Source organism: Phragmites australis, chromosome 7, assembly GCF_958298935.1.
Source record: "Phragmites australis chromosome 7, lpPhrAust1.1, whole genome shotgun sequence".
In the NCBI taxonomy this organism is placed as follows: domain Eukaryota; kingdom Viridiplantae; phylum Streptophyta; class Magnoliopsida; order Poales; family Poaceae; genus Phragmites; species Phragmites australis.
In genome coordinates this window covers 22,202,873-22,271,701 of record NC_084927.1, presented here as the reverse complement: position 1 = coordinate 22,271,701, position 68,829 = coordinate 22,202,873, and the positions used below count along the sequence as shown (strand labels likewise).

The window sequence follows — 68,829 nt, the reverse complement described above, 5'->3', positions numbered from 1 at the left end:
GGATGTGTAGCCCTCTGAATAAGCTTTCCATAGAGTCCAAAATCGTCGAAATCGGACTCCGGGATCAAAAGTTATCGCCGTTTTTCGGAGGTCAGCTGTGCTGTACTCGGAGACTCCGGTGAAGACCGGATTCTCCGGTACCTGGAGTGGCCGGAGACTCCGGTGTAGGCCAGATATTCCGGTAAGTTCCAGAAAAGAGCCCAACGGCTAGTTTTTTGAAGTGGGCTATTTATACCCCACTCACCCCATCCTTTGGGGCTGCTGCAAGGGCACGAAAAGAACATCCTCTAGAGCCAAAAGAACTCCTTCCCACTCCAATCTAGTGTGTGATTTGAGAAGAAAAGAGAGTTGGGTTGTGAGATTGGAAGATTGAGTGCATGTGAGCTAAAATCCAATCTTGAGCACTTGAGTTCTTGACAAGAAGTTCTCGAAGCGTTTGTTACTCTTAGAGGTGAAGCCTCCTAGCCGGCTAGGTGTTGCCCGGTGAGCTCCCGCGCGTGTGGTGAGCCGCGGGAAAGTTTGTGAAGGTCGATCTCGCCTCCGAAAGGGAAGAGATAAAGCTAGTGGATCGAGGAAAGCGGTTGAAAGAGACCCGGCTCCTTGGAGCTTCCTCAACGGAGACGTAGGATTCACGGTGGTGAATCCGAACTTCGGGAAACAAATCTTTGTGTCTCCTCTCTTGTTTCCTTATTTTTATGTTCTTGCTCAAATCTTTGTGCATATTGCTCGATCTACTTGTTTGTGTGTATTTGAGTGTAGGTTCTTCGTGAATCTACTTGGAATCATCTCCGGGAACACACGACATCACTTGGTTTGAGCTAGAACTCTCTACTCATTAATTTTATTCAGTTTCGAGCTCAGTTCTGTGCAGAACCCGGAGAATCCGGTCTTTACCGGAGTTTTCGGACCTGTACACACCGGAGTATCCGGACTACACCGGAGTCTCCGGTGAACAGTAATTTCAGGTATATGAACAGTATTTTCAGCCTTTTTCAATTTAAGTTTTATTGCATATCTCTTGCTAGAATTGAGTAATTTTTGTCACCTTAGGATTGTAATTTCCACAGTTATTTAGGGTGATTGTGCACTAGTTGAGCCTAGCATATTTAGGTGTTTCTCTTGTGAAAAACTCGTTAGTTTATATTCCGCTGCAAGTTTAGGCCAACGGTAGAAAGGGTTGAATTTTTGTAAAAACGCCTATTCACCCCCCCTCTAGGCGACATCATTGTCCTTTCACCTCCGGACTCCTAGAGCCATCGGTCATTCAGAAACATCAACTGGGAGGGGTCCGTAGGCCGCCCCCACTTGCAGTGAAGTAACCAACATTTAATATCCATTAAGTGATGGTTGCCTGATACGCTGGTGCAAGTGGTGGCCGTTTGACACGCTGGTGCAGTGCGATGCCGGAATAGACGACCAGCCGTTGGGACAACCACCTCACTAGCCATAATGATAAATTTATGGGTTTTCCCTATGCCCTGCTATACAAAAAAGAACTTGTATGCCTACTGACCTCATATGAGCATGTTTGTACGTTTACACTCTGAATATCAGTATAAATACTGACTCTTGGCCAGCAAGCTAAAGAGGACAGATTTCCCTGAGAACTTCAAGCTCTCTTACCCTCTCCACTTCTCATCCAAGATTGAACCACTCCTGTGTGAGTTAGTTCTCGCCACACTTTATTTGTGGAAAGCATTTTCTTTCACCGACACATACCTTCTTCCTCCAAGTGGTTTACGTGCCTCCATAGCGTCCATCCAGCGCTTCGTTGTTGCGCTTTGCCTCCCCGATTCCCGCAACATCCCATGCTCTTCACATACCGGCCTCCACCGTCACTCTCATCCCCAGCCACCTCGCGGTGCCGCACTCATCATCACAGCAGCGGGTGGTGGTGCCATGGGCGCCTTGCCACGGCACCTGTCTCCGCTCTCTCTTCACATTCACAAGTCATCCCTGAAACATGATGTCATGCTTTTCTCACGGAGAAAGAACAAGTTACCAAGTAGATAGTTCTAACTTTTTTACCTTTGGAATTTTTTCTTGGGTCGGTCAGGGGAAAAAGAAACATAGGCAAAAAATTTGCCCAACAAGGCCATTGGTCAGGCCGGGTCACCCAATCAATGATGTTGTGATGGGCTAGGCGGGGGAAGCTTGAGACCAAATGAGATGGAAAAAGATTAAGAAGCTATGAACAATATACTGTGTAGGCGGTAAGTGAAAGGACAATGATATCGCCTAGAGGGGGGTGAATAGGCGTTTTACAAAAAAAATCGCCCCTTTTTACGTTGGCCTAAACTTACAGCGGAATATAAATTAACGGATTTTTCACAAGTGAAAAACCTAAATATGCTAGGCTCAACTAGTGCACAATCACCCTAAATAAGTGTGAAAATTATAATCCTAAGGTGACAAAAATTACTCAATTCTAGCAAGAGATATGCAATAAAACTTAAATTGAAAAAGGCTGAAAATACTGTTCATATGCCTGGAATTACTGTTCACCCCCGGAGTCTCCGGTGTAGTCCGGATACTCCGGTGTGTACAGGTCCGGAAACTCCGGTAAAGTCCGGATTCTCCGGTTTCTGTACAGAACAGAGGCCGAAACTGAATAAAATTAAGGAGTGGAGAGTTCTAGCTCAAACCAAGTGATGCCGTGTGTTCCCGGAGATGATTCCAAGTAGATTCACGAAGAACCTACACTCAAATACACACAAACAAGTAGATCGAGCAATATGCACAAAGATTTGAGCAAGAACATAAATCAAAGGAAACAAGAGAGGAGACACAAAGATTTGTTTCCCGAAGTTCGAATTCACCACCGTGAATCCTACGTCTCCGTTGAGGAAGCTCCAACGAGCCGGGTCTCTTTCAACCGCTTTCCTCGATCCACTAGCTTTATCTCTTCCCTTTCGGAGGCGAGATCGACCTTCACAAACTTTCCCCGGCTCACCACACTCGCGGGAGCTCACCGGCGACACCTAGCCGGCTAGGAGGCTTCACCTCCAAGAGTAACAAACGCTTCGAGAACTTCTTGTCAAGAACTCAAGTGCTCAAGATTGGATTTTAGCTCACTTGCACTCAATCTTTCAATCTCTCAACCCAACTCACTTTTCTTCTCAAATCACACACTAAAATGGAGTGGGAGAGGTTCTTTTGGCTCTAGAGGATGTTCTTTTCGTACCCTTGCAGCAGCCCCAAAGGACGGGGTGAGTGGGGTATAAATAGCCCACTCCAAACAACTAGCCGTTACTGTTTTTTGACAGAACTGACCGGAGTATCCGGTGAACACCGGAGTATCCGGCCCTAAATCCAAATACGGCGTCAGAACGGTCACAGAATGTGTCAGAACTAGCCGTTATGCTCTTTTCTGGACTTTTACCGGAGTATCCGGCCTACACCGGAGTCTCCGATCGGCACTAAACCCAGAAAATAGCCCCGGAGACTTCCCGGAGTCTCTGGCCACTCCAGGTACCGGAGTATCCGGACTTCACCGGAGTATCCGGACTTCACCGGAGTCTCCGGCCTTTCCAGGTACCGGAGAATCCGGTCTTCACCGGAGTCTCCGAGTACAGCACAGCTGACCTCCGAAAAACGGCGATAACTTTTGATCCCGGAGTCCGATTTCGACGATTTTGGACTCTATGGAAAGCTTATTCAGAGGGCTACACATCCCAACTGAATTCATGACCTAAAACACAAAGGATCAAATTAGGAACACTCCAAAACCCATTTTGGACACTTCCCCACTTTCCGCTCCAGACTCATAACAACAAACTCTCACTTTGGATTTGGTTGGGAACTCTTGAGCACTGAGACGCGACAATTAGCTCACGTTGTATCCCTCTTAATAGTGCGGCATACCTAGACTCAATTTCAAAGATAAAACACATTTGAACCAATTTGAGCCTTTGAAAACTTTGAAGTACCGCTTCTTTCTTTCAAACCTTGAGGGTTGCTAACTTCCATAAAATCTTCACTCCATCTCTTCTTGATTCTTCATATGATTTATGTGAATCATCCATAGCTTTCCATAGCCTCGCACGGTCCATCGGCGCAAAGCCTTCACTCGCTCTTCACCACCGCCTTGGTCCTTCGGCGCCAAGCCATTTGCTTGCCTTTCACCACGGATGGTCCATCGCAGCCGAGTCTTGCTTGCCCTTCACCGTTTTGCCATAGAAAACCATTTTGTATTCGACATCTTCAGAGAATTCACTTTTTCATATATGGAGTCCACTTTTGTTCTTCACTCTTGGCATATGTGATTTCAATTCAACTTATGCCTTCTTATGGATCCTAACCCCAACTCACTCTCAAGCACAAAGCACATGGGTTAGTCCATAAAACCTAAATGACAACATTTATACCTTAAGTTACTTGGTCTCCACAAGTAACTTATTAGCCTTCATGCATATTGTCAATCTTCATATAGAACCTAACCCCACTCATTCTTAAACACATAGCCCACGGGTTAGTCCATAAAACTCTATTGACAGGTCATACCTTTAGTTACTTGATCTCCACAAGTAACTTAGCCTTCAAGCTTATTGCTAATTTTATTGAGCTTCTTCTTCTTCTTCTTATGAGCATCACTAAAAGCTCATTCATCTTGATGTACTTTCAATCTTCCCATTCACATAGAGTTCATGCATGTCTCTTCTCCATGCATCACCTATTGAACAACCTACTAACAATCTCAACAACATTGTTAGTCCATATGTATTGTCATTAATTACCAAAATCACACATAGGGGCTAGATGCACTTTCAGTAAGCACAACCGCACCAGTAGTTAGTTAGTGCCCTCACTACTCACCAACTCCTACGAAAAGGGTTGATGCGTTGCGCTGAGCTACAAACCGTGCGGTCGCAATGAGTGAAAAGCGTAGATGAATTGTGGCTCCTTGTCCCGGCAACAAATGTGAGGGTCGGGCGGCTTGTCCGACGTGCCATATTTTTTAATTTTTAAAATTTGTAAATATATACATGTGTTTTAAAAAATTGTAAATTTATACTCTTGTTGTATGGCAGAGTTTAGATTTACAATTTTTCAAAACAGTCTATATATTTTAAAATTTCGAAAATAAAAAATATATAAATAAAAAAATCCCAAAGTGCCACGGGCGTACTTGGACCTGGCCGCGGAGGCTTGTCGGGCCGGCATGGCGTGGCACGACGAGAGCAGCGGGCTGAACAAGTAAGGCTCGAGGCACGACACGGCCCAAGTCCCACGTCTACCTCACATTTGTCATTTCGGCGTCCCGAACTCCGGTCACCGATGCCACTCCATGACCAAGTGACTTCTTCCTGAAACCTCGCTGGCGGCCATGGCGAAGGCGAAGGCACCGAGGCCGAAGCCGCCGCGGGCAGCCAGCCGACGACTCCTCGGTATTGGCGGGCTAGGCATCGCAGCGGCGGCGTACGTGGGCGTGGACTACCTGCGGTACCTGTCGCCGGCGTGGCACGACCGGCTGCAGCCGGCGCTCTGGGCGGCGCTGGCGCTCGCCGCCGCCGCGCGGGCCCCGTTCTACCGCCACTGGGCAGCCGAGCTGCGCGCCGCGCTTCCCTTCCTCGGCTCCATCGCCTTCATGCTCGCCGCCTTCCTCTGCGAGGCCATCTCCGTCCGCTTCGTCTCCGCCGTCATGGGGCTCCAGTGGCACAGGTCAGTGCCTTGTCTTCTTGGGGAACCGGGGCCGCAGCCGTCGCGATGTCGTTTTTTTCAGCTGTTTGAGTTGTTTTTGGGACGAGGTGCCCTGGATCTCGGAGAGATTTCAGCTTTTGAGTTGCAAATTTTTGTTTAGGTGGGTCGTGCTCAAAGGTACGATTCGTGTAAGGATGTGAGATCTTGCAGAGTTTTGCTTGTATTGGCGAGCTTTAGGGCTTTTGTTAATGAGTCTGGGAAATGGTTGAAGCTTCAAGGCTGATATTTTGGCTGGTGGTCATGGTGTAAAAGATTAGGGAGAGACTAGCAATTTGCGGATCTTGGAGAAATATCTTTGTAGCTAGGAGGAATAAAGAATCATGTTTACCATGACAAATGGTCAAAATCTTGCCTAGGACTAGAGATTGATAGGTTGATTCGCAGCAGAAAGTAGCGTTTTTGTATATGAGCATCTGTGCAATTGGTTAAAATTGGACTTTATTGATTGATTGTTGGTATTGACTAGATAGATTAAGTTCTGCAGATTGTGAGTTTGTGACAACAAGTGCTTCATCATCATCGTTAACCTTGTGATGCTGTCAAGAGTTCAGCTTTTAATTCAATAGATTGTTGGCCTGGAGCTTCTCAGGCTGTTCAATAGTTGTGTCTTTGTTGTTCTGATTTAAACGGTGACTTGCATTCTAAAGATTAAAGTTCAAGTAAAGAATCATTGGTCTTTGGAATAAAGTGCATCTAGAAGTTTAGTGGGTAAGAAAGACGTAAGCATCACTTCAGACTTGGGGCTAGCAGATCCCTATAGACATAAGCATCAGTCTCAGTATATAATCAACATAAGTGATCTAACCCCTTTACTGGATTTAGTCCTATGCTATCCTGAATACATGTATGCGAGAACTTCAGATCAACTCTGATTTGACATAATTCTTAGATTACTAGTTTATTTGGTCACGGTTTTCACCAAATTATAACTGCATTTTGTGATATTTTGTGAACACAACTAACCTCTGTATGAAAAGATTGTTCTGCACTCAGAGGATAGAGGTTGGCTTTCCATTGACAAGGAGACAGTAGCAGTACTGCCTTTCTAACTTCGACATTTCTCCTCACATTACCAAATGTACCCTCTCTAAGTAGTTCAGTTGTGTGGACTTACCTTCTAGTCCACATACATACATACATGAAATCCTTCAAATCTACACAACTACTTGTAAACTGAAGTCTATTCAATTCTTTTGACAGATCTGCTGCTCCGCTTCCTGACACTGGTCAATGGCTGCTTCTGTCATTGAATGAGAAGCTTCCTCAAAGCGTGGTTGATCTACTGAGAGCTCATGTTATCACTCTTCACCATTACTTGATGTTGTTTATCATGCTGGGGTTCTCAGTGCTGTTTGACTGCATCAAAGCTCCTGGCCTTGGTATAGCCACAAGATATATGTTCACTATGGCAATTGGTCGTTTGCTTCGGACGATAACATTTATTGCTACTATTCTTCCATCTGCAAGACCTTGGTGTGCTGCAGCTCGTTATCGAATACCTGAGCATCCTCACCCTTGGGCACAAAAATATTATGTTCCATATGCTTCTGACTCAAACGCTATTCGTAGGGTCATAACGGATGATATGGCCTATGGTTAGTGCATTTATCACCTAATTGATATTTCAGTTTTATGCGATTATGGAAAGTAAACTAACTTTTTATATTTTTACAGCTGCTGTTCAAGCTTACCCAGGTGAATATAGGCCTGATTGGGGACGGATGAGCTTCCTAGTGGACATTTTGAGACCAACTCTTGGAGAAGGGCCATCATGGTACCATTTGTTGAAGAAAGCTAGTGGTGGTTGCAATGATCTTATGTACAGTGGACACATGCTTGTTGCTGTTCTTACTGCAATGGCGTGGACGGTATATGCTACACTTCCACTTTCCTGTCTTACAATAGCGAACGTTCCATATGTCCTGTAGTATCAGAAACTAAATTTCCTAACAAGGCCACCACTTCATTCTAACATGTCCATTACATTTGCTCAGATACTGTGTTATCCGGTTATTTCTAGCTTATGCCATCTTAACTCCATTTCCATCTGTTTCACAATCGTAGGAAGCATACGGGGGCTGGATATCCGTCGCGATATGGATTCTCGTCCTACACAGTGCACAAAGGGAGATACGCGAACGGCACCACTACAGCGTGGACTGCATCGTGGCGATCTACGTTGGTGTCCTCTTGTGGCGAATGACAGGTTTCATCTGGTCTGCCAGAGACGCCAGCCGAGCCAGAAGGCTTGCCAAGCTTGATGAGGTCCAGAGCAGGCTGATCCATGCTGCCAAGGACTCGAACATCGACGAGATCAGGGGCCTGCTGAAGGAGGTCGAGCTGGCTAGCCAAGAAAGGCAGGGATTCTCGCAGAGGGCGATCCTGGCCTTCGCCGCTGTGACAATCATGTTCACATTGTCATGTGTTCTCCTTGCCTTCACAATGACCAGCGACGGTTGATTTGAGTTTTGTCGGGAACCCCTGGATCTGAATGTTGGCCGATTTTCCCTGGGTCGCACTGCTGTTTTTCTACAGGATGTGGTTGCCCAGTGTCATTTGTTGCAGGAAACATGTTCCTACAGAAGTGGAACTTGAGTTTAGTGGCGTCAAAATTCATAGATGTTTTGCAGCTGCACGAGAAGCTGATGATTCTCGCTACCTTTTTGTGCCTGTAATTGCTTGCCAACTACACAAGTACAGAGGTAGAAGTAGAACAGCATGGTTTGCTGGTCAGTGTTTGTTGCTGTTATAGTTCAAACTTGCCTAACTTCGTAGCCTCGTAGGCCACTTGTGTAGTCTGCAGTTTTTTTGTCCAAACTTTGCCTAAGCTTAGATGCAGGGAGCGGTTTAAGACTATCTCTAACTATATTCCTTTTATTTCGTTCTCTAATTCCTTTTCTCGTTCTTATTTCCTTTATTTTCTCTTATCTTTAACAGCTTTTCTTCGAGCGGAATCGCGAAGGGAAAAAAAGAGAGAATCTTATCCTGAAAAGAATGACCTTGAAAATCCTGTTGTAACAGGAACTGTGAAGAAAAACTGTTGGAACGCTGAAGAGAACAAAATCTCTTCATGATGAAAATATGACCCTTGAAAGGAATCCCTTAGGCTAGCCTAATGTTCGGGTGGACATAGAGTTCCCTCGCGCACATCCGATCGAACAGCCCTCGTTTGTCGCCCTGTAAACTTTTTTATTTATATGATTTTTTCTAGGATTTGCAAACACTATGCTTCCATTTTGAAAGTTTACAAATCTATCGCCCGTTGACGTTGAACAGGCGACAAGAACCTGTCACATAGACATGTCGTCGAGGTTCTTGTCGTCCGGTCGGGCGATAGGAATATATATCTGTAATATTTCAAAATGGATAGACGTTTTTTCTAATTCCAAAAAAATATGTAAATAAAAAATCTCGCCTTGATGCTCTGAATTTGGAAGAAAATTCTATATGATCAGATTTTAAAGATCCTATTTTATACATACTATAAAAAAAAACAATATGGATTAGAGTTTCATAGATCCCATCCAATTTCCTTCTAACCTCGGACGCGCTCGGCAGGCGCAGCTTTACCACGACCCAAAAACATTCGTAGCCGGTAGCCCATCGAACCGTAGGTGGGCCGTCGGATTCTCTCGTCACCTTCTCCGGGACGCTGCTCCACTCGCCAGTCCGGGGGGGGGGGGGGGGGCGGAAACAAAAACACCCACGGCGGCGACGGCTCGCTCCCGCTCCTCTCCTCCTTCCACTGCTGCCACTACGCCTCCTGCCTCCGTTGCGGTCTCGTTCCTGGACGGCGCTGCGATCGATCAAGGCCAGCCTCTCCCCGAGTCTAGTATTTCTTGGTTTTATGGGAAGGTTTGGCGTTTTAAAATCTAGGTTAGCGACGACTTTGGTGGGCTGGGAGTAACAAATTAGCTTTGGGTTAAGCATCTTCTTTTCTTACCCAACCCGCTAGAGATAGATACTTGCGATTTCCCAACTGGTTGGCGCCGTGTCATCCTGGTTGATGGTGGAATGCGCCCCCGCTTCCCTTCCGGGCAATCAGGTGGTTTTGCTTGGTCCAGTTTGCTCCAATTCTTTCTAAGTCTAATCCGTTACATTTAGAGGACAACGTATGTAGTAGTTGTAGCATCAGTTGGTGTATTGAATCCGATGTATTCAGAGTATCAAAGCTCTCCATATAGTATATCCAGTTAGGCACTGGAGAATGGTTAGGTTTCTCTTGGAACATACGTATTGCAATTCTGATGAGTATTGGATTAGTTCTTGGCCTGGATGAGTTCCGGCCTCTGGGTGCCGAACAGCGAGGGTGGAAGGGGGTGGGGTTCGAGTGGAAACAACTTCAAAGAAAAAAAAAAATCTCTCTTTCTATTATTCTTTTCGTCGAAGTTCTGATATTTGGTTATGTGCAAACAGGACTTCGCCACAGGAAGCTTGGCAATGGAGATGAGAGCCCGGGAATCTGTAAACATGTCAGAGGACCTAACTGGGGCGATCACACCTTACGCCATCGCCCTACATGACACATTCCTCCACTCCCATTGCTCATCATGCTTCCGCAAGTTACCGCCACAATCCCCCTGTGTCATGTCTTGCCTGACGTGCTGCACTGTTCGATACTGCAGCTCTGACTGCTTAAGATCAGATTCTGGGGTGCATTCATCTTCTGGTGAATGTTATTTCTTTGCGGACCATATCAAGAAAGCCTCCCCCTCCTATGTTACTGAAGGAACAAGTGATTTACGTGCTGCCCTCCGCCTTCTTTATGTGCTTGAGATATGTGATCTTGTTTCTTCTGATTCAATCAACCACTCCAGTAGAATTGGTGGACTTTCAACTTTTGGTATTGAGGAAGCTCTGGAGGACGGTGAGGAGGTTGCTGACAGGATACTGGAGGGGAGCTTGTTGATGTCATCTGCTAGAAAATCAAGGGCACAGACTTCTGTTGGGCTTAAATTTGAGAGGATGGTATTGTGGGCAGTGATTACCAATAGTGTTGAGGTTCAGCTTAGTGAAGGGCTAGCTATGGGAATTGCAGTGTATGGTCCGAGTTTCTCATGGTTCAACCATAGCTGCTTTCCCAATTCTTCTTACCGGTTTGTTTTGGCTTCGAGGAATGAAGACTGTAATTCACACATATCAAAATCCCGTGTAGTCCCTTCTAGTAAAGAAGTTGTGGCAGATGCGGTAAAGGAAAATAATGATAATTTTATTTAGTACCTGCTAAACTTTTGCTTGCATCATACTAAGAGAAGATAATTGACTACTTTGCATATAAGTGTCCTTTTGTACATTGACATGGACATGGGTCCCAAACACACCTTTGGCCACCAATATCTGTTTTTATATATTTGTCAAACCAAAAAAAATATTATGAAAGTATCTTTTGAATAAGATCTACTAATGTCACTTCCATACGCTGGATCTAAGTATTTATGAAGACATTAACCGCTAAAAGTTTAAATAGGTTGGCTGCACACATTCTAGCTTCTAGGACAGCAGTTACTTTTTTTTTATTTACTTGAGGTATTATTTCTTAATGTACGGTGAATTATTGTGCTTTCTATTGGTTGCAGTGGCATGCTTGGCAGTACGAAGCATATGGTTCTACTCATGGTATATTTCATTATATGCTACTTTTATGTTGCAACATATATATTCATCATTGTAAACTTTTCCCATAATTTTTTAGCACTTTGCAAATATGGTCCAAGAGTTATTGTTCGTTGCACAAAACCAATTGACAAGGGAGATGAAGTTTGCATAACATACGTTGATCTTCTCCAGACCAGGGTACTGTTTTCTTGAATTTTTCTGAACCCAAATATGCACAATTTCTCCGATACATGAACAGTATCCGTCATATATTAGGTGGCCATATATTATTGTCTTGAAGAATTAGATCAAAATTGTGCATTGCATTGTAATGTGTGCAACTTGAGTGACTGCCACACCTATTGTTTAATGGTTCGTAACCAATTGATTATGTATTGGGCTGTAATTCATTTTCCTTTATTCATAAAAAATATCAAAGCATATAGGAGTAACACTGTTACTTAATATTGGTATTGCAGTTTCTTTTGAACTGTGGTTGTTGATGTATGATACAAATACAATGTGTTGATTAGTTGTGTATTGCTTGCAAAAGCTATATCTTGACTCACACAGTCACACCTACTGTAGTTCTCATTTGCAAATTATAAGGGCGTGCATGTGTGGAGGTGTTTATTACATACTAGTGTGTAGCTGTGCCACTTGATAAACTTGTCGACATGTCTTGAAAACTTTGTTCTCCCCACTTTCTCTTCTGAGAGAAAATGTAGACTAGCCCCTTTTATTTTGATGTTTTGGTGTAGGCTGGTACACTACATTACACATATTTCCCACTAATAATTAGTTAGCGCATGCTGTTTGTTTAAGTAAAGTTAAGGTAGTATTATCAGTATTTTTCCAAATCGAGGCCATACATTTAATGCCGATATAAAAATTAAAAGGAAACTTCATGTTTTTCTTACTGGTTGCATTTCGAATTAACTAGTTTCTTTGCTTATGTTGCCACACTCATAACATCTCTTTCCAGGAAGCAAGGCATTCAGATTTGTGGTCAAAATATAAATTTGTTTGCTCTTGCAAACGCTGTATTGCATCGCCAAAGCCGTACGTGGACCTTATTTTGAATGTAAGAAAATGTTCGCATCATTTGTTCGGAAGTTTTCATGTGCTTCATTTAGCATTGGTACTATGTTCACTAGGGATTAGAATTTTCCACTTTCGCATTACCATGCAATGTTCTGGAAACTGTTAGCAAATTGCATTGATTTGCTACACTGGCATGAAGCTTGCTTTAATTGTTTACAGTTCATGGATCTTTTGACCTTCAGTAACTGGACTACTGTGTTAACAGTGTTGTTGATTTCACTTGGTAGATTTTACCCTGACAATAGTTAATAAATAAACTATACTTGACGATAGTTAATAAATAAACTATACTTTCAGGAGTCACTAATGACAATATTTAATTTTAAGCCCATTTTATACATTTGAATTAATCAGTGCTGACATGAGTACCTTAATCAGTGCGCCTCTAGGGACTTGAGTAAACCAGAAGATGCTTCTGCAGCTCCAGCAACTGAGCATTTGGATGATGTCTTACAACAGGCAATATCTGAATACTCTTTGGGTGATGACCCTAAAGCTTGCTGTGATATGATTGAAAGCATGCTTTCAGAAAATTTGATGAGTGATGTGCAGCAAGAGGAACTTTCAGGGAGAAAGCATATACTACATCCTCTTCACCATATCTGTCTCACTGCTTACATGACACTTGCCTCTGCTTACCGGTTTCGTGCCCTTAGTCTAAAAACTGGCAGTTTGCATGGAAAAAATAGTGATGATTTTTTCAGAATGGCCAAATCTGCAGCAGCTTATTCATTGGTACTTGCAGGAACTACACACCATTTGTTCTTATCTGAATGTTCCTTTATGACACCACTGTCGCATTTTTTGTTAAGTGCTGGACAGTCCATGTTATTTCTTCTTGAGTCTATCAAGGGAGAGACGAGGCAAAATGTATCAGATGCTAAGTTCACTTTTTCTTCATTTCCAGTAAGTTCTACAAAACATGATTCCGTGCAGTACCATGAGTTCAGATCAACTTGCGAAGGGTTCGGCAAGCAAATGTTATCTTTGTCATTGCATTGTTGGTCATTTCTAGTCCAAAGTTTACCCTGCCTGAAAAAGATTAAGAACCCCATAGAATTCAGTTGGCTTGGAACAGCAGTATTTCAATCTCTTTATTCTTCTGAGGAAAATTATGCCAACCTTTCTGCACATGAACCAGCAGCTTTCACAGAGGGACAGAAGGAGCGCATTCTTAGTTTGGCTATTTGTTGTATCACCTATTGCAAATATCTTGCAAGGATATGCTATGGTCCACAACATTATCTGGCAGGTCATGCTAAAGATCTACTCGAATGTACTAAAAACAAATATCTCTGCCTGCTTGATGAAGAATATGATTCTTGATCTCTGTGTGGGTTTATTTACCCTGGGGTGGGTTTTTTGGAAATCTGGTAACGTACTAACGTTTGCTGGTAAGTGGTAACTCCACGAGTAAAGACAAAAATCATGTGTTCAGATTTTACTGACATGGTGACAGTTCCTTGCTATAAATAAAATAGAGATCTCATTCAACTCTACCAGACAAAATGAGCCCACTCAGTCAAGTTATTGGAACTGGTGATGACTCATAAGTCGTAACCCCTTCAAACCCTTACAGATGTACGAAATTGCGGATTTTCTGTTGAGTTCTCTGATTTTGCATTCTCTTTCGTTCCTTTGTTTTTCCTGATGTGAATCTCAATCTGATCAAGAGGATTTTTCTTTCTTCTGTATTTGTAGTTACCTTTTAGTCAGATTTAATCTTATCAGCAGGGATCTCCATTTTGCCTAGCGTAGTAGGGAAATATGTAAGCAAATGAATGGTGGTTATTGTCATGTAACTGTAACTCCTGCGTTATCTTTATGGTTAGTTCCACATCAACAAACTTTTTCAAAGTACTCAAAGGTAAGTAGGTAATTCAGAACTCAACTCCAGCAGCAAGCTTCTATATAGTGTTTACAATTAGTAAAACCACATGTTTCAGTTAACAGGTTTAGCTAACTGTATGTTCATGCTATATCAGTTTAGACTTAACTGCAACCAGCTAACCATAAACGCGGTAACTTTTGTCACTGAACACTGCTATAGGAAGTTGAATTGGTGTCATAATTGTCAGAATGGTAGTACTGGTTTCTGGTGACAAATAATTGGTGGAATATGCTTTGGTATTTTTCTTTACCTGTATTTCTGCTAACACTGGCCTAACCAGTGTGGAATTAAACACCGTCATAAATGGGCCGGCCTGTCTATTCCCAGCAGGGTCCTATCTACTTTAAGCTGGTGGTTCTGACTAAAAACACAAATCTCTCCTCTATGATCTAACAATATTTCTGTTTCGGATCTTTGTTATGGATTTAGTGTTGCACCATGCTGCAAACAACTAGATAGTATTGAGCTTTTCTTTTGCTCTTCTCATCTCATAGCATGGTTCTGTTTGTTGAATATGAGTGGTGCATAGTATATTTCTTCTTGTGACAATTTAAAACCTCATGTCTTGTCCAAATGCCATGATTTGGAGACTTGCTGACATATTTATTGTTGTGAAACTATGAAAACCTGCTGAACAGTTTCTGTTCAACATTATGTGTTGTTTGCTTACTTGAATCAGGCAATTCCTATATGGCTATATCCAACTATGCAAGATGTGAATACCCATTGGTCTATTGGGAATGTTCATATTTCAATGATCAACTAATGGAGATTTTATGTACATACAGATGTGGAAAAAAGATCAGTTCAGCTTGTGGAAAGATGTGATTTTTCCCATGTGTGTTTACATCAACTAAAATTTTATGTGGTTCATTGGCTATCTTTCAGGGTTCAAAAATCTATTTGTGGACTTAAATCCTTTTTTTTTTGTGTGGTCAAGTACATTGCTCCAGTTTCAGTTGTCGCTTGGTTCCAAGATCGCAGAAAGATCTCTACCTAGACAACAAACGAGCTGCTTTCATAATTAAGTGCCGTTCATATTAGCCACCCGTATTTCAGATTGCTGGAGCTCTGGTCTGATACAACAATTTAACTTTCGAACTGCGTATGCATAGCTAGTTACGTGCTATAAATACCTCCTACCATATGCAGATAGGCTTCACTGAAGCATAGTAGAACTAAGCATACACTTGTGTATTTTGTGATACATTACTTTCCTGTTTAAAATGGCAGACGAGTATGATCGCAGCAGCTACAAAAGCTCCGGTGCCAATGGCGATGAAGGTGGCTACAACAAGACCAGCAATGATGACTATGGCCGTGGTACCGGCGGCTATAACAAATCCAGCAGCAACGACTACAATGGTGGGTACAAGAGCACCAACACCGACGACTACGGTGTCGGTAGCGGTGGTGGCTACAACAAATCCAGCACCGACGACTACGGTAGCGGTGGTGGCTACAACAAGTCCGGCGCCGACGACGACGACTTAAGCAGCGATTACAACAAATCTGGTACCGATGACTACAGTGGCAGCGGTTCCAAGGACTCCAACAACACCGGCGACTATGGCCGTGGCGAGGACTACAAGAAGCCTAGCTCCAACGACTACGATAGCGGCTACAAGAACTCCAGCACCGGGGGCTATGGCGGCAGCAGCTACAACAAGTCGAGCACGGACGATTATGACAGTGGTAAGAACACGTCCAACACTGATGACTCTGGCAGCGGTGGCTACAAGAAGTCCAGCACGGACAACGACGACAATGGCTACAACAAGTCCAGCACCGATGACTATGGCCGCAGCGGCAGCTACAACAAGTCCGGTGCAGATGACTACAGTGGCGGCTACAACAAGTCCGGCTCCGACGAGTATACTACCGGGTCAGGCAGGAACAACTCCGACGACTACTAGAAACTATCAAGAAAGGGTATAAGTGTGTTCTTGATATAGTGAACGTGTCTGGGTATTACTGCTTCCCGCTAAAGGAATTACTATATACGATTGCCCTTATTTGGAAGATGGGATTATGTGTTATATGTGTATAGTTGATCGGTCCTATCTTAAAGTCGAGTGTCGAGGTGATCCTCAGTGTATAATATGCCCCCGTGTTTGTATATGTACCAGTCTATGCACTGTGCTTTGACATGCACAATATGTAATCCTTCTATGTCTGTAAATGCATAAATTGTTGCTAATATGGTTGGTTATGTTTGTATAATTATATATATGTACATCATGTGCCTACCAAATATCAAACAGGGAGTCTCATATTGATGTGGACTCACTGACATCTGACTTCGAAATAAACAAGTAAATTGTGTCCTCCGACCCCGATGGCAACTGCCTTTCTCACCGTATAATTACGTTCAACCCCTGCCATGACTCCGAACTTCAAGACGATGCCGTGGTCGATCGCATCGATTCTATGTGTACGAGTGCCTTGAGGTGTGTACCTGTCATTCGGTCGTTACACTGGGCATCTGCATATTCGTGTATCTGTTCTAAACGCGAAGCAACAATGCAGTCGAAAAGGATCGGATCAGGCCAAGTGTAGTAGCTAACGGTAACACTTGTTTGGCGAGAGCTGCTACTAACCGATAGCACGAACGCTACTCTACGCAGGACCGCCGAGCACTACCGGAAACGATGTGTATACCGAGTGCCTACATGTATGCCGAGTGCTATATATCGGGCACTCGGCAAACAACCACCTACGCCGAGTGCCAGACGAAAGCACTCGGTAAACAAATAGGCACTCGGTAAACACATAAAAAACACTCGGCAAACCATAGCACTCGGCAAAATTGAGAACAAACACTCGGCGAATTCGGGCACTCGGCAAACAGAGCGCCACGTGTCCCTCCGTTCGGCGGCTGACGGCGAGTGTCGTCTAACGGACACTCGGCAAACATAAATTTTTGCCGAGTGCTCGATATTAAGCACTCGGCAAACCTTTTATTTATTTATTTCCTTTTTGGTTTCCTTTTGTTCTCTTTTCTTTCTCGTAATAACAACCAACCAAAGGCCGCCACATCGATTCCGATACTACTACAGTATAATTTAAGAATGATATTGTTATAAATTTGGAGTTAGAATTCAGTCGTGCTTGAAGATTGAGATGCAGCAGATGTGGACTCCTGGGAGCGGCCCTTGGAATCAGTTGTGCTCTGTAAGAGAATAACAATTCTTCTTCCTTGCCTTAAAAAAAGGAATTTTCAATGCTTGCCAAGTGGAATAAGCAAAAGCAGATTAGCTTGACACACTAAGCTGCCCTTCTGATCTATGGGTTTTGCTTGGTTCATCGTTAAGTGCATCAGAGGAGGTAGCTGGTAGCATAGTGAGTAGTGGTGGAACAAAAAAGCGACTTCATTTGGTGATTCTTGGATGGATAACATGTTTGCTATGTTCCATCGAAATCTAACTTTATGGACAACTCTTTTTCATAAGAAATTATTTGATAGATATAAGTCAAATTTGATCTGCAAGTACATAAAATAACGAACAAAAATGGGTAGAAAAATATGAGACTTGCCATAGTGTCATGATATGATACGTAGAGGCCGAGATAAAAAATTGAGAAGGTTTCACAAAAGTTGTCACGTACGATGCTTAGAAACCGAAGCATCTCCGAGGAAGAATCGTGGTTTCGAGAGGGAACGGATCAGATTTGAACCCGAAGTGACGTTTGAATTGTCGTTTGACCTTGAAACTTTTTTTACACTCAACATAGAACATAGCATATTCGATGTTAAAATTTGGCATTTTTCTGGGTCAGTTTGCTATTTTTAATTCATTAAGTGCTTTTCTAGGCTTTTAATGGATATAAGTCAAATTTGATCTGCAAGTACATGAAATAATGAACAAAAATGGGTAGAAAAATCATATTCATGTTTTTGAGTCTATTTTTAGGCCTTAACCAAGAAATGAAAAGAAATTTGAAACATCTGGGCGGCAACACTCGACCAGCAACATTTAGCTTATTGGTTTGTAATTTAAAAAAAGCAAACGAAGTCAGAAAAACATGAGACTTGCCATAGTGGCATGATATAATACGTAGAGGCTGAGATAAAAAAAATTGAGAAGGTTTCGCAAAAGTTGTCATGTACGATGCTTAGAAATTGAAGCATCTCCCAGGAAGAATTGTAGTTTCGAGAGGGAACAGATTAGGTTTGAACCCGAAGTAACGTTTGAATCGTCGTTTGACCTTGAAACTTTTTCTACACTCAACATACAACATAGCATATTCGATGTTAAAATTTGCTATTTTTCTGGATCCGTTTGCTATTTCTAATTCATTTAGTGAATATGTAGTAAAAAAAAATTTCAGGTGTTTGCCGAGTGTCTATGCTTTACACTCGGCAAACCACGTGGTTTGCCGAGTTCCTCGATCTCACACTCGGCAAACAACTGGTTTGCCGAGTGTTCTAGATTTGACACTCGACAAAGATATAACACTCGGCAAAGCAGCGAATATAGGGTTTCCCGACCCCGCGCGCGGGGACAGATCGAAAACTGTCCCGCGCGCGACTCCCCTCCTGCCGCCGCCACCTCGGCCCGCCCCCGCCCCCGCCCCGCGTCCGCCGCCGCCTGGGCCCGCCGCCGCCACCGCCGCCAGCACCGTCGCCTCGCCCCCCCCCCCCCCCCGCCGCCAGCGCCGCCGCCCCGCCTCCGCCGCCAGCGCCCCCGCGCCCATCCCACGCCGCGCCCCTCCGCCGCCAGCGCCGCCTCGGCCCGCCGCCGCCCCTCCGCCGCCGCGCGCGTTCGCCGCCTCGGCCCTCGGCCCGCTGGCCCTCCGCCGCGGCCCTCCGCCACGCTGCGCCTGCGGCCCTCCGCCGCGGCTGTCGCGCGCTGCCCGACGCCGCCTCCCCCGCGCCGGCCAGCACCACCCCGCGCCGCCCCCCTCCGACGCCCGGCCCTCTCTTCCGCAGTCGTCCTGTAGCCGTGCTCTCGGCTGCTGCTGGCCAGCCAATCGGAACAGGAGCAGGCAAGAGAAGAAAGGAGAAGAAGAGCAAGGTAACAACCAAAAACGACCCCTTTGGTGAAAACATACTTCTGTGAGATCGTTTATTGCTCAGATACTTCTAAGTTCTAATTTATGATGGAATTTTGTGACTGTATTGGACGAAAGTGAGATAAAAATGCATGGTGCATTTCAATGACTGTTAATTAGTACATGGGAGTCTTAGATTATTCAAGTATTAGATGGTTTTCATGAGTTGCGGCAAAAAGTGGCATCAAAACATTCAGCAGTGATTGGTTCATGAGCTGTGTCATGAAGCAGGAACTTGACCTCGAGGCGCCTCAGTTTACTGTATCTCTCTGATGTGCCATCAATAAAAGCCTCACTTCTGCTAAGATATCTTCCCTTGCTTTTGTCAAAGATTAACACTCCTGTGTAAATATAGGCATTCCCTTATCTCCCTAATTAGTCATTCCAAAATAGGAAGTAATACATAGTAATGGTCCTGTGAGAATTATAGCTGGCTTTTAATCTAGAAGATCTGCAGGAACTATTCCAATTTCTACAGTTTTTATTTATGAAACCTCGGCGCTCAAAACTGCATTAGTATAAATTTGATCTGATATTGCTTTCATATAATCTTTTTTAGATACAATCTCTCTAAATGGTGGCATGAAGCTAAGTATCGACATCTAATACCAAATACAATGAGACTACTGTAATTTGATGTGTTCCCTTGCCATAACTATCTAACAGTGGCACCATATGAGCTCTCTGACAATTAATTTTTATATGTCATTTGAGACTGCTTTAGTTTGATATGTTCCCTCTCTCCAACAGTGGCACAGATCTCAATGACTTGAGTTTAGAATACATATAATTGTTTGGACACGAATATGTGGATATTGTTCACCAAATAAGATTATAAGAATATTAGTGTGACTAGTGCCAGGATGTTGGATTGGAGACAAACCATCGGATGTTCCAATGCAACATCTGAAATAGTGCTTGTAACATGATACAAGTTTGAGAGAGCATTTGTAAATAATTTTCACCCTTACTCCTTAGGGAACACAGTATTTGGGGGTGTGGTTGACAAAGGATGTTTTTTTTAGAATGAAAGGGTTTTTCTTCCCCGATCTCATCCAATATAAGTTTCCAGTTTCATCGCACAAGATGCTGAGCTCAATGGACCGGCAGTCTTAGAGTTACAAAAAATCATCACTCAACAGTTTTCCTGCTCACTCCCTGACAAATAGAGGTTAACGGTGGAATAGGGCGAAGCATACAATTACAATGCCTGCTAGATGAAATTATTTCAAAAAGAATATAGATGTGGTTTTCATGGGATATGAGACTCTAGAGTGGTTTAATCTTAATCACCATTATTTTACCTTCTTTTATTCAAATGTTTAGCCTAATATATGGATGACAAAAACTGAAACATTACGGCATTCTAAACTTGAGACTAATATATATGGCATTTGTATTCTATCTCATTTACCATATTTCTTCCATTAATCTTTCATGCTTACAATGCTAAATATAGGTGCTGTTTTCCATGGACATATGAGACTCTAGAGTGGTTTAGTCTTAATCACTATCATTTTACCTTATTTTAATCAAATGTTTAGTCTAACATATGGATGCCAAAAACTGAGATATTATGTCATTTCTAAACCTGAGACTAAAATCTGGTTTGCATGTACAACTACTCTATATTTGCAAATTTTCTTAAATTAGAACAAGCTGTTAATTTAGGGTTTAGGATGTGCATGTCGCGTAACCTATGCGTCTCCCGTTTGAAAGAGTTATGGTTATAAATATGCAAGTCTTTGCATATCTATAACCGTAACTGTTTCGAATTGTCCACATTTTTTGGACAGCCTGAGGATGTGTAGATTGGGTTCGTTTCAATGCTCTACTCCGATCGGAGACAGAGTTTCGGCAGCGTCTCCCCGTTGTTCTCCGGATACACATTGTCTTGGCTTGTTGCCGAGACGTGTATTTGGAGAACAGCGGGGAGGTGCTGCCGAAATTCTGTCTCGGATCGGAGTAGAGCATGGAAACGGCCCAATGTACACATCATCGGGTGGGATTAGGACCTATCTTTACCTATTAGATAGTTTGATGCATGCCGATTCCCTCTTATGGTAAAACACAAATATTTGATGGAAATAATTAATTGTATGTGTATGTTTCCCAATATGTTAGAGGATGGATGATCGTGAGTGGATGTACACTGGCCGCTCTAGTCAGGGTTTTTTGACCGATGAATGGATCCAGAAGACCGATGCATTCTTGGAATTAGCATTTGCTAGGCCAAATGGACCTCGTGGAACTTGGTGCCCCTGCAGTATTTGTGCAAACGCGCGTCAACAAACAAAGGAGGTCATGGGTCAACACCTTTGTAAGAATGGGTTTATGCCACACTATACCCGGTGGACCTACCATGGTGAGTCCGAACGTGCCAGAGAGGAGGTGGTGCGTCAACGCACCAATGACTATGATGTCGGGGTCGGAGACATGCTAGATGACTTCCATGACGCACATTTTAATGAAGCACGTATGGAGGACGTGCCGGAGTCAACCGCAAAGGCCTTTTATGATATGTTGTCTACAGCGCAGCAACCCCTTCACGGGCATTGCAAGGTTTCTCAACTGGATGCCATCGGACGCCTAATGGCTATCAAGTCCCAGTTTAGCTGCAGCCGAGAATCCTTCGATGCAATGCTGACAGTTGTTGGTAGCCTTCTCCCGGAAGGTCACATTCTGCCAAAGAGCATGTACGAGTCGAAGAAAGTCCTCCGTGCACTTAAGATGCCATATGAGCAGATACATGCTTGTCCAAAGGGATGCATCTTATTTAGGAAAGAACACGCGGACGCAAAGTATTGTGTGAAGTGCAATTCCTCTAGGTATCTTGAGGTAGACTCTGGTGATGGTCAGAAGAGGCAGCTCGCAATCCCCGTGAAGATCCTTCGGTATCTTCCATTCGTACCGAGAATCCAACGGCTGTATATGACTGTGGAATCTGCTAAACAGATGACATGGCACAAAGATGGGCGTCGATACAATCCGGACAAGCTGGTACATCCATCAGATGGTGAAGCATGGAAGACGTTCGATCTGATTCATCGTGAAAAAGCTCTAGAGGCTCGTAATGTACGAATTGCGCTCGCAACTGATGGGTTCAATCCATATGGTATGACTTGTGCCTCATACAGTTGTTGGCCCATGTTTGTTATTCCCCTCAATCTCCCCCCCGGCGTCATCTTTCAACGACAGAACATATTCCTGTCGCTGATAATTCCGGGGCCTGAATACCCGGGGAAGAATATGAGTGTGTACATGGAGCCGCTGATGGATGATTTGGTCCGTGCTTGGGAGGATGGGGTCTGGACATACGACCGAGCTACAAAGACAAATTTCAAAATGCATGTTTGGTACCAGTACTCCCTGCATGATCTACCGGCGTATGGGATATTCTGTGGTTGGTGTGTGCATGGGAAGTTCCCATGCCCAGTATGCAGGGCGGCTCTGATGTTCATTTGGTTGACAAAGGGTGGCAAATATTCTTCCTTCGACAAGCATCGACAATTCCTTCCTCTTGACCATCCATTTAGACAAGACGTGAAGAACTTTACGAAAGATGTAGTTGTCGAAGGCTCAGCACCACCTAAGATGACCGGTGCCGCGGTTCGTGCTCAGTTAGACGCTCTCGAGTCCAATGCCCAAGGAGATGGATTTCTGGGATATGGTGAGCAACACGCCTGGACTCACAAGCCATGCTTGTGGAATCTCCCCTACTTCGATGATCTTCTTCTTCCACATAACATTGATGTAATGCACACTGAAAAGAATGTCGCTGAGGCCATTTTTGGCACAATCATGGACATTCCTGAGAAGACGAAGGATAACGTTAAGGCTAGAGTCGATCAAACGAGATTATGCAATAGACCACAGCTAGGCATGGCTCCTCCCAAAGGCGGGAAATCGTGGACGAAGCCAAAGGCCAATTTCGTTCTTACAAGGGCCCAAAGGAGGGAAGTACTTGAGTGGTTCCAAACCTTGATGTTCCCTGATGGGTATGCAGCGAACCTGAAGAGGGGAGTGAATTTAGCTACTTTGCGAATCAACGGGCTCAAGAGTCATGACTATCACATATGGCTTGAGCGGCTACTGCCGGTGATGATTCGAGGCTATGTCCCCGAGGATGTTTGGCTAGTGCTTGCGGAGTTGAGCAATTTCTTCCGCCAGCTTTGTGCCAAAGAGTTATCTCATACCGTGGTAGCAGACATGGAAAGACTGGCGCCTGTGTTGCTCTGCAAGTTGGAGAAGATCTTTCCACCCGGCTTCTTTAATCCGATGCAACATATGATTTTGCACCTCCCGTATGAAGCACGAATGGGGGGGCCCGTGCAGGGCCGCTGGTGCTACTCAATTGAGAGATTCTAAAAGATTCTTCGAAATAAATGTAAAAATAAATGCAAAATTGAAGCATCCATAGCTGAGGCATACATCCTGGAGGAGGTGTCAAACTTCACAACAAAATACTATGCTGACAATCTTCACAGTGTGCATAATCCACCCCCTCGTTACAATGTTGGAAACCCCGAAGATGAATCAAAGCTTAGCATCTTTAGAGGGCAACTTGGCAGTGCAAGTGGTGCGACTAACAAGACCTTGCAACATGAAGAGTGGCGCACTATTATGTTGTATGTCTTGAGCAACCTATCCGAAGTGGAGCCGTACATGCAGTAAGTGCTCAATACATTATTTCTCAACTAGTCACAAGTTTGTGTCCAACTCCGCTTCTTCTCATTGCTATAGGGAATTCAATGAGCAATTCTGGCATGAATCAAGGGAACCTACCCTCGAGGAAGCTTCGGCCCTTCTTAGAGATGGTGTGGGAAATGACATGCCCGATTTCATTTCTTGGTTCAAACAGAAAGTACTTTCTAACTTGGCTATTACACCAACTTGATTTCATTTCTAACTTGATTTCATTTCTTACATGCTACTAATACACCAAGGCTCGCCTGGATGGATACACATCGATGGCAAAGGAGGTCCACGGCCCAGACTTTGATCCGAGCGAGCAGGATCTTGATGGGGAAGTGGTTATGAGGGCGGAAGGAGGCAAGAAACATGGCCGGTTCTGGATTGGCGACGGCACACTCGATACGGCCACCACTCCCTCTCTCTCTCAGCTTAGAGCTCAGAGCACGAGCTCAGGTCCGGGTATACGCCCTCGCCCAGAGCCTACACGGATTGCGATGAACGAAATGCAGGTTAGTTCTGTTTCATTCATCCTCCACTATCTTTACATGCTTTGCATTGGAACGATGATGAGATTGCGATGACATACTGTAGGCCCAGTTGGATGAAGAAAGGAGGCTCCGGCACGAATTAGAGAGATCGTTCGAGGAGAGGATGGCGGCAGAACGATCCCAGTGGTATGCGATGATGACGCCCCTTTATGCTGCAATGGGTCAAACTCCGCCACCGATGCTAACCCCTTCTCGTCCACTTGCTCCACAGGCTCCAAACACTGGCGGCAGAACGATCCCAGTGGTATGCGATGATGACGCCCCTTTATGCTGCAATGGGTCAAACTCCGCCACCGATGCCAACCCCTTCTCGTCCACTTGCTCCACAGGCTCCAAACACTCCTGTGAGTTAGTTTATAACCTTGTAATTACCATTATTACCATTCTTACAACTATAGAGTGTTGTGCTAACTATCTACTTTGTGCAGTATCCATCAGAGGGATCGAATACGCCTGGAGCTGGAGGTTCGCACTTTGGTACTCCACCTCACTTTGGTTTGTTCTCCTCACTTTGAAAACTTACTTTTGTAACCCTATATCCATACTTACCATTTCTGTTTACTTTCAAATGCATACTTCTTAATTAGCGTTTTTGCTCCTTAATTGATGCAGGTTAAGGTGGTAATCAAGTGTTGAGTCCGTTACGGCCTGCTACATTTTCTTTTTGTTTGGACTATGTTTTGCTATCTTGTCACGACAATTTGTCATGTTTGTGTCACTTGCGACGGTTTATGTGATGTTTGTGTAATATGCGATGTTTATGCGACGCTTTATGTGATGTTTGCGTAATATGCGATGTTTATGCGACGCTTTATGTGATGTTTGCGTAATATGCGATGTTTATGCGACGCTTTATGTGATGTTTGCGTAATATGCGATGTTTATGTGAAGGTGGTAATCTGTGATATATATGTATATTGTTTTGAATTGCAGTGACAGTTTTGAATCTGGTATGGGTCAATTGTCGACCTGCTAAATAACAGTTTGCCGAGTGTTACACTCGGCAAACAAGGCTATGCCGAGTGTTACACTCGGCAAAACGGACACGTGTCACAAGGCTGTTCAATCTGGCATTTTGGATGCCACTTTGCCGAGTGTCCACGGTATACACTCGGCAATGCGTGGCACGTGTCGCCAAACTGTGCTATTTGGGTGCTATTCTGTGCTCACTTTGCCGAGTGTATACACGGACACTCGGCAAAGTGTCCTAGTTTTTGCCGAGTGTATCCCTGAGACACTCGGCAAAGTGTCCTCGTGTTTGCCGAGTGTATCCCTGAGACACTCGGCAAAGTGGCCGTTAAAGCATTGGCACCGTTAGATCACTTTTTTTTGCCGAGTGTCGTATTTGGCTCTCGGCAAATAGGTTTGCCGAGTGCACAATATAAAACACTCGGCAAACAGTAGTTTGCCGGCACTGTGTATGCCGACAGTGATATACCGAGTGTAACACTCGGCAACATGTTTGCCGAGTGTTTTAAGGCCTTCGCCGTGTGCCCTAGGCACACGGCAAAGTCTCGAAATCCGGTAGTGGAGAGTAGGTAGCTCGCGTGTCTCTCGACGAGACAACAACCACATGCATCCAGCCATCAGCCATGAGAGCACACATGGCTGGTCGGTGCGGTCGCCGTCGCGTCCGTGGGGTTGCCGATAGCGATCCGTGTGTCCGGCCGGTGGCGGGCGACCACGGCCAGCGCGCCAGGCGCTGCGATATTAGCTGCGCGCGCTCGGATATTACGCGCCTACGCGGGACATGCCTTGGCCACTTGGCCGGCCCCCGCGTGCGAGCGACGACTCTCCGCGCGCTTGCGGCTTGCCGACACCGCGGCTGCATGCCCCGACGCGCGCGCCCCGCGCACCGACCCGGCCGACATGGCGCTTGACCACCCAACCGACGGGCGACGTCCCGGGCCATCGAGGCGCCATTGATATCGCGGCGCCCGGGCCGCGGGCACACGTCCACTTCAGCCATGAATGGCCCCCAGGCTGATCGGTTCCAGATACTTGCTTTGCAACTTGCAAGATCTCGCCAAAAGAGAGGAGAGGAAACAAAATCCGCTGAACGGCTCTTATTTTTCTCAAAGCAAGTGATAGCTCGTGAGTGAACCTCTGTTGTTTTCAGAAGTAGAGAAAAGAGGATTCACCGGAGAGACGTCTTATTTTCTGGTGTGAATTGGCAGGACTGGGAGAGGGAGTGTCACACGCAGATTTTCGTTCTGGACGCGGCGGTGCCGCGAGCTGATTTGGTGGCTGCATGCGCCGCGCCGCGTCGCGTGCGAAGCGAACAAGTTGGCCGGTGTCTTGAGACTTGCGATCTGGCTGTCGATCGTGAGAACCCGGCCGGCCAGTGGTATGGAGATCGACGTGGATCGGTGGATGTGCCCGTCTGGAGAACCGAGCCGTCGTGCTATGATGGAGCAGGTAGCGTACGCTGACGGTACATGCATACACGGAAAATGCATCCGCGCAACATAGTACTCACGTACTCTAACTTCTATCTCAGACAGTTAATTTCTCTCCTACATTCGTTGATTTTTTTTATCTATTTTTTTCTTTTTTTACTAACTATTTAACCTTTTTTTATTTCAAAATAGTGAAAAAGAACCCAACCATACAGGTATCATGATTATATAATAATATCAATACAAATATACGGTCAAGATAAAGAGTACATGAACACCAGGTTGCAGAATTTTCCCTTCCATGCATACACGTGTGCTCCTACTCCGTCCGTTGCCGACAACCGGTCACACACAAGATTTCGAGGACGAGTACGCGTAGGTGTAGAGCGATAGGCGTTGATATTGCTAAAAGGAATCGTGTTTTTTTCTTCTTGTGAACGCTGAAAGGAATCGTTGATTTTTTTTAGATAAAGGAAAAGTTTCCATTTTTTCATCAACCGAAGTATACAGTCTGCATTTATTATTACAACATTTCATTATAAAGAAAACAAGGGGAAAAAATCTTAACCACATATTCTATGATTGCATGGCCATACATTCTTAGTGAAGAATTGCATTGCCACCACCTTCAAACAAATGACATACCTTCAGAATATTTTTTCTTTGTATTTTCTTTTGTAGCAACATCCAGAAACACAATCAATAAATTCCCTTAAAAATTGTATGCATCAAAGTCATATTAGGTTTTTTATTGAAAATAATATCATTACGGCATAATCATATAGATTAAAAGATGGTTGCTACCCCTACTTGAACCCGTATTAGTATTATCTCTCCTATTTCCCAACCAATTACCCATTATGTGGACCATAATATTAGGTTTCTGTATTCTCAAGACAATAGTGATTATGTGCTAAATGGACCTAGCAAGATGACAATCCAAGAATAAATGATGTATGTTTTTGTTGTGATTGCAGAAACTACACTTTAAGCTACCATTTCAATTTCTTTTAGCCAAATTATGCTTGGTCAAAATAACTCCTCTACATAAATACTACAAGAAAACCTTGATCTTGACAGGAAGATTAAGCTTCCATATACCTTTTACTGGGATGGATATGGCTCGTGTCATCATATGTTTGTACATGGAATGAACCAAAAATTTAGCATTCGCATGCAAACCCCAATTAAAGGTGTCTCGGCCATCTCCTAAATGAACATGCACTAGTTTGGTCATCATATTATGCCAAGCAATTTGTTTATCCCTAATGATTGGTCTACGGAACGAGATATTTAGTCATATGGAACTCATGACTTCTTCCACCGAGGATTGTTTCCTTCTAACTACATTATACAGCGAAGGATCCTGTTCACTCAGAGGGGTTTATCCAACCAAGTGCCATTCTAGAATTTAGTTTGGCAGTCATCCTTAATTTGGAAAGATCCGTATCTAAGGAATTCATCTTTCACTTTCATGAGTCCAATCCAGAACTGAGAATCTACTGGTTTTCCTTCAACCTGAGTGAGAGATTTGATGCCTAGGTATTTATTTCTTAGCATTTGTTACCAGACCCTATCCTCGTTAAGTAGTCTAAAAAACCACTTGCTAAGAAGATAAATATTCTTAACCGAGAGATTATTAATGTCTAATCCACTCTGATCTTTAGGTTGGTATAAGATGTCCCATCTAGCAAGTCGATACTTCTTTTTGAAGTTTTTCCCTTGCAAAAAAACTGGGACCGAAGATAATCCAGTCTTTTTAGCACACCTCGGGGGACTTCAAAGAATGACATCATGGAAACGGAGAGACAGCTTAGTACCGAGTTTAAAAGTACTAATCGATCTCCAACAGGCATAAATTTTCCCTTCAAACTGCTAAGTTTCCTCTCAAACTTTTCTTCAACCCCTTCCAATCATTATATCTTCCTGTGAATCATCGGAATGCCAAGATATCTGAAGGACAAATATATAATATCACATATAAATAATTATGTGTATTGATCTTCTTATTGTTTAGCAGACCTATAGAAAAAGATCTCATTTTTATGAAAGTTAATCTTAAGCCCAGATAATTGTTTAAACACATATAGCAATAGTTTCATATTTTTTGCTTTTCAAGGTTACGATCCATGAAAATGATGGTGTCATCTGCATATTGCAGAATAGATAGACCATCATCAATTAGGTGTTGAACAACTCCAGCGATTTGTCAATCCCTTTTTGCTCTAGATATTAAAAATGTAAGCATATCGGCTATAATATTGAAAAGAATGACGATAGGGGTCTCTTTATCGCAGACCTTTTTGTGTTTGAAAATAAGATCCAACATCATTATTAACTTTAATCCCTACATAGCCTCCAGACACAAAGCTTTGTATCAATCACATCATTGTGCTAAAAAGCTTTTCATTCTCAATATCTGCTGGAGAAAAGACCATTTAACCTTATCATATATTTTTTCAAAATCAATTTTCAGAACCACATCATTTTATTTTTTTTCCTATGTAACTCATGAATGGTCTCGTAAAGAATTATCATTTCTTCCATTATATTTCGACCAGACATGAATGCAATTTATAAGGAGCCAGTTTGTAGTAATTTTAGTGAAAATTTTAAAATTGATATTAAGGAGGCAAAGGAATCGTTGATGAAGCACCACTCCCTTAGATTCAGTCTCGGTATACATACATGGCTCTCGATCATATCAATCTATGTTTCACTCCACATGCCAGTGAGGCATATGGATGCTATCTATCACAGTTTCAGTTAACCAGCACTTATACAACACATGGCATGCTACCATCCAGAAAAAAGAGTTTTGTGTCCAGAAAAATAATCTTAGTCAGGTAATGAACCGCAATGGCTAGTAATTTGGAGCCCAGAAAATTATTGGCCCTGCCTCACCCGATATCTCCCCTTAGAGGAATATATATCTAGTCATTTCGCAGGATCGGAGAGCGAATGCCAGAGCAAATCGGATGAAAAGCGCGACTGGAAGGGCATGCATGCATGCATATTCTTCTATTCTGTAATCTGCTTTCGTACTTTTCTGATCTGTATTCTGAAACAGACAACAACCGGACCTTGAGAACGAGTGCGTGTAGGCCTACAGGCGCCGATTACTGAAATGGAGTTTTGAGGACATAGGCCACTCCCCTTAGACCCTAGTTAAGCTTCGAGATATGCCACTCCTGTATATTTTTAGCTGACACGTGAGCTCAAAATCCCTTTTCTAGAAAGGAGGAGCTCAGTAGCTCACAGATGCTATCACGCGCGATGACATGTGATTTCTGCACAACACTTTCAGTCAACTAACACTAACAGTCCAATACACAGTTATACATAGCATACTTTGGATTTGAAAAAAAAAGTTTCAGAAGATATATCCAATACACAGTTTCAGAAGAAGTTCCCTTGCTAGAGCAGTTCTTGCTGGTGCAGAAATTAGTCTTGTTCGGATAACGAACCGTGAAGACCTATTAATATTGTGGTCGGTCCCCCAATGCGTTAATTGTTGATGCTGCCACAGCAAGAAGCTAGTTCCCTTGATCGGAGCGCAACTGTCAGAGAAAATTGGACGAGCGACTTCTGTTCTAGATTATGAAAAACCCAGAGGTTCCAGGGCCATACAATTCTCGATCTGTTCTGTATTGAGTTCTGAAATGATATTTTTGCTCAGTATTCTGAAACATAGAACAATATTTTTCAGGTTAATGAGATACCCAAACATGAATGACATGGCATCTAGAGCAAGCAATAGCTGAGGGTCGGATCGATGATTCGGATTTCAGGGAATAAACCCCGTCCATTATTAATCGTGGCCCAACCAGATGATGTCGACAAGCAACTAACCAACTAGTTCTTGTTTGCAAAAAAATATCTCCATTTAGAGATGAAGACAAATCAACTAGAATTGCCAATTATATATTAGATTTCGTTAATACTTGTGCAGCATATCAGCCACAACCTAACTACACTTGGTCGAACTGCTCGAAACCTATGGCTTAGAGACTGCTCCCTGCTATAAATACCTCGCATCGCTGCGTTCTTGGAAGAGCATAGTGCAAACGAGCTTTACACTTGTACACTGAAACTTCTCTACGTGACAAAGTTTAGACTTGATCGAGATGGCTGACGAGTACGGCCGCAGCGGCTACGGCAGGTCCGGCGCCGGCGACGACTACGACAGCGGCTACAACAAATCCGGAGGCACCGACGAGTACGGCCGCGGCGAAGGTGGCTACAACAAGTCCGGCACCGACGACTACCGCAGCGGGTACAACAAGTCCAGCACCGACGACTACGACCGCAGCGGCGGCGGCTACAACAAGTCCAGCACCAACGAGTACGGCCGCGGTGGCGGCGATGACTACAACAACGACAGCGGCTACAACAAGTCGGGCGCCATTGACGACTACGACCGCAGCGGCGGCGGGTACAACAAGTCCTCCGGCGACGACGCGTACACCGGCAGCGGGTACAACAAGTCCTCCGGCGACGACGCGTACACCGGCAGCGGGTACAACAAGTCCTCCGGCGACGACGCGTACACCGGCGGCGGGTACAACAAGTCCGGGGGCGCCGACGACGAGTACGGCTCCTCCCGGGACGACTCGGAGAAGTACAAGAAGGAGGCGAAGGAGCACAAGCACAAGGAGCACCTCGGAGAGATGGGCACGCTCGCCGCCGGCGCCTTCGCCATGGTACGTTAACTTCCTCTCGCACAAACGCACAGGTTGGCACGTTCTAAATATCAACTGTGCTGAGATTTGTCGATGATGCATGCGCAGTACGAGAGGCACGAGGCGAAGAAGGACCCGGAGCACTCGCAGCGGCACAAGATCGAGGAGGGCGTGGCGGCGGTGGCGGCCCTGGGCAGCGGCGGGTTCGCGTTCCACGAGCACCACGGCAAGAAGGAGGCCAAGGACGCGGCGGAGGACGCCGAGGAGGAGGAGGCGTCCGGCCGCGGGGAGGGGAAGAAGAAGCACCACTTCTTCGGCTGATCGAGAGCTATGGTTCGTGCTTCCGCAGCAGCATGTGATCAATAATAAGAGCAGGGTGTTTCGTGCTCAGAGTGTGTGTGTGTGTGGGGTTACTGATGTGGTCTGCTGCAGCTGATGCGGTGCATGGTGGTTGTGTCTGCATGTGCGTCTGTCTACGTGTTTTCTACGTGCGGCGTATATATGTACGTGTTCTACCAGGCTTACACGCTTAACTTGTGAGTTGTGACGAGACTTTGAGAATACAATCCTTGCATTTTGTATTTCCTACGTATATTTCATAAAAAAAATGCGAATATACAGGTGCCCAGTGCCATCGTGTAACAGGACGTGCACAAATATTGATGTGAGACTGAGACCAAGAACTTCCTTTCACGAGCTACTTCAATAAGGGGCATGTAATGTTGAGTTGGAGTACACCTTTGGAAAGAAAATTCTTTACATAATTCTATTTGAAATGTATGGTGGATCGTTGCACAATTTCAAAGTTTTGCTAGCTCGGCATGTAATGTTAGGCAACAGAATACAGACACTAGTACATGCCTATAATGAAAATAATCCTATTATTATATTATTATGATTTTAGTGATTAATAATAATATGGTAAATGAGACTAACATGTTTATCAAGAATATATGTTAGTAGGTCTTATGGATGCAATATATGAAGAAGTCATCGTAACCGGAACAAAGTTTGACTGAATTGGAGAAGTCCCAAAAAAATTTGTCTCACTGGATAGTCTAGTGCTCTGGGTGTTAACTCACAAAAGCATATTTGACAAAGGGGAGAGAGACCTAAAGACCTCACCAGAAGGTCCGGTGATCAGAGAAGATACACACTGGAACATTTTGTCTAGAGAAGGTTACAACCATTTAAGTTGAAGATCAAAACACCGAATGGTTCGATGATTAATGTGTTGCACACATCAAACAATGAACAATGCAAAGAGGCAGAACGAAGGCTGGGCACACCGGAGCATTATTTCGAGAGAGAGTTGCATTGACTCGGTTGGCTAAAATCAGCTCACCAGATAGTCTGGTGATGAAGCGATGTGCACCGCATGCTAACACCAGAGCAATTTACACAAAGAAGAAGGAAAAGCTCCGATGTCTCATGATAACTCACCGGATAGTCCGGTGATAGAGATCAAGTATACACCGGAGTGTCCGATGTTCATAGAGGCTTGAGTGGGGTTCCAACAGCCAGTTTGTGAGAATGTACTCACCGAATGATCAAGTGTTAGTACTAGTGTTCTCACCGGATCATCCGGTGTTAATAACTTTTCTGAGTTGTTGGGTTAACGGCTAGTGCGCGGGTTTGAGACTATAAATACCCCTCCACTCAGTCATTTGAAGTGGTGGCATGTTGCTGGAGTCCAGAGAAATTCATATACACCTGAGAAGACATCTGAGCCACCAAAGTGCTTAAAGTGATTATCCAAGGTGATTAAGCACAATATTAGTGAGTGATTAGTACTTATAGGCCTATAGAGAGTGTTGCTAGGTGATTGCTGCCTAGAGAGTGGATTAATGAGTGACCCAACCTTGTACTAAGTGTTACGTCGGCACCTTAGAGTCTTGGTGACTCGCCGGTAAGCTTGTTAACACTCTGACTTGGTGTGGAGCAGCGGTAAGACGATTGTGCGGGGACGCGGAAACCCTTGACTTGGTGGCTCAAGCTCCGAAGTGATCACGATGACGAGGAACTAGAAGAGAGGCTAATGGTGAGACCTTGCCTTGGTGGCTTGGTAACTATCCGGGTGGAGGCCTTGTCTTTGTGACTTGGTGTTCAAGAACCGTGACCGGGTGCCGACCGAGAGTATATTCTTTGTGGAGCTCCAATGTAGACTAGAGGTGGCATTCATATCATCGATACCATAGGAAAAAAAATCCTTGTGCCGAGTTTGCTCTCTCTACCCTATTTACATTTCCGCATTTACATTCTTGCAATTTACCTTCTTAGATAGGTTGCAAGCACTTTGATCGGTAGAGTAGACACACTAGATAAACCTAGAGCACATCCAGATAGAATTTAATATAGGTTTATCTTGTATTTTTTTAAAGCCGAAATAGTTCTAAGTGTCCTAATTCACCCCCTCTTAGGACGTCACTGATCCCTTCAATTGGTATTAGAGCTAGGGCTTACATCTAGCTTTACAATTTGTATTAAAGCTTCACACCGTTTACAAGTTTTTGTCAATTCAAGTGGTATTTGATCCTTAGTCTCATTGTGATCGGTTAGGCTTCACCGTCTAGTGAGTGGTGACGTTCGAGGTTAGGATAGATTCTCATAGTGCTCCACTTCTCGATGGCACAAACTTTCCCCGTGGAAAATTCTAATTACTTGTTATTTACAAGCTTAAGGGTTGGATATTTGTAGAGTCACCAAGGAAAGGATGAGACCTTATATCACCAACAAGGAGAAGCAATTAGATACATTAGTCAAGAGTATCCTTTTATCATCTATATGTGTTGATGCATTTAATTATGTTTATTCTCTCACTAATGCACATGATATTTGGATTGGTCTCATTGAAATACATGAAGACACAAAGGATGTGCGCAATAAGAAATATCATGTGCTTGTTAAACTCAATGGCATCAAGCAAATACCATATGAAAGTGCTAATGATATGTATTCTCGTTTGAATATTCTTGTTAATGAGATCAATGGGTTAGTTTTGACGCTAATTAAAGATGATCAAGTGGTAAGAAGAATACTTTAAGCTCTTCTTTCAAAGTATAAGTTGATAATCTCCATCATCTACGACAACAATGACATCAAGAAGATGACTCCAAATCAAGTGCTCGGCAAGATCACCGCCCATGAGATGACAATGAACATATGGGTGAAATCTTTCTTTCTCATCTGACGTCAAGAACCTTACTCTCACAAGTAAGCAAGCTCAATACTAACACGTGAAGGCAAGGATGAGGAGATAAGAGCAAGAGTCAAGCTCAAGTGAATATGATGGAGATGAAGATGAAGAGAGCTATAAAGAAGATGAGCAAAGCATCTCAAGCGATAAAGAGATGGATCCCGAAGTTATCAAGCTCATCTCACAAGTGGAGAAAAATATCAAGAAGATCAATACCAAGATTAATCATCCAATCTCTATGAATAACTTAGTCAAAGCAATTTATCACAGTAAAAAGGAAAAGAAGACCAAGATCAAGAAGAGTAAGACAAAAGGGGAGAGCCAAGATACTTGCTAGCATAGAAAGATGGATGGGTGATGATGAAGATTCTAGCTCAAGTGATGAGAGCATCACCATCCATTCCTCCAAGAGAAGCTCTTCCTCAATGTCGTCATCACGTAAGTCATCACAAAAGTGCCTCGTGCCTAAATGTATGGATAGCAATGTAAGTGGTAATGAATTCGATGAGGATTTTACCTCCTATGATGAACTCTTTCATTTAATCAATGAGCAACAAGGTACCATTAAGAAACAATTTAAAGAGCTTAAGATGTTCAATGCACTTAATGACACTCATGTTATCTTTGTTTCTAATTATGAATAATTATTATGCAAATTCAATTTGCTAAACAAGGAGCATGAAGAGGTTAAAGCTAAATTTGAGTGCATTGAATCTGAAACTAAGGTCCATTTGAAGCAATCTACCTCTCTATTTAATTTCAATAATAAGGTAGATGCTTTCACTTCTTGTGATGATTTAATCAATTTATCTAGCTCACCCCTTTGCAATCAAAAATGTATTGAGAATATTTTTGTAGAATTATCTAACAACCTCATTGCACAAGAGAATGATGAGCTTAAGCAAGAGTGAAGAAGTTCAAGAAGAACTTGGCGAGTTTAAAGGGCAAAGGACATTGTCGGAGAGTGAACTCCTGTCGCAGGGATCCCGAGAGACCCCTCTTTAGAGATTCGGCCGGGGGGATGATCCTGGAAAAGCTTGTGTGGGAAATGAGCGGGAACGGAAGTAAATGCGATGGCTGGCGGGTACACCGGGTTTTTGGACAGGTTCGGGCCGCACGGAGGCGTAACACCCTACTCCTGTATGAGTGCTATATCTATCCTTGAAGAGGAATTCTTCAAGGATATATCTGGTTCTAAGAGGAGAACTGTTTACAAAAGAGCTGGAGGCTCTTATGTTCTAGCTTAACTTGAGCTGGTTCGAAAGTCTATCGATCTATCTTTCGCCTGGCTCACCGGAGGTTGTTGGCTATCTGGTCTCTTGATCGTCTTGTGATCGGGGGCGGTTGTTTTCTTGTCCTTCGACTGACCTTCCTCTCTTTTCCAGTGTTCTCCATCCTTTCCTTTTATAGGTGTGCCGACCTCGACATATCCTGAATGGGAAAGAGGGGACGCGAATGCCCAGGTGCCACGGAGAAAGGCGTAATCATTTCATCTTCGCGAAGTGACAGGGGCGGTGGAGGAAAGGCGGCGCGCATTCAACCACCAGCCGCCGCGGGAGCTTTGGGGTGCTATGAAAAGGGCCCACCGGACAGCCTCAGAGGTGCCCGGTGCGCCCACCCTGTCTTGTTCTCTTGCCAGGGCAGGGTGGCAGGCCGAACGCTTCGATTCTGGCAGCGTTATCCCGAGACGCGCAGGTGAAAACGGGACGGGACCCGTGCATTTAATGAACCCACGCCCCCCTGCCAGTGCATGGCAGGGTCTGACACTGGGGCGTGGGCAGCCGAGAATGTCAGGATGTCAGAATGTCAGGCCACGCGCGCCTATTAAATGCGGCATCGGGCCCTTGACTGGATGACACCCTGACGACGGGGCCCTTCGAGTCTTTGAACGAGCTTGCGCGAACCTTCTGGGGACCGAGTCCTCGGGGGCTGCCACGTGCAGCCCCGAGCACTCTTTCCCGAGCACTTCGGCGGGACCTTCGGGGCACCGAGTCCTCGGGGGCTGCCACGTGCAGCCCCGAGCACTCTCTCCCGAGCACTTCAGTGGGACCTTCGGGGCACCGAGTCCTCGGGGGCTGCCACGTGCAGCCCCGAGCACTCTCTCCCGAGCACTTCGGCGGGACCTTCGGGGCACCGAGTCCTCGGGGGCTGCCACGTGCAGCCCCGAGCACTCTCTCCCGAGCACTTCAGTGGGACCTTCGGGGCACCGAGTCCTCGGGGGCTGCCACGTGCAGCCCCGAGCACTCTCTCCCGAGCACTTCAGTGGGACCTTCGGGGCACCGAGTCCTCGGGGGCTGCCACGTGCAGCCCCGAGCACTCTCTCCCGAGCACTTCAGTGGGACCTTCGGGGCACCGAGTCCTCGGGGGCTGCCACGTGCAGCCCCGAGCACTCTCTCCCGAGCACTCTGTTTCTACCTATCTTGCAGGGTGGTGATATGTGGTGGACGGCCGGTCTGGCCTCGGGACTTAGGGACCCCTGGTTCTAAATACACCGACAGACATGTCCAACCTCCTCAAGATAACCGTGCAACCATGATGAGCAAGCTTATAGAGGGGTCTACCGTGACATGCTTCAAATGCCATCAAGAAGGTCACAAGTCCTTCTAATGCAAACAAGTGAAGAAGAAGACCAAAAAAAAGAAGAAAATGGCGAATCTCTCCAACAAGATCTCTAACCTCTACACCAAGCCCAACTACAAGAATAAGATAAAAGGCAACCACTTCAAGCTCAAGAAGAAGAACAATGGTAAGGTGGTTGCACACATAGTTGGGAAAAAGGATTGGCGTGAAACCAACCCATTTAGGTGCCCAAGGAAGTCATCACCAATGTAAAAGGACTCTAATCGGTTTGGGTTTCAAAGAAGACTTAAAACCCCAAGCTGCTATGGGGATTTAGAGACTTATCTCACAACATAAAGTGAAGGTTTAAGAAAAAAAAACCAAGTGTACAAGATGGGTGCATTGATGAAGATTATGATCATCATATACCCAAATTTCTATCCAAAGGTAAAATAGGTAAATGGTAGCTAGATGTATGTTCATGCATTTTGTTTTTTGCTTCTAGCTTATTTGCCTCGTCTAGGATTGCATATGTATATTTCAATTTATTGCATATGTTTATTTCAATTTATTGCAATGCCTAGTGTAGGTTTTTGTATGATAGGTTGCTTGTGTTTATCTCTAACCCATGAGTAATCTACATGGTTTATTAGTTGTAGGTTCTTTACATGGCACTAGTTTTTACAATTAGTATATTTTATGTGCCATGATCTAATCTATAGGATAAATCCTCATTGTTATCAATAACAAGTGCATATATATCTCACAAGTATTCAACACTTGTGTGCATATATTTATGAGAAGTATATCCTATAGGTTGTGATTTTGAGACTAACACATGTTCCAAGTTGTATCTTTTGTAGTCTCATGAAGCAATTAATATGTCTCCGAAGATATATAATGCTTAAATGCCTCATTGATATTATTGTCAAATCTTTTATTCATTTAAGCTACCTCCATGCATAATATAGCTTAAACTTACTATCTTGACATATTGTCTAGTTGTGCATATATTTCTTTCTCATTGTATGTATGCACACATATAAAGGGAGTTTAGACTATATTATGTGAGTTTCATAAATTATGATCCATGTGCTTTCATAGCTTACAATTGGTATCATTCATTTGTAGTGATATCCATATAATTGGTATCCTTTTATTAGACTATGATTTGTGAAGCTCTCTCCCATGTGTCCTAATATTTTTCCCTTAAGTTCAACATGTGTTTATAACCCTTTTTGAGATATTGTTGACAAAGGGGGAGAATTTTGATGACGAAAGCAAGATTAAAGCAAGATGAACAATGTGAGGAGATTGTAGCAATAAGCAAGACATCTAGGAATGTCGAAGTTGACAAATGAGGAGAAGAAAAGATGCTAAACGCCTAAATTGATAAAAGAGAATCTCTTGCATAGGTCGTTTAGTGGAGATAGTGGCAATAGAGAAAGAGAGAGCCACAACAAAGGAGGACTAATTGTTAAGAACATGCTTTCAAGTAATGTGCGAAGACTTTGTTCTCGCTTATGATCTTTACATTTGGTATCATTTATTATTTGACACTTGCTTTGGTTGTGTTGTCATCAATCACCAAAAAGGGGGATATTGTAGCGAAAATAGCCCTATTAGACCATGATTGTGATTTTGGTGATTAATATTAATATAATCGACTAACATGTTTTTCAATAATATATGTTAGTAGATCTCATAGATGCAATACATGAAGAAGTCACCGCACTCAGGACAAAGTTGGATTGAATTGAAGAAGTCTCAGGAAGATTTGCCTCACCGGATGGTCTGATGCTCTAGGTGTTGAACTCATCAGAGCATATTTGACAAAGGTGAGAGAGGCCTAAAGACCTCACCGGAAGGTCTGGTGATCAGAGAAGATACACACCGGAGCATTTTGTCCAGAGAAGGTTGCAGCCATTGAAGTTGAAGATCAAAGCACCGGATGGTCCGGTGATCAATGTGTTGCACACTCTGGACAATAAACAGTGCAAAGAGGTAGAACAAAGTTCAATGCATCGGATGATCCGGTGATGAAGATTGTGCATACCGGAGCATTATTTCCAGAGAGGGTTGCATTGACTCGGTTAACTGAGGTCAACTCATTGGATAGTCCGATGATGAAGTGATATTCACTAGATGCTAACACCGGAGCAATTTACACAGAGATGAGGGAAAGACTCGGATGGCTCAGAATAACTCACCGGATAATCTGGTGATGGAGATAAAGTATACACCGGAGTGTCCGGTGTTCACAGAGGCTTGAGTGGGGTTCCAACGGCTAGTTTGTGAGAGTGTACTAACCGGATGATCCGGTGTTAGTACTTGTGTTCTCACCGGATCATCCGGATCAAAGTGTTTAAAGTGATTATCCAACGTGATTAAGCATAAGATTAGTGAGTGATTAGTGTTTATAAGCCTAGAAAGAGTTTTGCTAGGTGATTGCTGCATAGAGAGTGGATCAGGAGTGATCCAACCTTATACCAAGTGGTACGCTGGCACATTGGAGTCTTGGTGACTCGCCGGCAAGCTTGTTAACCCTCTGACTTGGTGTGGAACAGTGGCAAGGCGATTGTGTGGGGACGCGGAGACCCTTGCCTTGGTGGCTCAAGCTCTAAAGTGATCGAGGCGCCAAGGAACCGGAAAAGAAGCTAGCGGTGAGAGCTTGCCTTGGTGGCTCGGTGGCTCATCCGGGTAGAGGCCTTGTCTTTATGACTTGGTGGCTCAAGAGCCGTGATTGGGTGCCGACCGGGAGCATATCCTTTGTGGAGCTCCAATATGAACTAGAGGCAGCATTAATGCCATCGATACCATAGGAAAAATCATTGTGCCGAGTTTGCTTTCTCTACCCTATTTATGTTTCCCCATTTATATTCTTATAATTTACCTTCTTAAATAGGTTACAAGCACTTTGATCGGTAGAGTAGACATACTAGATAAACCTAGAAGACATCTAAATAGAATATGATATAGGTTTATCTTGTATTGTTTTTGAAGCCAAAATAGTTCTAAGTGTCCTAATTCACCTCTCTCTTAGGACGTCACCGATCCCTTCAATGCCAATCTTGGAGGGCATCTATATAGTGGTTGACCGACTCTGTCCAACAAATTGGTCAGCCCAATATAGCCAATATTCATATGTCATCCTCTCCTCTCCACCTTGACTTCTTCGTTGTCTTTGGTGAGTCATTCATCGTGTTGTCACCCCTGTCCCGCTGGACCTGCGACCACCGCCAGCTAACCCTTCTCCAATAGACCATCCCTCTAACCCTCCTGACGCATATGGCTTCGATGGCACCACCACCTCCGACCATCCCTCTAACTCACCCTGGGCCCTAACTCCAAACCCCTAACTTGTCAATGGTAGTGACAAGAGAGGGCAGAGACGCGGCAGCGGAGAGTGGTAGCGAGAGTAGGCGACAGGAGAGAGGCAAAGCTACAAAGATGCAGTGTCTGGAGGGAGATTGAGAGGAGGCAACGAGGAGGAAGAAGAAAAAGAGGTGCATCACAGCCGTCAATTCCCTCTGAGCACGAATCTTAAAGCTACCCCATATTAAGGCAAACGTCTATTGAAATATGCATAGGAATTTCTAGGAAACCAAGGTGAAATGTGCATTGGTTTAGGTATGATGAGCCATTGACAACGTTAGATTTGAGATTATTTTGGTTAGCATGAGCATGTTTGTGCGTGATCTTGTTTATAGCTAACCAAAGATTGAATTGGAGCAGACTGTTTCAAAGTCTGGAAAAAATACCTCACTGAAACATCCGGTGTGTGGGTTCTTGATCTCACCGAATAGTCCGGTGTGTCATAGATGTGAGCACCAGAGCTTTTCGGCTTAGAGGTAGAGAAAAATTTATTCACCGGAAGGTCCGTTGTGGGTGAGAGTGAGCACCGGACTAATTTTTCTAGAGAATGTTCAAAAATATTATGTCTGGTAAAATGGTCTCACCAGATGGTCCAGTGTGTTCAATGTTGCGCACCGGAGCTTATTTAGCGCAGAGGAAAAGTTGAAGGCGCCAGATGTGAACACCGAAGAGTATCACCGGAGATTTTTAGTTCTAAGGCAATTGTTGAGGTATTCACTGGATTGTCCGGTGTTAGGATTTTATGATCACCAGACTATTTTTCCAGAGTGGAATGCAAACTGGGTTCCAGTGGAGTTGTACTCATCGGATGGTCCGGTGTTCACATTTTTGTTACATCTGATCTTTTTCAACTTGATTTCGATATGGACTAACATGTGATGATGTTATATAGTTCTGGATATGCATGTTTGCTGGTCTCATAGTGTGCAGGTGATGGATGCAACTTGGCGGTCGATGGCAAGTGATTGGGGCTAAGCGGGATGCTTGGTGCTGGACGATCAAGGAGGCCAGGCGGAATCAAGGATGATCCTAGCGGTACACGTGAAGGTCAAGCAAGGAAAGAGATGATGGTTGATAAAGCGAAGGAAATACCGGTGCAAGTGACAAGGCGACCGGAGTGATCGAGAGCGGGAGAGACTTGCCGACGGTTAAGATTGCAAAACAGAGGACACATGTCATCATCGGAGCGCTTGCTTCAGGTGGAAGCAAGTGATAGCTAGTCACGCTTTCAGAAGCATGCTAGGGTTTTGCAGTTTGGTCACAAAACCGTAGGAGGATTGGAGGTCCACGTGGATCATCTCGAAGCTTGCGTCAAGCCGAAGCTAAGTCGTGAAGACGCCACGGTCGTTCGATGGGTGGAGGAGAAAATGGACCAAAATGCATCCGGTGTTAGGTAGGAGTGTACTACAAGAGAGGGGTATTTTGGGAACAGACAAGGAAACTTATGGATCAAGTTTCCTAGGTTATAAATAGAGGAGTATGGCTGGTTGGAAAGAGTCCCCTCTCGAGCCATCCATAGGAGAGCCTTGTGCTAGGGTTTTAAAGGGGGGAGAGAGAGGAATGCTTAGTCTATGTAATAGTTAAGAGTTTTTTAGAGATAAAATCTTTGTAATCCGTCTAAAATAGAGCTGATCTCTTTGAGTAATGAAGTTTAAGTTTTTGCATATGCTTGAATTCTCATCTTTCTAGTTTCCTTCTATTGGTTCTCTTACAACTTTGCAAGTTCTTGGTGTTTTGTTGTTGATTTTTGTTTTTCTTTTTGAGCTGAAATTTTGACACTTTGGGAAGTTGTTTTTCTTAATAATAGAGGCATAGAATACACATACACATGCATATATGATAGGATCTTGAATTCCCTTCTCTAGATCACCATCTTTGAGAGTTTACTTGCCCGGTGATCTTCTCTTTGTTTCGTCCATCCTCAAAGTTGCGAGCTTTTGGGCACAAAGACACATGGAATGGTTTTAAATGGAACCTATAGTTCATATACCATCCGTGGAGTTATATTGCATGAAACTTTCCATCTTGCTTTGTCTCTCTAAGTATTTTGCTTCCGCTCAAGGTTTGAGCTGCGTTTGGTTATTAAAAAGAGGAGAAGGCCATCTATTCCGCAAGAAATTGTTGAGACGCCTATTCACCCCCTCCCCCCCTGTAGTCACCACTTTCGATCCTACAATTTCCCCATCCCTCCTTGAGGCTCATGTGTGAAGGTGCATCTAGCTCCTAGGTGTGGTTTTGGTAATTAATGACAATACCTATGGATTAGCAATTGTGTTGAGAATTGTTAGTAGGTTGTTTCACAGGTGTTGCATGAAGGATTGATCATGGATTCATCGAGCAATGTCATGTGATCAAAAGAGATGCATCAAGAAGAATGAGTAAGAGGTGATGCTCGGGTAAGTAATGACAATACTATGGACTAACAATTATGTTGAGAATTATTTGTAGGTTGTTCCATAAGAGATGTGTAAGTGATGAAGCATGGATTCGTTGAGGAATGTCATGAGATCAAAGAGATGCATCAAATTCATTGAGCTCTAGGTGATGCTCATGTGATGTAGAATAATCTTAAGTGAGAAGAGATCTCGGAGTTTGAGGATGGTCTCAAGAATATTGACAATAAGCGTGAAGACAAAAATACTTGTGGAGATCAAGTAACTAAAGGTATTGTATTTTTAATTGAGTTTTATGGACTAACTCATGTGCTATGTGCTTGAGAGTAAGTTAGGGTTAGGTTCCATATGAAGGCAAATATTGAATTGAGATATTCAATGTGCCGAGTTGGAAGAGCAAGATTAATACAAGCTTAGTGGACAATTTGTGTTTTTGATACTTGCGGTTCATACCTTGGTGGTGAACCGGATGAAGATGATGTGAAAAGAAAAGTCTTCCATACTTGGTGCACGAGAAGCAATCACGAGAACTTCATCAAGCTTCGGAAAGATCAAGAGATGATCGAGATAGGAAGTGAGGATGAACATCGTCATCAAGCTCAAGTGAAGAGTTGATGACAAGGCTAGAAGAAATATCGGGACTCGGATGATGTGTTCGTCAAGTCCAACGGGATGGCTAGCTCAAGGCAAAGGTATAAAATGTAGGGTATTTTCTTTTGCCATTCAATGGTGATTAGAGAAGAGAAATGACCAGATTGATAGGATAAATGCCGTACTATTAAGAGGGGTCTTGATGATTGCTTGATTTTTATCATGTGTTGATAAGCTCAATCTTGTATGTGCATACTCTCTTTGGTAGGTTGCTATAGTTTGCAAATGGGTTTTTGTCGGTGATATGGGATCCGGGGTTCTCGAGTCCCATCGCATGTCCCCTCGTGGGGCCCATAAAGAAAGACAGCTTGAAGATATCTTCGATGGGCTTGAGGCTTATCGCTTATCACCCTGTTGTATCAGACCGTGTCAGACCTACTCTGACCAGACGGGCATGAGAGAGTACTCAGAGGCTAACTGATGGGTGCCCCTGCGCCTGCTAAAGCTGTGACGTGAAGACTGATGGGACCGTCCGAGGGATGTATTTTCAACCCTCTGTAACATCAACTGTAGACTCATGATGGTCGCTTTCCATTTATTGTTTACGAGAACTTGTGCCTTTGTTCTGGGCACTCCCTGGAGGGCCTCCCCCCGGTAGATAAAAGGGGGGGAGCACTTCGTAGAAAGGGGACCTGGTAACACAGAGAAAAATGAGAGAGCTAGAGATCGAGAAAGACATAGAGACATCCGAAGAGCATTGATAACATACAGAACCCACATGAGTAGGGTATTACGCCTCCGTATAGCCTGAACCTGTCTAAATCCTTGGTGCATTTATTTCTACCAGCCGACGATGATTTATCCCACCTAAGTCCCACACATATTAACCCCACGTACTAGGTAGTTCCAGGACCAGCCCCCCGGCCGAATCTCAAAAGGGGTCCCTCAGGATCCTTGCTTGCGGTGTTCATCCACCGACAGTTTTGCAAGTAGCTCAAGTTCATGTTCCTACTCCGTATGGCATGTCAATAAGTTTGCAAAGGTGGTTTGCAAGTTGACATTGTGAATGCATTAACCCTTGGCCGCATGGAATCTTTAGGTTGCAAATTTGTTTTGCAAAAGTTTAAGGTTCATGTAGTTTTCATTATGGTGGATCTTTGGACTATGTTTTAAGTTTGATCCAATGGTTTTGAGGTCAAATAATTAGTTGGGATGTGTAGCCCTCTGAATAAGCTTTCCGTAGAGTCTAAGATCACCTAAATCGGACATCGGGTTCAAAAGTTATTGCCATTTCTCTGAGTATCGGTAATGCTGTTCTGGGAGTGGCGGTATGACCGCCAAGAATTCCGGTCTAACCGCCAGGGTGGTGGTCTGACCGTCAAGATGGGCGGTCTGACTCCTGGAACTAACAGAGAACTCTCATCTCTCTGGATCGGGTGGCGGTCCTACCGCCAAGGAGGACAGTCTGACCGCCGAAGCTTGCAGAGAACCTCCGTTTTCCTGGAGCGGATGACGATCCGACCGCCAAGGTGGCGGTCCGACCACCAAGTGGGTTGGTCTGACCGCTGGAAAGGTGAAAATGCTGTAACGACTAGTTTAGAGTCGTTGGTCCAATGGCGGTCTGACCGTCAGGTGAACTGCAGTCTGACTGCTAGATGCGCAGAGATATCAGACTTTGGGTAACGGCTATATTTCGGGTTGTAGCCTATAAATACTCCGTGTCTAGTGGCTTGGGAAGCTATTGTTGCCCCTATTAAGCATCATTGAGCTAAGTAAAGTTCTCCCCACACATTTGTGCATGTGTTGCACAAAGAGAGGGTTGTGAGGTAAGTGTCAAGTGCATTTGCATTAGAGATTGAACTTTAGGCACTTGGTGAGAGTCGAGTTCGTCTTGGCTTATTACCCTTGGAGGTTGCCGCCTTCTAGATGGCTTGGAGGTGGTTGCGCCATTGATCCCTTCAAAGAAGCTTGTGAAGGAGCCACGGTGGTGATTGTGAGAGGCTTTGTGCATGCCTTGCCGGAGAGGTAAAGTGAAACTCTAGTGGAATCGAGGTAATGAGTGGTTCATTGGATTAATCAACTCAAGATCAAGTTGCTCGTGAGGAGCCTCTTCTCGTGGTGAGAATTGCATACTTGATAGAGGAGCGATTAAAGGTTTGAACCCACCTCAACGTGGATTAGGAGTGATCAGCAAATCACCGATACCACGGGATAAACTTTGGTTGTCATCTCTCGTGCTATTTACTTCTATGTTGTGATCTTTACTTTCATACAATTTACCTTGTGTGATTTATATTTCTAGAACCATAATTGCTTACATGTCACCCTAGGTTGCAAACCTTGACATAGACATAGAATTGGTCACTTTGTTGAGACATAGAGTTTGAGGGTTTTATATGTGGTATAACCGATCATTTTAATTCCGTATTTTTATCAGTTAAATTGATAGATAGTTTTTAGAACCGCCTATTCACCCCCACCCCTCTAGTCGGCCTCCTTGATCCTACAAGCGGTATCAGAGCTTGGTCTCTCTTTTTAGTGGACTTAACCATCCCGAGAGAAAAGGATGACGACTAGTTGTATAGAACTCTCCAATGAGGTACCTTTATTTGATGGCACAAATTATGCTCATTGGAGAACACACATCATTTCTTATTTTAAAGACATGAGCCCAAAAATATGGTAGATCGTAGATGTGGGCTTTTCTCATGCTTTGGATGAACATGCTCCAACAAAAGGGTAAAAGAAATGCCTACATCTCAATACTATAGCTACTAATGCTTTACAACGTGCACGTACGGTGCAGATCCATGGGCCACAGCCCGAAACTCATAAGCCTTCCACAGCATAGTATTCGGGTCCTCGGCCACTTCCATCGGTCAGATATCACTACCCGTTACCTTCGGAAAACATAACAACTTTTGGATAGAAAAAAAAATATGTTCGATATAGTCAACTTCAAGACGGCGAACAACAACATCTTGGGACGAACAACTTTGGTCAAGTCCATGGCAACCGCGCACTTTGCTTACTAGTGTGTGAAGATCCTAGGACCCAAAAGGGTCATTACCATTCAGGGTTGCCCTAAGGTAGGTCTCCACTGTGACAAGCGAAGTCTCGATATGACGTCTCAACACCGACCCGGCAAGGAACCCAAGAGCTCAAGGATCAAGGTAAACGAGAAGCCTACATCGTGACCACGGCTACAACGCTTCGACGAGCAAACCCGACAACCTGGGGATCTGGTTTACGACTAGTTCAGAACCCATGTAATAGTGCTACGCTACCCTAGAAGTAGAAGGGTCCCTGCTTATCGGCTTAATCTAGTCTGCTTTATTTAGGTTTAAGATATTAGGTCTACAATAGCTCATGGATCGTCAATTAACTCTGTAAGTTCCAAGTATAAATACTAATAGTACCTTCGTAATAATAAAGATCATATTGCCTAGAAAGTCGCTTGAATTCATTTTGTCTTACTTTTCTTCTCGCGCATTCAAATGCCCGACAACAGGATAAGTCGCCTCTCAGGAACCTCATACCATGCGCACTTGTGGTGGCGAAAAGCTTTTTCTACGACCTAAAGGCAATATGAGCTCTTTTCACTTTATTACATTTTTTTAATGTAGACTGTCTACCTGAAAAACCTTTCCGGGCAGACAGTCAGAGGCTTAACAAGTACTTAATATTAGAAACTGAAAACGACATATTGCGTACATTCTGAAAGTTGATTCTAACAAGAAGGAAAGGATCGTTACGTTGCGACTTCATGGTAGCGAAAAGGTTCCTTATCGCGTTCCATAAGTGACCAGGGGCTATGATGCCTTCCTCTAAAGCGGACCTAAGGCTGACCATAATAAGCACTCTGACTAGTGACTAACGCGTCCTGAACTAATCGAAGAAAGAAGTAAGTAAGTATATCATGATATGTTGTTGAACGCATCCAACACCGGGTACTCTCGTCAAAGGCAAAGCATTTAAGATAAAAATTCCTAAAAGTCTAACAAGCTATCGAGTTCTTTATTACAAACTGTAGTATGAAAAGTTAAGGCGATGACCCAAGTCTGAAGTCCATCGTGTCCACATAAGCCTTGGCCGGCCCAAGCATCTTCTCCACCTTTTGCACCGACTCCTCATCTGTCTCCCCTGTGGAAGTCCTCCTGGAGAATATCAGTGTCGATGTTCTGGTAGTATGCCTTCAGTGTGGCCAGCACCCAGGCAACTGCTTCTTCCGCTCCTCATTGGGCCTGGCCCCAGAGTTTTCCATAATTCTCGGGGTATATGCGGAGCCTGGGACCCTGTGGTGGACAAGTAAATGTTATTCGATACAAGCCATCACACGACATTGAAGCATGTGGAAGTTCCGCATCCACCAAGCTTTTCGCAGTTAGATCTATATTAGCATCTCCCCCTGACTACACGTAAGGAAACCGTCTGACTAGGTTAGATCCAACTAGGCTAACCATGCACCTCCTTTAACAATCTCAGAGATTAATACAAGACAAACATGATGTATGACTATTATCCTAAAGGAAGCCTAAACTTGTATAAAACTCGCTCTGTGTGTTCTTTGATTCGTCTACTTGAAGCATCCCACATATCTTTTACAAGATCGTAAGATCGGCGGTTCACCAATTATCGATAAAAGTTTTGCCAGCTTGGCATGTAATGTTAGGCAACAGAATACAGACACCCGTGCAGGCCATTCATGGAGGGCATCTATATAGCAATCGACTGACTCCGTCCATCAAATTGGTCAGTCCAATATAGCCAAAATTTGTATGTCGTCCTCTTCCTCTCCACCTTGACTTCTTTGTTGTCTTTGGTGATTCATCCATCATGCTGTCACCCATGTCCCGCTGAATCCACGACCACTGTCGGCTAACCCTTCTCCAATATGCCTTCCATTAGTCGCCCTTGCTGCCGGCCCCGCTCATCGCCCTCCTGATGCCTACGGCTTCGATGGCACCACCACCTTCGATCATCCCTTTAACCCACCTGAGCCCTAACTTCAAACCCCTAACTCGTCGGTGGTAGTGATAAGAGAGGGCAGAGAGAGGTAGCGAGAGGAGGCGACGGGAGAGGGGCAAAGCTTTGGATATGTGGTGTCTGGAGGGAGATTGAGAGGAGGCGACGAGGAGGAAGAGAAAGAGGTGCATGACAGCCGTCAAATCCCTCTGAGCACGAATCTTAAAGCTACCCATATTAAGGCAGGAATGCAGACCCATGGGCCACGGCCGGAAAATATTCTCCGTGAGCACTGCAAGGCCTTGCCACAGGCCTTGCCCAGCCCGCCACAGGCCTGGCCAATGGCAGCCCCCGGTAGCAGATAAACATCTATCCTGACTCCCGTAGCAATTGGGCACCATGGTCAAAACTAACGGCAATGACAGTCCTCCCAGTCCTCATGATTGGCCATTCTAGCTTGCCTGGGCGACTGGCACGCCGGAACGGACCAACGGCTTCACGAGTACTCACCATCCGGCCGGAAAAGAAGCTAAACACGAGCCTGATTGGCAAGTTGGCACGTCGGCTTCTTCCTTGGCTCCTAAGAAACTTGAGCGAATTTCCGAAGGCAACCGGTGGAGGAGCATTTGGACCGGCATCATCTTACCACCCCGGCTCCGGTGAATTACGTCGGTTTGTTTGAGCTTCTATTTTTATTTTTTTAAAAGTTATGTTTTTTATCTGAATAGCTGTTTTTAAAATAGATTTTAATTTTTACAAATAGTTTTTCGAGAAAACGTCTCTTAGCGAGTTTCTCAATTGTAGAACATGTTTATTTGAGCTTCTATTTTTAAGTTTTTTTTAAAAGCTATGTTTTTTGCTTGTCAACACCTAGCTTCTCAGAAAAGCGTCTCTCAGCGAGTTTATCAGCTTTAGTTCATTTTTCTCATAAGTAAGGGCTCGTTTGGCAGGGCTCCAGATTCTTCTAGAAACGTTTCGGTTTCGGATTCTTCCTGGAAACGTTTCTCCGGTGAATCACCCTCAATTTTCTGAAAACGTTTGGCAGGGATTCTGGATTCGGATTCTTGAAGAAAAATGACCTGAGTGATTCTAGAAACGGGTGAAACACCATTTTGGGTGATTCTCCTCGTAGTGTTAAAAATGAGAAACGTTTCAGGTGATTCAAGGTGAAACGTTTCACGTTTTAGTGCGTTTGGCAGAGATTCTAGAGAATCATCAGAGAATCTGAAACGTTTCTTGCAACCAAACGGGGCCTAAATTTCTGATTTTTTTAGAATCTACTTCTCTAAAATCTCATTTGTTCTGACTTCTTGTTTTTGACTTCTAGACGTAGCAGAAATAGAATTAGAAGCAAAAAACAAACATAATCTTAATTTAGAGATCGATAAAGTTATTATAACAACAGATATGTTACCTACCATTAAAAAAATGTCCAAACTTAATGTACATTTTATTCTGGCTTGGACAGCCTGTAACTTTCATTCCACATCTAATCTTCTGGATACATTTTTCCGCGTGGTCACGGAGAAGCTTTTGAATTCCAGCGCAAGATCACGCGTTCCCGTGGAAAAAAATATATCCAAGTAAGCCAGACCAGTCATGTGAATTCCAACCCCATCTACCAGTCACCATCCTATTCAAGAGATAAATCATCTGTCCATCCATCAGCTCCTATAATATATACACTTTAAAAGCACGTTTCTGAATTTTTTTTCTTATGTAAATCCAATTTGTGAAAAGTTTGGTCTCCCGTACGCTCCCTCTGTTCACGAACACTTGCAACTGAAACACAAATGCTTCAGATAACTATGGTGAAAATTTTCAAATTCAGTCAAATTGAATTCAAAAGTGTGGATGATGAGGTAACGCCGGGAAAGAGCACCCCATTTGGACTAGCTCCACCCCTGTTCTATCCTCCGCCACATCCAATATTTGACTTGGCATTCTGATGCAGTCTTCCAAATTATTACAGTAGCATGTATACTCCCTCAAATGCCCTCCTATTAGCCAATGGATGAATAGTTGCAGGGGCAAAATTTGACATTGCAGGATCCGTTCCATCGCTATAAATACCGGCCATTAGGCAATGGGGTCTCTATATCAGCCAAGAAGTCTCCTCTCCCTCGATAAATTTGCAGAGAAACCTTTGATCTTGCTTCGACGAGCCATGGCCGAGGAGAAGCACCACCACCACCTGTTCCACCGCCACAAGGAGGAGGAGGAGGAGAACTCCGGGGAGGTCGACTACGAGAAGAAGGAGAAGCACCACAAGCACATGGAGCAGCTCGGGGAGCTCGGCGCCATTGCCACCGGGGCATATGCTCTGGTAAGTAATAATCCGTGTTCTTCGAACTGTACATGATGCACACGCGTGATGCATCAGTGTACAAGACTCGTTTACGCGGTTCAGCTCTTGATTTATATGAATCTGTTTCTGTGGGACTGCAGCATGAGAAGCACAAGGCCAAGAAGGACCCCGAGAACGCGCACGGCCACCGGATCAAGGAGGAGGTGGCCGCCGTCGCCGCCGTGGGCTCCGCCGGGTTCGCCTTCCACAAGCACCACGAGAAGAAGGACGCCAAGAAGCATGGCCAGAACTGAATGCATCGCGTGTCTGCCTGAACCATCGCTGCTTAATTTGTTCTTTCAACTCGTGTGCGACAGGTTCTGATTTGGACTGATCCATACCTAGGAATTCTGGATCGTAGGTGTTTGTATCAAGACCAAATCAAAGCTTGAATAAGTGTGTGCATACTGCGCACTTGTTTGTGTACTGGATCATATTTATTCTTTCTTTGTTGAAATGTTCTGGTTTTCACTCGAATAATGTGGATTTGCGTGCTCGTACTTGTAACATGGACAAAATGATTGTGAGTAACAGAGATGTCCAAATAAAAAGAACAGAACAATAATTTGCGTGACCTAATGCAACAATTTTGAAGAAACCTTACGCAGTAATTTTTGTGAGACCTATGCACATTTTTTTAAGGATCTAACGCAACAATTCATGAAACGTAATTCAACAACCTTGAAAATGTCTTGAGCAACAATTTTGCAAGCCATGCGTAACATGCCAAAAAGCCCTAAAGCAATAATTTGTGAGTACTAATGTAACAATTTTGAAAACGACCTTAAGCAACAATTTGCAAGACGTATGCAACATTTTGAAAAAGCAAATTCACCATTTTTTTGGTCGATGGTTACAATTATGTATTTAATTTGCTTGTGTGGCAGCACAGCATAAAAGAATTTGTTAAACACAAATAAAGGAATATAGATAAAAATAAGGAAGTTCTGAACAACATAAGCACCTGGATGAACCTCGGTGACCTGATCATGCAACACGCGAGCTCAGAGGGAGTCTTTGAATGGTGCCACGACAAGCATGAGTTATCCTACACGTTTGGTGGAATTTGACAAATATTTTGTTAATTTGCTATCAAACTTTGGCAAGATTCTCTCTCCCACTTGAAACTCTTGTTCATTTCCTTGCAATGTTGGACCAAACCATGGGTGGCTAAATTGGCGAGCAAATTTTGGTAGTGCCAAACTTTGGTAAGGCTCGCCTTGAGGGAAAATTTGGTGTCAAACCTAACAGCCCCTAGCTCAGCTAGCACAAAGTCCATAATAATTATTAGATGATGTTTAGCATTCCAAATTTGAGTAGCTTTATCTTTTGCAGCATAATGTAGTTTTTGTAGCTTTAGATGGTAGCTTGGTTTTATCTGTAATCTTTTCCTAAGCTTAATGAAGGATAAGTTCATAAAAAAAAAGGAGAATGAGATAGAAGAAAAGTCCCTGGGAACGAAGGAGGACCGTTGGTTACACAGCCCAACATCATTTGGGCCAAGCACAAGTTAAAACAAGAAGGAAAAAAACGGACCTTATTGATTTTTTTCAATGATACAACAAGAATGCACACTACACACATCACACATACACACATGTGCGCGTACATACACACGGTAGGATGAGAATAAAAAGCACAAAACCTTCAATACGCGAGAACACACAGTATTATTGAGCATGCACGTATGTACCTTAGTCTAATACGAACTAATCTCAGGTGCAATAGCTATTGGGGAAAACCCGTGAGCACCCACGTCGAGATTAGTTCGAACAAGAGTGGGCTCGGGCGTACTCCGGCGTCCTTTCCATCCAAGCTAGCATACCTTGATCACTTTTATTATTATTATTATTATTATTGAGAGAGAGTATCTATTGATAGTTAGGCACTCCTGAATTTCTATGTAGCGCAGCCCAGTACGTGGGAAGTTTTTAGCCCAATACGGTGAAACTGCTTCTTTCGGCCGTTCATCAGGTTCTAGTGGCGGCCCCGTTAAACTACGGAACAACGGGTTCAGTTGCAAGCCCGTTAACGGAATAGAAACTTGAGCTCCAATTAAGAAGCTGCGAGTTTTTTTTTTTTTTTGAGATTAAGAGGTTGCGAGCCTGGTAAGAAGTCATGGGGCCCGTTAACTTTGGGCTGGTTTATTCATTGTTGGCACTTGTTAGCTATCCTGACGTTTGATTTCCAATCCTACGGCATAAAAAATGAATGATTTGCACAAAAAAACATTCGAAAGACAAATAGACAGACCCCAATACTCCCACCACTTGACATAAAAAATGGAGAAATTTTACGGTGGTCTCGAAATAATTTGAACCATTCATTTTTTGGCTCGGACGATCTAGATCGGTTAGAATACTACCTATTCTCTAGAGGTAGTATCGGTAGTATATAGGAGTAGTATAAGTAGTATAAGGATATTTTTGGAAAAAAAAGAAATGGTATGGAAGTAATAACTTGTAAAATCATGGATTCAACGTATGGACTGGCCCGAATTGTTAGAACCGGTTCTGCAGTAGCAGCTGGGAATCCTGGCCAGCTCCTGCGTGGCGTTCAAGATCTTCTCTGAGGAGGAGATCAACAGGGCCACCGATGGCTTCGTGGAGGCTCAAGTCCTTGGCTGTGGAGGGCACAACGTCGTCTACAAGGGCGTCCTCGCCGACGACTCCACTGTGGCCGTCAAGAAGTCCAGGGTGGTCGACGCAAAGCCGATCAGGGACTTCGCGAGGGAGATGCTGATCCTCTCCCAGATCAACCACTGGAACGTGGTGAAGCTGCTCGGCTGCTGCCTCGAGGTCGAGGTCCCCATGCTGGTCTATGAGTACGTCCCCAACGGTAGCCTCCATGGGCACATCCACGGTGGCGGCGGCGACGGTGATGGTGAGAGCAAGCTGTTGCTGCCGCCGGGAGCGCTCCTCCGCATCGCGGCCAAGTCCACGGTGAACGCGCTCGCATACATGCACTCGTCGGCCTCGCCGCCTGTCCTCCACCGCAACGTCAAGTTCGCCAACATCCTGCCCGATGGCGACCTCGCGGCCAAGATGTCTGACTTTGGCGCGTCGCGGCTTACGCCGGCGAACGAGGCGGCGGTGGCCACGCTTGTCCAGGGGACACTGGGGTACCTAGACGCTGGACCCAGAGTACCTGCTGACATGCCAGCTCACCGGCAAGAGCGACATGTACAGCTTCGCTATGGTTGTGCTGGAGCTGCTCATCGGGAGGAAGGCGTTCACCCTTTGGAGGACGAGGAGGAGGAGGACGGGAGCCTCGCGTTCTTCTTCATCACAGCAGTGCTGGCGGGACGGCACCGTGAGATCATGGACGAGCAGATCAGGAAGGAGGTCGGAGTGGAGGTGCTTGACGAGTGGAGGTGCATGTATGCATTAGGATAGATACAGTTGGTAAATGACGGCGATACCCCTGAATGGCATGGTGGGTAATTTTAATGAAAATATAATAATTACAAAAATATCCAATTACGTAGACGGTTGGATTAAATTTATACTACATCTTGCTATAGGTAGTATGGAGCACCGTAAAAGTTCTCAAAAAATGAAGCGCGCATTGGATTGCGTGTGCAGCGTGTTGTTGTACTCTTCCTCTATGTTCAGGGCTTCTCCGGCGCGCATCCGCATTTCCATCATGCAAATTCTGCAAAGCACACGGATTTCTAACGTTCAACGTCCAATGTCTTCCAAACAGAAACGTTGAGATATGGCACTTGCCACCTAACTGAAAAGTGACACACATGATACTAGCAGCTCAAAGAAAATAGTCACACACTCGGAAAAATATCCAATGTTCTGTTCTTCGATCTCACCTTTGGATTGACAGATTGGTTCTTCAGGTGCAAGTACAGAACTGTACCAAGTTCTTGATCCTTTGAAGCACTGTTTGCCTCCTATCCAGCTGCTGCACCCTGTTGCTTTGCTTGTCTTAGCTTCGAATGGACCTCGCCGCACAAACCCTGCAGACTTTATTTATATGCAAGCACCATAACAGGTAAAAATTTTGTGCTTTGTCTCGTGCTACAGCCCACAAAAAGCCTGTCCAAACTTGTGAAACTAAGCACCGTATCTCCTGATCCCCAGGCTCAGGCCGTTTTCAGCCGCATCCTCTCATGGCAAACCCTTGCACTCCACACCGGTGCATCGAGCCAAGCGTACGTGTATCTTCAGCTCTGTCCTTTGCCGCCGTGTTGGAGCCTTCTGGGTTGTGTGCAAGCTTTCTTGGTGGATTGCTGCTGTGATCCAGAGAGAAAGTTGCAACGGATTAGGAGGTTCAGGTACAAGGATTGCCAGAAAACAGCTTCCGTTCTGGCGGTCGTGGCATGCACCAACGCACGGCCATTCCCTTAGATCTGTGTACGTAGTTGGGGTTTTCTTGACCATCGTTGCTTCTTCAGAACAGGCCATGAGAAGGCCTGAAAACCAAAGAATTTGGCGCGGTATGGACGTACGTACCGGCGCTTCACATATTGGCTAATTCACGTGAGAAATCAACAAATCTAGCGATCATTCCTGAATTGGCTGACACGATGGATTATATGTTCAAAAAAACCTTACAGATGAGTGTTACCAAGATTGAATAAAATTCATACAGAAATTAAAGTTGATACAAAAATGTTTTGGACTGAAGGTAGCGGTTCGTTGTTGTGAGAGGGAAAACCTTCTTAGTTCTCCCAAAAAAAAATTGAATCGCACCAGAAACCAGATAAAAGCGGCCGAAGTTTTTAATTCAAATTTAAATTTCTTAGGAAATAACTACAAGATTTCAACTTTTCCGAGGGATAGCGATGGTTTAGTGCATTCCTTTAGAATTTCCTCAAATGGCCGAGAGTATTTCTAGTGTAATTGGACATTTCCTGCCGGTGAAAATAAATCACCGATAAAACATTAGCGACTAAGATCTCCCGACAATACTTTAGCATACAAAAGAATTAGAGATGAGAATAGAGCACCAATAGATATCCATAGATCCTTTTAGTTTAACTTAATTAACTAACTAGACAATTTATTCACCTCATATCGTATAGTTATATAAATTGAACTAGAGTAGACTATGATCGCTCCACGCCCATCCCAAAAGAATGCATATCAAACTAAACATCGGCCACTTAAAAATAGGACTCATGAGAAAAGTTAAAGATCTTGTAGTAAACTAGAAAGTTTGTTGTTCATGGGACTCAAACCAGTGCCCAAAATGGCAAAATGGCAAGTCAAATATGTTGCCACTACACATATCAAAATGACGTTTTACTATCTTATAAAATATTCAAAATACACGACATTTTATAATTTTGAGATGATTTTAGTCTAAATTTTTCAATTTTACCTCCTCCATTAAGTAACTTTTTTCCTAATACAAATCTTATTTCTCACGTAATAAATAGTATTAAAAAGGATAAGATGATTATTTTATTTTTCACCTAATACTTATGCTTAACTTTGAAACATTATCTATTTTAAGATGAACAGAGTATGTATTTTACAAGCATGCATCACATGTGTTATTTCCTATTACAAGCCTGATCCTGGAGGGTGATACGGTCCTTATTTTCACTCGGCGTGGCTCTTGCCTGCTTCCTTGCACGGCGTCAGATCGCCGCAGTCGTGCCACATCGTGTCCGGTCGCGAGCCTGAGGAACACGAACCGGTAGAAAATCCAGTCCCGGAACAGCTTGACCATGAGCCCGCGCACGCCGCGGACGCTGGTCCCGCCCTGCTGGACCCAGCCCGACGTATGCCCCCGCGACCAGCCAAGCGGCCCCGCCACCGGCGCTCCACCACGTACGCGGCCACCCCTCGGCCGGCGTGGCCGCGCGTTAACAGGGCGCGGGCGAGCACCACCGCGTCCTCCAGCGTGGAGCACCCGCCTTGTGCCATGTCCGGCGTCACTGGGTGAAACGTGTCGCGGCCACTTTAGATCATACCAAACGGATTTTTTTTGCGACTAGAATTTTTTCGCGAAAGAATTTTTGTTTCTTTTGACGTTTCAACGATTTCTTATCACAACTTTTTATAATTTTTTTCTATTTATAAATCCTTTTAAAAAGAAACTATTTAAAATAAAAAAATATAAAATAAGGAAAAAAATCATAAAAGAAATAAAATGAAGAAAAAATAGTTTGGGAAGGTCTTACACCCGTGGGCAGCCTTGCCGGTGAGGAGGGACCACGGGTTTCGATACAGCAGTGGAGCCCACGAGAGGTGGCTCAGGTCAGAGTGGCGCACCACGTCTAGGTACTCCGTGGCCATGTGCGTGGGCCAGGTTGTCTGTGACCTCCCGCAAAGTCTTTTTGGGCCCGCGGTGGCTTCTTTCTCTGCTAATGTGTTGTTGGCGTTATAATTTTAGAATGCACACCAATCCATTTTAAGGTATCGGGTGCGGTTTGAGTTTGTGCGGTTTTTAAAACTGAATTTTGACGCTAAATTTCTTTTATAATATATTTCTAATGGTAATAAAATTATAATAGTAGGAAACTATTTTCAAGTATGAATCTAGCAGCACCAATTTTGTATTATCGTTAGAATAATTGTTGGTCAAATATTTGAAAGTTTAAATCTTGGAACGTATGGGCGCCTCATAAAAATAAATAGAGGGATTGCTAAAGATAGTTAAGTCTGTAAGACCGATAATGCAAAAAAAAAAGAGGGTCTAAAAGACCGAAACTGAAAGAATCCGTATGGTATTTGCAATTAGTGTGTGGACTTGCCTGTAGGGACCATGCAGGTTCACGTTACCGATTACCGACCTCGGCGCCACGGTAACCGCGATTACTGGTCAAAAATTCAAAAAAATTCGGAGAAAATTTATTCGGCAAATTTTGAATTTTTGCAAAAAAAACGTGTTTTTGCCCTCTCGGTAACCGCTCGGTTTGGGTCGGTTACCGAGCGATTTTCTCACATTTTTTATTTGGTCGGTTACCGAGCGGTTTGGATCGGTAACCGCTCGGTTTTCTCAATTTACCGAGCGGTTTTATCGAATTTCAGCGCAGTTCAACAAAAAACTAAAAAAGTGTTCAATCTTGTAAAATCAATAACTAATTCATCTAAGCTTCAAATCAAGTGAAACAAATTTTTTTGGATTCCTTGTAACATGATCTACATGATAAAAGTATTTATACTCATAAAAAAGTTCAAAATTTTCTGTGAGAAATTTTATTTGTTAAACCAAGTTAAATGCATAGTTTACTCTTTGCTAATCCAAAAATCATGAAACTAATTTTGCTAGTCTTCTTACATGATCTTGTATATTTTAAAAATATATGAACTCATGAATTAGTTATTGTAACATGCATGATTGTGTAAATGTGTTGCGACTAGATTAATTTATAACTGACCTATCACACCTCAAAAATTAGTGAAACCACTTTCATTAGCTTATTTATATTATGATTTACGTAGAAAAAATAATAGTAGACATGAAAAAGTTAATTACAGTGCTATTTCTTAACATATTCACTTTATGCTTGTGAACTTTGTAAAAATCATAGAGAATTTAATAAAACTCTAAATAAAGTGAAATCAATTTTAAAGATTCTCTTAAAATACGTTTTATACAAGAAAAATATGTGTTTGCATGTTACACTTTTCCTTAACGTGAGTTAATAATTGAGCCGCACGCTTCAATTTTTTTTATTTTTTTCAAACTTTCTCCCTATAGAATATGATGCAAACGATATTATTTGTGAAAAAAAAATCACAGAAGGTCTTAGAATTGTGTCTATTTTTTTAAGATTTTTTTGAATTTTTTTGAATTTGTTTATTTTTTTCGAATTTTTTGAATTCAAATTTCGGTTACCGTTTGGTTTCTGAAACCGGACCGGACCGGGAAGGTCGGTAACCGCGATTTTTGGGTGGTTACCGACGGTTTTTTAACCTTGGGACCGTGTGGACTTGGTTGTTTGAATTTCTCTTAGTCTGATTTAATAGATAGGTATAATTTAAAAGGAAATATGTTTAGTTATCGGTATTTCTAGTTTTCTGTCTGTATGAACGGATATAAATATACAGTCTTATCCTTACTGGAGAGTTGCTTCACATCCTGACTGAGCGGATGCAGACTCTGCATCTACTAATATAGACGAACCTACTTATCTATGTCATAAAATTATTTTCATATAAGTAAATAATTATAATCTAAACTCTCGCATTCGTTGATGCGGCCCCAAATTCAATCAACTAAATAAAAAATCAGTTCAGTCTATCTATACAGATACAACCGATTAAACACTTTTATTTTAACATATATACTCTTATTTTTAATATATATAACTCCAACCAACCTACTTATACGATAAACTTATAAAGCCTCGCTCTAGTAAGCAAACACACCTTAGAAGCTCTCGGACAGGAACTGCCGGAGCTCCCGCTTCACGCTATGCCTGCCGAGGGTACACGGAGAGCCCGCGGACGGCGGACCGGCCGAGCTCGCCGCCTCCGACATGCCCAGCCACTGCCCCACCGCGGAGTGCACGCCGTCGCACCCGATCAGGACCCGGTAATGTGCACAAGAAAACTAAGTCGACCAATCATACTGCAAGAGTAAGGTCCCTTAGAATTTAGGAATGAAGTAAATTTTTCTGATACATAAAGAAATTAATTGCTTCTTGCGAAATTCCTATAAAATTCGTGCACTCAACTGGGTCCTTAGCATAACCCATGTGAACGTGGTGTACCTTGGTGACTCCAAATCATACAGTTTGCTAAGAATTTTCTTCAACAACGTGACTCGCTCCTGTCAACGCCAACGAGGCGTGGCACTCCAAGGATTGGTAGGAATGGATGTACTGACCTGTCTTTGTTCCCGGCAAAGCGAAACACCTGCGTCTCTCCGGTCTCAAGATTGGTCACCTTGGATCTGCACGCGGCGACGGAGTTGAGCAGAACAGTCGAGAAAGCAGCACAGTGTCCAAGATCACACGATTTCTTGGCTGTCCTCTCCTGAATGTCGCGTGTGTGTTCAAATTTCTTGGACGATTTTTCTGCCGTTTTGTAATTTTTTAGCTGTCGATAAACTCCACGAAGCAGACGCGCGAATCATACATGATGTGCACAGACGCAAATCGGCCTGAACATATGTTTAGCGCAAGTGGCCCGTGTCACACGACACTACGACAGGCTCATAACCGAGCTGGCCCAAGATAGGCCCGATGCAGTCCGGTTCAGCCCACACACTAGGCGTTCCTTGTTTCGCCGGGCCCAACCAAAAAAAAAAGCCAGATCGGTTAGCCCTTGCGGGTAGGATACTGTTACGTGATGAACAGAACTCAGAGCTCAATTTTCTGTTCTCATATCCTCTGTTCAAAATAGTGATATTCTGTTACTCCAAAAATCTTAAAATTTTTTATACATATTCCATAATCTGTGTTCAACCCGTTTTAATTGAATTCACTTAAAAATCATGTGTATAATTTAAACTAAAATTCTCTAAAAAAGGGTACTTTTATAACTTCTAGAAATTGTTAGGGCATCAAATAAATTCTCAAAAATCTAGAAAAAATCACTAATATTGTTCTTATATGATGGTATAATTTCTAAAATTATTTTCGTCCCTAGGTTATATGGTGAAAAAATGAGTTCCTTTGTAATGCTCTATTTATATGTATTTTTATAATTTTATGTGATATTCTTCTTTTAACTCTATTTGAATTCAAACATATAAAAAACTAGTGCTGAAATTAATTTTAGAAATTAGTCCATCATATAATAAGAATATTAGTGAATTTTTCTAGATTTTTTAGAATTTATTTGATGCCCTAACAATTTCTAGAAGTTATAAAAGTACCCTTTTTTTGAGAATTTTAATTTAAATTATACACATGATTTTTAAGTGAATCTAATTAAAAGGGTGCACACAGATTATGGAACATGTACAAAATATTTTAAGATTTTTGGAGTAACAGAAGACCACTATTTTGAGCAGAGAATATGAGAACAAAAAATTGAGCGCTGAGTACTGTTCATCACGGTAACAGTATCCTACCCGCCTCTCTCTCAGTTGGCTGCAAGGCTAACCTCCCTCTGAGAAGCCGGTAAGGCCTGTGCTTATTACCGTAGCATCCTTATCAGTCCTCTGAGAGAGCAGTAGGCGTCTATTTCTATAAATTTTTTCATCTAGAGGCTATTTATTTAATTTTTTAAGTTAAAAAATGTAAAAATAAAAAAAGCTCCCTGTCCCTGTCCCCGCCCTGCCCCCAAACACGGAGCACCGTTCCCATCATTGTCCCAAAATATAGTTCTAGGCAAAAATTATCTCTGTCCCTGTCGGATCTCTAATCTCCATCGGGGCCTCGTGGGGAGGCGTTGTGAGCTGCAGTTGTGTTCTGCTGGAAATGCTATGGTGTTGGAGGTCGGAGGCGGGCTACATGCTGCCGTGCTGGAGGCCAAAGGCGAGCTACGTGCTGCCATGTTGGTCGCTCTGGCGAGCGACGCTTGTACCCTTGAGGCCGTGTGCTCCGGTGAGACGCGCCCAGTTGAGCAACGTCCGTGCCCTGGAGGTTGTGCACCCTGGTGAGCGACACCCTGATGAGCAACAACCGTGCCCTGAAGGTCAAGCGTCCATGCCCTGGAGGCGTGCTGCTGCATGCTGCCGCGCGCCCTTGCCACTCAGCACCTGCTCGCCATTGGACTCGAGCCCCATGCCTCGCAGGGAGAACTTCATCCCTGCCCTCACCTCAACTTGGACTCAAGGCCCCGTCCTATGAGCCCCGTGGGGAAAACTTACCCCGTCCCCGTCCTGTTCAGGGCAGATCCCTGCCTCTATAGGAAAAATTGTCATTTCTACTAACAAGGTTCCTCTTAAAGAAAAGTAACAAAGTAACAATGACCATGTTATCATATGCTGCTGCGTAGATCCATGCAAGCGCGGCACCATCGTCGCTGGATGCTCATCCAAGGTTTGATCAACCAAGAACTGGTATCTGCGCGCCTACTCGGAATTTTTCGCATGCATTTCAAGAAAAAATTCGCACAGAAACAGCGTACACTTTTCAGAATTTTGACATGTCGAGACGAAATTCGTTTCTTATGGACCCAAAAGGCCAAGAACCCCTAATAATGCAGGGGACGAAGATAAGCAAGCAATGCCCGATGAACAGAAATGTATCCAAGGCAAAAATTTGACCGCACGCCCCATCTCTCGTGCAAGGTTGCTGCACTGCATGCTCTCCAAGCCCAAGGTTTGACCCCCACGCGGCACCACCGCGCCGAGAGTCACGTGCCCCGGCGGCCGTGCCGCCAATCGATGCTGCAATTATCGGCCCAAAAGGCACCCGAGTCCCGCGAAGTCCCATGCTTCCGCTCCGGCCTCCGCGCCCGGATCCGGCACCAGCGAAGACGATGGTTAGTGCGAGTAATCACCTGTTGCTAATGGAGTCCAACTACTACCAGTGTCCTTGGCTATCACCACCGTCCTACTGGTACCGGCGATTCCTTGCCGTCATGTCGCGCCCGGCCCGAGAAAGTGGCGAAAGGTGCCCGCTTTGTCGCAGCCTTTTTGTTTGCATAGCAGCGGCCAGTACAGCCATTGGCCTTTGCTCCTTTGCTTCGCTTTTCACGCTGCACTAGTGCAGCGACAGGGCAGGCAGGCAGTGCTGCAGCGCGCCCCACCCAAGGTCACAGCTAGCCAACGGAGAAGTCACGGGCTCAACGGCCTCAAACGGACACCGGACCACCGAGTAGAGCAGCGACGGGCTCTGCGTAGTGCGCGATCCGCGGCATTGCTCGAGGCAGCGAGAGAGCAGAGCGCACGGGCGGAGGCGCAATGGCAGGAGGAGGGTCGCCGCCGAGGCCGGGCAATATGCAGCGCGCGCTCCTCCTCGGGCTAGCGCTCTGCTCCCTCCTCGCGCGGCCGTCGCGCGCCTTCTTCTTCGGTGCGCGCGGCACGTACGTTTCCCAGGTAAGTTGGATTGCATTGCACCACGGGAGGCATTTTTCAGTTGGGTGGTAGTTTCGTTCCGTGAACCTCTCGTGATGATGCGTCGCGTTCGATCAGTTGCGCGGCGGCTACCGCGAGGAGAAGGTGCCCATGACCGTCGTCGTCCCTGACTACTCGCCGCGCCCGGCACCGATCGCTGGTAGCGCCCCGGCGCCCGCGCCGGTGCCCGGCTCGGACGACGACGACGGCACGCCGAGGCTGCCGTCCGAGCGGTGGAGCCCGGGCGCACCGTCGAGCGGCAGTGCGGGCGCACCGTCGAGCGGCAGTGCGGGCGCTCGTGCGCCGTCCGAGGCGAGCACTGACTTCATCAGCAGCAGCCCCGCGGTGCCGCTCCCCGCCGGCGTCACCGACTCGGCCACCGTCCTGCCCATGCCCACCCCAGGACAACAATGGCAGGTAATCAACCAACTCCTCACCATTTCTAGTGACATACTACCTTTTTTTTTTCTTGGATACTGTAACTTCTCAAGCATTACTGCTCCAGATTCCTTCTACTTTCTTCGAGCTTTTTCTTGCATCTTTGCAAGCTTTGCTTTCCCTTTCCTCTGCATCTACCACGCTTTCTGCTTTCCTGCACCTTGCACTGACTTCTTTTCCTCCATTGGTGACGCTTTTGCAGGACGACGTGGGGATGGGCACCCTGCAGCTTCTAGTCAGGGCGGTGCAGCTCGCCGTTCCTCTCGTCATGATGCTGTCTTTTGGGGCTCTGTAGTACTAGTATTTTTTCTTTCGTAATCGCAAGTGCTTTCTCTCTGTAGTCTGTAGCCTATTCTTAGATTCCCAGATTGCCGTCTGTAAACAAGGTCACCATGCTTGCTAATTCCTGAGTTCATGTTTGTCTTCCTTTCTGATTGCTCACAGTACATGTAGTAGGTTTCTTGTGTGCCTTACACTTGTGGCTCAGAGGCTCAGAACAGTAGAGTAGCAACATCAAATAACACTAGCTTAATGGGGATGCAGAGGCAACAGAGCCGAATTCTCTAGCCCTCATCATTTTATTTCAATTTCACCGGCAGCAGCAGGAACTGATTCTTTGCCGCGTTCCTCGTCTTGGCGCCCATTAGCTACTTCTTTGGCTTTGCCCCACAGCACCAGGTACAGTCCGCTCACAATCAGGACTGAGCCAAGCACACTGCACGTCACGGTAGCACAGCACAAGCAAGAGCACATCACGCATCAGAAAACAGAGTCTGCACACATTGACACGCAGACGCAACGCATGAATCTGGAAGCTATAAGGCATTGACGCATCACCTCCCGAGGTGCAAAGCCTCATCAAGAAGAATGGAGCTCAGCGCGGCGACGAAGATGAGCATCAACGGGCTGAACACGGCGATGAAGAGGGGACCTCTCTTCCGCAGGCACCACGACAGCAACGGGAACGCGGATCCTGATGCTATTAGGCCCTGAGTGAATCAACAAGCACGCAAACTTCTTTACATTGAGAACAACCACACAAGGATAGATCCTGTTGTTAGCCCAGGAACGAAAAATGGAACGCAGAAAGTATCGCTTACCGCGTAAGCTGACGAGTACAATCTGATGTTGAGTCCTAGCCTCCAATGCTCCATGTCCCTGTGGACGCAAACTGCCACTAGAGTGGACTGAAGTGCACCAAAGAGGCACACCATTGCTGCAATCGAGTAGTGGCACGGATAGACTTGCCCCGCTTTCGCCTATAAATCACACGAAAATTCACCAAGACACTAACATTGTGTCAGCTTGAGTGGATGAGCGATCGAAGCAAGAAACCCGGCGTTAGATCATCACCTGGATGACTAGCCACGTCGCGTAGCTGAAACAGCTGATGACGCCGAGAAGCGAGCCCAACACTTGGTTTCTGGCCGATGGCGGGCCGGAGTGGTGATCTTCGGTTACACGGACGAGTCTGAGGCGGGGCAGCCGTCGAAGTATTTTGATCTCTGGTCCCTTGTAGAATGTAAGCAACATTGCACCACCCATTCCGACAAGGGTTCCCAACAGTTTCGCTTGTCCGGCAGGCTTCCTAAGGTTTAAAGCCTCCAGCCTGTTGTTCCATTCAGTTTGGGAGGCAAAGTTAATTTGTTTGGCGATAACGACTTTGCCATTCCAAACATTTGATCATTGGATGGAAATCCCGTCAAAAATTCAGTAACTGAAAATCCATCTTTTTGTTGATCAGGTCTTGCATTGATATTCATATGAAAAAAAGATGTGAACTATGTTACTCAAATTTGAAACCTGGTCACGATTGCTAGGATGAAAGTGGTTGCGGGAGTGAGGTTGCTGATAGCCGTAACAAATGTTGCTGAAGTCAACTTTATGGCAAGCACGTACAGATTCTGGTTTATAGCAAATCTGCATGTATATAAAGAAAGAGTCAAAGATACAGTAAGTTGCGGATAAATGTCACAGTTTTACTTTTATGTAAGAAGAAGCAATGGAAATATCACCCCCCCCCCCCCCCCCGATGTCTAAGGCGATTCATTGATCCTGCCTCATGCCAATATTCCTTCTTAATATGATGCTTTGAAGAATTCAAAAGGAAAAAGGTTGTTAGAATCAATTACATCGTAACATGGATATCCGGTGAAACTGGATCAAATCATTGCAAATGCGTGAAAATAGGCTCTAGAAGTTTTCAAAAATTCTCAAAGCATTATTTATACACTCCTCCTAATGATCAAGCACAGGCGCCCCGTGTGAACACGTGCCAGCGAGGGGCAGGCATGCTCTTGCGGTGGTTCCCGACAGAGGGATTGATTCGGGAGAGGGGGGGGGGGGGGGGGGCTTCCCTCGTCATCGGCTTTAGAGGAGATCCTAGGGAGGGAGGTTAGCCTGATGGAGGAGGCAATCACGGGGGTGGAGCGGCGAGGAGGTGGAGGACGACCGCTGGGCTGATGCTAGGGCGGGGGAGCTCTAAAATAGAGTGGTTAGCGCGGCGGGGGGGGGGGGGGGGGGGAGCAAGGGCAAAGCAGCAAGGTGGCGTGGGCGCCGCTGGCTGCGGATCAGATGAGGTGGCGGGGGAGCGGTACGCCGGACGGGTCAGAAGAGCACGGGGGAAGAAGAAAGCAGGATATGTGTTGGATCGAGATTGGATAGATCAAATTCATCGCTGAAAACAAAACGAAAAACAGATGCTTGAATAATAGCATTCGCCTTATTTATATTGGAAGAACCAAGGTACTACTTGCCGTCTGTTCCAACATTACTGCACTGAACTGCTATTTGCACTATTTTCATGAACATTTTATCAGGGAAAAAGGTGACCTTTCATATCAATGTAGTTGTCAGTTTGGTCAATTAACATGATGTGCCTTATCTACGTTCAGAAACTCGATGACCGAAAGCTTCTACTAAATCACCAATGAATTAGAGCAGACTTTATTGTTCCGAGAACGTGCTAGTTACGTGTAACGGTGGAAGTTATCAGAAGCAAGCAAATAACAGGAATGTTTTCTACAAGAAAATAACTGATGAAACAAGTAAGAAGAGTTAAATGAAGAAATTCTAATAGCGACTACTTACCCAAACAACCCACACAAGAACAATTGTAGGGCCACCTTCATGGTTAGTGGCGGACGTTTCTTCCTACAAGAATCACACAACATTTACCAACAGTTATCGCAGAATTAAAAAATAAATAAGTTTTTAAATCAGCAAATAAAGAAGTTGTTTTGCTTCATGTGATTGAAAATAAAATTTTAATATCTTGACATTTCATCTAAAACACATGTGGTAAATTTTGTAATAGAGCTCGCAGAAAATTTGCTAAAAGCACAATCATTTTTGGTAACTTAGAGTTTTTATACTGCTAATTTCTACTTTCTTCTTCCCTTTTGCTCATCGTTTTTGGGCAATCAGCTCAAGATGAGTATTAAAATGATTATTAGATCACAGTAAGGCATGCCTTTTCTTTGCCCATAATTGAGCAAGTAGCAGAAGAGAACACCACAAAGCTAGGACGCAAGCAAGATAGGCAGAATCCATTAGATGGAGCAGTTTGTTCAGAAAGTACTTCGCTTGTTCATCTTTCGTGATGGCCCAATTGAACATAGAAATTTCTCGGTTAAGCTAGCAAACCCTTTCTTTGTAAGCACAACTGCATTATATGTGCTCTGCATCTTAAAATTATAATTGATCTTTGAAAAAAAAAACATTTGAGATGTTCACTTGATGCAGTGTAGCAGATTGCAATCACATTCCCTGTTCAACTTTAAACCCCAACGATCTCTCAGGTTGTCAATGACTCGAGACGTATGAGCACGCATCCGTACCAATCATCACTCGGATATAGTACATACATACCTCTCGACGAGGAACGCAATGGGGCAGAGGAACGCGGCGGCGAACATGAAGCGGTAGGCGACGAGGACGCGAGCGTCCATGCCGTCGTTGAGCGCGAGCTTGATGAAGATCTGCAGCACCGAGAAGACAAGCTGCAGCGACACCATCGCCGCCGCTGGCTTGGCCGCTCCCTCCGCCGCGCCGCCGAGCCCTCCGCCTGTGTCTCCCGGCTGCACCATCGCTAGCTCCAAACCAACACGGCGGCACGGGTAGCTTGCTGGCTAGCTGAGTTCACTCTGCTTGTTGTGCGTGTCGGATTGTGGAGAAAGAAGGCGAGGAGTCGCACGTCCCGCCACGAGTGCAACGCGCGCCGCCCAAGTCTAGCCTAGCCCAGTAGCGTTGGCGTCTCTCTGCCGCGCGGCGCGCGCGCAGTGCCGGTGCTGCTCTGAGATCATGTTGCCAGCGGTTGGATGTTACGCTCTCAGTCTTTAGTGAACATAACGAAGAGTAGAGACGGATATAGTGAGAATGTTTTTTTCTTATCATTTCAGTAAAATAATTAGTGCAATCTCTCTTCTATATATGACCTGCTAGGATGGATACAGTTTATAACAAGGGCAATCACGCGCACCGGGTGCGTGCAGGGCCGACCCTAGGCAAGTGCAGCAAGGGCGACAGCCTAGGCCCTTGAAAGTCAAAAGGCAACTACGCAAATGGATATTATGGTTTAATCCAAGCCTCCAACAGAACGAGTCGATGCCCTTGCTTGTGTTTTTTTAGCTTATCACGCTGTCGCAACCAATGAACGAGATGACGGGTAGTATGTGCGGCCGTGCCCCCTAATCCGTTCTGGATTCCTTTTCTCTCATTCCCAAAATCAAATGCCTCAGCAATCACCTTGCATTCTCCACCTTATATCACCACAATTACTAGAAGAGACGATTTTGATATCATGGATTCACAACCTATCCGGCTTCAATTACTTCGCCATAATTAATGGAGGAGAATTAGATTGTTATTCTAATATGTCTATTGCCTATCGAATCATATTTACTGTGTTAGGTGTAGTATCAGCTGAATGAAGTTTTTCAAAACTGAAATTATTAAAAAAACTATTTGAGGTCGGCAATATCTAAAGAAAGGTTAAACTGTTTGGCTACATTATGCGTTGAGAAGAATTTGCTGGACGAGATTTATGTTGATACCGTGATTAATGACTTTGCATCTAAAAATGCTAGAATAATTTATTTTAAATGATCAGCTCACTCAAACTCACAAATAGTTTCATTGTTTTGTAGGTAATGAATGAGTGAACTAAGAACTCCTTTCATGTTTCGGCTGATGTGATATTCTTTAAAAAGTGATATAATTAGTAGTCAAATGATATAATTTTTACTTCTTAATGTATTAACGTTGTCACCAAATAACATTGTCTTTGTAGTAAACTTTTAAATCTACCATATATTTGATTTTTAATTGAAATATAAATATTATTTTATAAGAGCTTCAATTTTTGTTTCGCCCA

General features: G+C 44.3%; 8 protein-coding genes and 2 pseudogenes across 10 annotated transcripts in view; 8 read left to right on the top strand and 2 right to left on the bottom strand.

Annotated features, from left to right (window-relative positions):
* The first annotated feature begins 5,222 nt into the window (after positions 1–5,222).
* On the top strand, positions 5,223–9,082 carry LOC133924214 (protein PHLOEM UNLOADING MODULATOR-like). 2 transcript variants are annotated; one of them, XR_009910785.1, is made up of 5 exons: positions 5,223–5,661; positions 6,901–7,295; positions 7,375–7,568; positions 7,765–8,429; positions 8,638–9,082. XR_009910785.1 is itself a non-coding variant. In XM_062369653.1 (4 exons), exons 1-4 carry the CDS (start codon positions 5,327–5,329, stop codon positions 8,158–8,160), a joined length of 1,320 nt encoding a protein of 439 aa, XP_062225637.1. In that variant the 5' UTR covers positions 5,223–5,326; the 3' UTR covers positions 8,161–8,433. The 2 variants fall into 2 exon arrangements, 1 of the variants encoding a protein (XP_062225637.1); XM_062369653.1 differs by lacking the exon at positions 8,638–9,082 and having other exon boundaries at positions 7,765–8,433.
* Positions 9,083–9,331: 249 nt separating this feature from the next.
* On the top strand, positions 9,332–13,745 carry LOC133924211 (protein SET DOMAIN GROUP 41). Its single transcript, XM_062369651.1, has 6 exons — positions 9,332–9,745; positions 10,117–10,887; positions 11,277–11,316; positions 11,393–11,493; positions 12,281–12,379; positions 12,778–13,745. Exons 1-6 carry the CDS (start codon positions 9,707–9,709, stop codon positions 13,723–13,725), a joined length of 1,998 nt encoding a protein of 665 aa, XP_062225635.1. The 5' UTR covers positions 9,332–9,706; the 3' UTR covers positions 13,726–13,745.
* Positions 13,746–15,378: 1,633 nt separating this feature from the next.
* On the top strand, positions 15,379–16,513 carry LOC133924213 (stress protein DDR48-like). Its single transcript, XM_062369652.1, has one exon. It carries the CDS (start codon positions 15,517–15,519, stop codon positions 16,204–16,206), a length of 690 nt encoding a protein of 229 aa, XP_062225636.1. The 5' UTR covers positions 15,379–15,516; the 3' UTR covers positions 16,207–16,513.
* A 7,860-nt stretch (positions 16,514–24,373) lies between these two features.
* LOC133923494 (uncharacterized) lies at positions 24,374–25,407 on the top strand. Of its 2 annotated transcripts, none has more exons than XM_062368781.1 (5): positions 24,374–24,549; positions 24,632–24,714; positions 24,800–24,932; positions 25,017–25,065; positions 25,201–25,407. In XM_062368781.1, the coding sequence occupies exons 1-5, from the start codon at positions 24,382–24,384 to the stop codon at positions 25,203–25,205; spliced, it is 438 nt and encodes a 145-aa protein (XP_062224765.1). In that variant the 5' UTR covers positions 24,374–24,381; the 3' UTR covers positions 25,206–25,407. The 2 variants fall into 2 exon arrangements, with proteins under 2 accessions (XP_062224765.1, XP_062224764.1); XM_062368780.1 differs by having other exon boundaries at positions 24,375–24,549; positions 25,017–25,083.
* Positions 25,408–30,952: 5,545 nt separating this feature from the next.
* Positions 30,953–32,255, top strand: LOC133924206 (stress protein DDR48-like). The gene is made up of 2 exons (XM_062369644.1): positions 30,953–31,690; positions 31,778–32,255. Exons 1-2 carry the CDS (start codon positions 31,115–31,117, stop codon positions 31,988–31,990), a joined length of 789 nt encoding a protein of 262 aa, XP_062225628.1. The 5' UTR covers positions 30,953–31,114; the 3' UTR covers positions 31,991–32,255.
* Positions 32,256–50,824: 18,569 nt separating this feature from the next.
* LOC133924205 (abscisic stress-ripening protein 3-like) lies at positions 50,825–51,552 on the top strand. The gene is made up of 2 exons (XM_062369642.1): positions 50,825–51,074; positions 51,197–51,552. Exons 1-2 carry the CDS (start codon positions 50,835–50,837, stop codon positions 51,347–51,349), a joined length of 393 nt encoding a protein of 130 aa, XP_062225626.1. The 5' UTR covers positions 50,825–50,834; the 3' UTR covers positions 51,350–51,552.
* Positions 51,553–53,213: 1,661 nt separating this feature from the next.
* Positions 53,214–54,490, top strand: LOC133925474 (putative wall-associated receptor kinase-like 16; annotated as a pseudogene).
* A 2,166-nt stretch (positions 54,491–56,656) lies between these two features.
* On the bottom strand, positions 56,657–61,742 carry LOC133925473 (monooxygenase 2-like; annotated as a pseudogene).
* An 800-nt stretch (positions 61,743–62,542) lies between these two features.
* Positions 62,543–63,775, top strand: LOC133924204 (uncharacterized). The gene is made up of 3 exons (XM_062369641.1): positions 62,543–62,999; positions 63,096–63,434; positions 63,658–63,775. The coding sequence occupies exons 1-3, from the start codon at positions 62,865–62,867 to the stop codon at positions 63,748–63,750; spliced, it is 567 nt and encodes a 188-aa protein (XP_062225625.1). The 5' UTR covers positions 62,543–62,864; the 3' UTR covers positions 63,751–63,775.
* A 245-nt stretch (positions 63,776–64,020) lies between these two features.
* Positions 64,021–68,829, bottom strand: part of LOC133924203 (WAT1-related protein At1g68170-like) — a 4,902-nt gene continuing 93 nt past the window's right edge. Inside the window, exons 1-7 of the mRNA XM_062369640.1 lie at positions 67,326–68,829; positions 66,546–66,608; positions 65,259–65,375; positions 64,809–65,064; positions 64,556–64,714; positions 64,293–64,444; positions 64,021–64,170 (exon numbers count right to left, since the gene is read on the bottom strand). The exon at positions 67,326–68,829 is cut by the window's right edge and continues 93 nt beyond it. Of these exons, the coding sequence (XP_062225624.1) occupies positions 64,029–64,170; positions 64,293–64,444; positions 64,556–64,714; positions 64,809–65,064; positions 65,259–65,375; positions 66,546–66,608; positions 67,326–67,543 (1,107 nt within the window). The 5' untranslated portion in view covers positions 67,544–68,829 and the 3' untranslated portion in view covers positions 64,021–64,028. The remainder of the gene's footprint in view (positions 64,171–64,292; positions 64,445–64,555; positions 64,715–64,808; positions 65,065–65,258; positions 65,376–66,545; positions 66,609–67,325) is intronic.

What these genes read in the sequence shown, in the direction of transcription:
- LOC133924211 (XM_062369651.1), top strand. Translation starts at nt 9,707, where the DNA reads ATGGTGGAATGCGCCCCCGCTTCCCTTCCGGGCAATCAG. An exon ending in CTTCCCTTCCGGGCAATCAG is followed by an intron (nt 9,746 to 10,116) that starts GTGGTTTTGCTT and finishes ATGTGCAAACAG; the next exon opens with GACTTCGCCACAGGAAGCTT. An exon ending in TTGATCTTCTCCAGACCAGG is followed by an intron (nt 11,494 to 12,280) that starts GTACTGTTTTCT and finishes ATCTCTTTCCAG; the next exon opens with GAAGCAAGGCATTCAGATTT.
- LOC133924204 (XM_062369641.1), top strand. Translation starts at nt 62,865, where the DNA reads ATGGCAGGAGGAGGGTCGCCGCCGAGGCCGGGCAATATGCAGCGCGCG. An exon ending in GCGGCACGTACGTTTCCCAG is followed by an intron (nt 63,000 to 63,095) that starts GTAAGTTGGATT and finishes GCGTTCGATCAG; the next exon opens with TTGCGCGGCGGCTACCGCGA. An exon ending in CCCCAGGACAACAATGGCAG is followed by an intron (nt 63,435 to 63,657) that starts GTAATCAACCAA and finishes ACGCTTTTGCAG; the next exon opens with GACGACGTGGGGATGGGCAC.
- LOC133924206 (XM_062369644.1), top strand. Translation starts at nt 31,115, where the DNA reads ATGGCTGACGAGTACGGCCGCAGCGGCTACGGCAGGTCCGGCGCCGGC. An exon ending in CCGCCGGCGCCTTCGCCATG is followed by an intron (nt 31,691 to 31,777) that starts GTACGTTAACTT and finishes ATGCATGCGCAG; the next exon opens with TACGAGAGGCACGAGGCGAA.
- LOC133924205 (XM_062369642.1), top strand. Translation starts at nt 50,835, where the DNA reads ATGGGGTCTCTATATCAGCCAAGAAGTCTCCTCTCCCTCGATAAATTT. An exon ending in CCACCGGGGCATATGCTCTG is followed by an intron (nt 51,075 to 51,196) that starts GTAAGTAATAAT and finishes GTGGGACTGCAG; the next exon opens with CATGAGAAGCACAAGGCCAA.
- LOC133924213 (XM_062369652.1), top strand. Translation starts at nt 15,517, where the DNA reads ATGGCAGACGAGTATGATCGCAGCAGCTACAAAAGCTCCGGTGCCAAT.
- LOC133923494 (XM_062368780.1), top strand. Translation starts at nt 24,382, where the DNA reads ATGAGGGCGGAAGGAGGCAAGAAACATGGCCGGTTCTGGATTGGCGAC. An exon ending in TTGCGATGAACGAAATGCAG is followed by an intron (nt 24,550 to 24,631) that starts GTTAGTTCTGTT and finishes GACATACTGTAG; the next exon opens with GCCCAGTTGGATGAAGAAAG. An exon ending in GCGGCAGAACGATCCCAGTG is followed by an intron (nt 24,715 to 24,799) that starts GTATGCGATGAT and finishes CTTGCTCCACAG; the next exon opens with GCTCCAAACACTGGCGGCAG.
- LOC133924214 (XM_062369653.1), top strand. Translation starts at nt 5,327, where the DNA reads ATGGCGAAGGCGAAGGCACCGAGGCCGAAGCCGCCGCGGGCAGCCAGC. An exon ending in AACGGATGATATGGCCTATG is followed by an intron (nt 7,296 to 7,374) that starts GTTAGTGCATTT and finishes ATATTTTTACAG; the next exon opens with CTGCTGTTCAAGCTTACCCA. An exon ending in TTACTGCAATGGCGTGGACG is followed by an intron (nt 7,569 to 7,764) that starts GTATATGCTACA and finishes TCACAATCGTAG; the next exon opens with GAAGCATACGGGGGCTGGAT.